Source organism: Ipomoea nil, unplaced genomic scaffold, assembly GCF_001879475.1.
Source record: "Ipomoea nil cultivar Tokyo-kokei standard unplaced genomic scaffold, Asagao_1.1 scaffold1407, whole genome shotgun sequence".
NCBI classification, from domain to species: domain Eukaryota; kingdom Viridiplantae; phylum Streptophyta; class Magnoliopsida; order Solanales; family Convolvulaceae; genus Ipomoea; species Ipomoea nil.
The window spans coordinates 1,015,289-1,087,377 of record NW_017617835.1 but is presented as its reverse complement, the minus strand read 5'-3'; the positions used below and the strand labels follow the sequence as shown (position 1 = coordinate 1,087,377).

At 33.4% G+C, this 72,089-nt stretch overlaps 6 protein-coding genes and 1 long non-coding RNA gene across 13 annotated transcripts; 6 read left to right on the top strand and 1 right to left on the bottom strand.

Annotated features, from left to right (window-relative positions):
- The first annotated feature begins 20,826 nt into the window (after window positions 1–20,826).
- LOC109186353 (gibberellin 3-beta-dioxygenase 1-like) lies at window positions 20,827–22,125 on the top strand. The gene is made up of 2 exons (XM_019336301.1): window positions 20,827–21,313; window positions 21,415–22,125. The coding sequence occupies exons 1-2, from the start codon at window positions 20,871–20,873 to the stop codon at window positions 22,103–22,105; spliced, it is 1,134 nt and encodes a 377-aa protein (XP_019191846.1). The 5' UTR covers window positions 20,827–20,870; the 3' UTR covers window positions 22,106–22,125.
- Window positions 22,126–22,421: 296 nt separating this feature from the next.
- LOC109186163 lies at window positions 22,422–27,255 on the bottom strand. Of its 6 annotated transcripts, none has more exons than XR_002055094.1 (5): window positions 26,862–27,255; window positions 25,967–26,619; window positions 24,270–25,079; window positions 24,080–24,155; window positions 22,422–22,879 (listed from the first exon to the last, which is right to left on the bottom strand). It is a non-coding gene; the product is annotated as an uncharacterized LOC109186163 (long non-coding RNA). The 6 variants fall into 6 exon arrangements; XR_002055096.1 differs by having other exon boundaries at window positions 25,967–26,323; XR_002055093.1 differs by lacking the exon at window positions 26,862–27,255 and having other exon boundaries at window positions 25,967–26,829.
- A 7,030-nt stretch (window positions 27,256–34,285) lies between these two features.
- LOC109186144 (zinc finger CCCH domain-containing protein 39) lies at window positions 34,286–36,965 on the top strand. Its single transcript, XM_019336067.1, has 3 exons — window positions 34,286–34,658; window positions 34,962–35,744; window positions 36,440–36,965. Exons 2-3 carry the CDS (start codon window positions 34,982–34,984, stop codon window positions 36,706–36,708), a joined length of 1,032 nt encoding a protein of 343 aa, XP_019191612.1. The 5' UTR covers window positions 34,286–34,658; window positions 34,962–34,981; the 3' UTR covers window positions 36,709–36,965.
- A 4,299-nt stretch (window positions 36,966–41,264) lies between these two features.
- Window positions 41,265–44,555, top strand: LOC109186883 (nudix hydrolase 19, chloroplastic). Its single transcript, XM_019337064.1, has 6 exons — window positions 41,265–41,936; window positions 42,645–42,785; window positions 42,918–43,022; window positions 43,197–43,296; window positions 43,560–43,652; window positions 43,922–44,555. The coding sequence occupies exons 1-6, from the start codon at window positions 41,343–41,345 to the stop codon at window positions 44,212–44,214; spliced, it is 1,326 nt and encodes a 441-aa protein (XP_019192609.1). The 5' UTR covers window positions 41,265–41,342; the 3' UTR covers window positions 44,215–44,555.
- Window positions 44,556–45,177: 622 nt separating this feature from the next.
- Window positions 45,178–50,598, top strand: LOC109186098 (NADH-cytochrome b5 reductase-like protein). The gene is made up of 13 exons (XM_019336000.1): window positions 45,178–45,400; window positions 46,743–46,785; window positions 47,071–47,146; window positions 47,714–47,773; window positions 47,864–47,917; window positions 48,674–48,728; window positions 48,846–48,916; window positions 49,004–49,055; window positions 49,409–49,486; window positions 49,679–49,768; window positions 49,875–49,988; window positions 50,148–50,213; window positions 50,292–50,598. Exons 1-13 carry the CDS (start codon window positions 45,233–45,235, stop codon window positions 50,346–50,348), a joined length of 984 nt encoding a protein of 327 aa, XP_019191545.1. The 5' UTR covers window positions 45,178–45,232; the 3' UTR covers window positions 50,349–50,598.
- Window positions 50,599–51,164: 566 nt separating this feature from the next.
- On the top strand, window positions 51,165–57,092 carry LOC109186089 (zinc finger CCCH domain-containing protein 17-like). Of its 2 annotated transcripts, none has more exons than XM_019335988.1 (4): window positions 51,165–51,377; window positions 52,945–53,055; window positions 55,453–56,167; window positions 56,201–57,092. In XM_019335988.1, the coding sequence occupies exons 1-4, from the start codon at window positions 51,285–51,287 to the stop codon at window positions 56,851–56,853; spliced, it is 1,572 nt and encodes a 523-aa protein (XP_019191533.1). In that variant the 5' UTR covers window positions 51,165–51,284; the 3' UTR covers window positions 56,854–57,092. The 2 variants fall into 2 exon arrangements, with proteins under 2 accessions (XP_019191533.1, XP_019191532.1); XM_019335987.1 differs by having other exon boundaries at window positions 55,453–56,179; window positions 56,213–57,092.
- Window positions 57,093–70,681: 13,589 nt separating this feature from the next.
- Window positions 70,682–71,358, top strand: LOC109186128 (uncharacterized protein At1g15400). Its single transcript, XM_019336040.1, has one exon. The coding sequence runs from the start codon at window positions 70,788–70,790 to the stop codon at window positions 71,121–71,123; it is 336 nt and encodes a 111-aa protein (XP_019191585.1). The 5' UTR covers window positions 70,682–70,787; the 3' UTR covers window positions 71,124–71,358.
- Window positions 71,359–72,089: the final 731 nt, after the last annotated feature.

Below are 72,089 nucleotides of genomic sequence, written 5' to 3'. Positions count from 1 at the left end.
GACCTAAGGGTATGATGATATAATAATAATAATAATAATAATAATAATAATAATAATAATAATAATAATAATAACAATAATCATAACAATAACAATAATAATAATAATAATAATTATAATAATAATAATAATAATTATTATTATTATAATAATAATTGTTATAAAAAAATAAAAAATATAATTAAGTCAATCATATTAACTGCTTAGGAGATTTATTGACAAAAAGAGTATTCAAATCACACAACAAATTGAAGTGGGAAACTATCTCGCATTGTCCTTGTTTGGCAATCAGTAGTTAGCTCTTCAATATTAGTATATACGGAGTATTTAATAATTTATGCCCTAATTTTTATTTTCTCTCCCTTATGTCCTGTATTTGGTTTCAACCATACCTATACAATTATTTTATTGACAACTATAATCAATCTTGACTATATTATCTTGCATTTGTAAACTTAGAATTGCCTATTTAAATAAACAAATTTAACATTCAATTATCTATGCATGAACAATTCCAATATAATCTTGCATTGATATACTTTAAAATACTTATTTAAAAAAATATTGGGAGATTTATCGACAAAAAGAGTATTCAAATCACACAACAAATTGAAGTGGGAAACTATCTCGCAATGTCCTTGTTTGGCAATCAGTAGTTAGCTCTTTAATATTAGTATATACGGAGTATTTAATAATTTATGCCCTAATTTTTATTTTCTCTCCCTTATGTCCTGTATTTGGTTTCAACCATACCTATACAATTATTTTATTGACAACTATAATCAATCTTGACTATATTATCTTGCATTTGTAAACTTAGAATTGCCTATTTAAATACACAAATTTAACATTCAATTATCTATGCATGAACAATTCCAATATAATCTTGCATTGATATACTTTAAAATACTTATTTAAAAAAATATTGGGAGATTTATTGACAAAAAGAGTATTCAAATCACACAACAAATTGAAGTGGGAAACTATCTCGCAATGTCTTTGTTCGGCAATCAGTAGTTAGCTCTTCAATATTAGTATATACAGAGTATTTAATAATTTATGCCCTAATTTTTATTTTCTCTCCCTTATGTCCTGTATTTGGTTTCAACCATACCTATACAATTATTTTATTGACAACTATAATCAATCTTGACTATATTATCTTGCATTTGTAAACTTGGAATTGCCTATTTAAATACACAAATTTAACATTCAATTATCTATGCATGAACAATTCCAATATAATTTTGCATTGATATACTTTAAAATACTTATTTAAAAAAATATTGGGCATTATCTCAATTGCGCAATGCACGTAAAAAAACTAGTAATAATAATGTACGCTGTGCGTATAAGGAGGAAAAAAAAAAGCTTTGAAGCGCTGTGCGCATAAGGGAAAAAAAAAGCTTTGAAAACTGAAAAGCAAAAGCAATTGTAGTGGCAGGAATTAAACCGCTGACCTCCCAGCATAGACGACACTGTTCACCTGCCTTCTCTCCATTCTTCCATTTGGAAATATCTAAAATTAATTTCTCCAAATTTGTATACAAAGTTGGAGAATGGAGATGGAATAAGCATTTGAAAACATAAATTTAGTAAACAACTTCTCTAATTTTTATTTTTTTCATTATCAATTTCTTCATTTTTCTGGAAAATCCTCTATTTTTCCAAGTTAGTAAACGACCCCTCAGTTTTTATTGAAATCCAAATACATTACAATACGGCTCCTGATTGGTGAGAATGCGTGGTACTAAAACCGGCCTCCCCGAGACCTTTTATACATGTGAGAGAACCGGACTTCCCGAGTTCGGTTTTCCTTACCTGATATCCACTTTCCATGCAAAGACATTTGAGAATCCAGTTCAAAATGTCAACCTATTTGTGTTTATGACTATATGTATTATGTAGATTATTTGTATTCTATTATGGGGGCGTTTGGTTCAGGTTATATAACATAACCAAGGGAATGTGACATTCTAAAGCCTACATTCCTATGTTTGGTTCACATTATCTCAGGGAATCTAATATTCCCCAGGAATATCACATTCCCTCCACATAGGATTTTGAAGGGAATGTGATTCCCTTCAAATTCTAAGGTTATGTAAGATAACCTTGGTTATGTTAGTTTATCTCTCTCTCTCACACACACACATATATATATAATTATTTTTGTAATTATATATTTTTTATTTTTATTATGTTAGGTTAGCATATAAAATAATTTTGTTTCTCAAGTTCAATATTTTAGTTAATATTTTAAAATCATGTAATTATATATGATATCGTTATCTTATTTATTTATTTTAATTTTTAAATTTATTAAAATATATGAAAAAATGTTAAGGATATTATAGCGTGTGAATACAAGATAACCCTAAACCAAACATGATTATATTACATACCCCAATTTTAACCAAACACAGGAATCTAACATTCTCAATAATCTAACATTCCCAGCAATCTAACATTCCTAAGGTAATCTGACATTCCGTGAACCAAACGACCCCTATGAGTTTATGTGCATTCGAAACAAATATTTTTTTTTAACAACTTAACAAAACGAAGTCGTTTTGAGAGGCACTGAGACGCACAGTGCTATGTGCGCCACAACGATTGAGCTTATATATACTCAAAATGTCAAACTTCTGCCAGTATCCAATCAAGCAAAAAGAACGTTAAAACTTTTGTCAGTGTTGGTTAGAGTGTTCTTTCTCTAACAAATTTCTTCTCAGACTTCTCTCTAGATTGTCAATGCTGAGTCAGTTCGTTTCTTTTTTCCAGTGAACTACGAAATTATTTTCGTTTGTCTACTGGAATAGCTTTATGATTTATTCATTTCATGTATCTGTTTTTTGCTTTGAAAGATTTACAATTCTGTTCATGTTTTAAAATTAAAATATCAACAGTATGCCTGTGTTCGAAGTGGTGGTCCCGGCGACTCATCTTGGTCAACGGCGACACACAAAGATTTACAATACAAAGTTCAGCAGCTATTCACCGCCGGCAATTTGCTATTTTGTCTTTTTCAATAACGACAATTTGCTTTTTTGTCTCTATGTGCTTGGAGTTTCCGATAACGACAAACCCGGTTGCGGTCACGTTTTTCCGGAGACAACAAGAAGGTTTCTCCGGTGTTTTTCACGCTGCGTGTTTTCGGGCGAACAAGGCATTTCTCCGGCGTTCACTTTGCTTCTCAAACGTGAGGCAGGCTCTCGACGGCGCTACCCAAATCGTCCGGCGCCGCTACTGTGGACCCACCGCCGGCTGGTTTTGGGGGTGAGTTCTTTGGTCCAGCGGCGTCAACCTTCTTCCCCGACGTGTGGATCCTTCCAGGTGGTTCATATATACTTTGGCTCTCCATGTTTCATGGTGGCCGGAGGGGTGTGTCTTGAACGTCCGGCGACGAGAGGTGTGCTCTGTCTGTGCTACTGGTTTCGTGAGGTGTTTTACGGCAAAACATTCCGGGTGAGTTCCTCTGCTAATCGGTGGTTTTATGTTGTTTGACTGATTTTTCTGGCGTTGGGAGTTATGTCCAGCGAAAGGGATGTCTCCGCCTCTCCGGCGTGTTCGCCTCTGTTATTTGACCCCTATATGTGGGTGGTTTTTCTCTGAAATGGCGCCTGGAGTATGGACTGCATTGGAGATGGTCGTGGGTGATCCCAGCCTTCTGTCCGATGGTCCCCGATTTTTCCGGCCGTGTTGGGTGGTTGCAATGGTGGTGGACATAGATCCGGCGAGGTTCTGTTCGGCGTTCATGGACCATGGTGTTTTGCCGGTGTTGTTTGAAGCAGGTTGCTTGTGTTTTCCGGCGGAGACTGGGTTATTTAATTTCGATGTAGATGTGTTTAAAGCGTCAAGGTGGACTTTAGTGGGCCTGCAATGCACTAGATTTGCTTTAGTGATACACAACAGATTTATTTGAATTGCTGGGCTCAATTAATTTGGGCTGTGCGACTGTTTTTTGTCTTTCATCTGAGCCTATTTTAAATCTCTTAGTTTAAAATTGTTCTATGCTTACTTTTTTAGTTTTAGTTTCTGGTATAATTGGCAAATTATATCATCCACCGCGTCTCAGACATTACAGTGTGTCTAAATTGACACTGTCAAAATGATGTCATTTTATTTAATGAAAAGAAACAGAATCTTCACAAAAAATAATTCAGTTCTTCAGTTTCATTTTGTATACACTGCAGTTTCAGTTCAACACAACTACAATTTCATTTCGATATAACTACAGTTTTATTCAATATTTATAAACTCAAATATGTGAAAATGTTATTTAATTTAATTTTATATACACTATAATTTCATTAAAACACAACTACATGATCATTTCAATATAATTACAGCTTCATTGTACAATATACACTAAAATATGTGAAATATTATTCAGTTTCATTTTATATATACTGTAGTTTCATTTCACCACAAGTACAATATCGTATTGATCTATCTGTAGTTTCATTTGATAATATATAAATAATACGTGAGACAGTGTCGGTTTAGACACACTGTAGTGTCCAGGCCCGGATTTTGGGTTGTGCAAGCTAGGCTACCGCACAGGGCCCCAAATTTTAGAAGCTCAATATTTTATTTTTACCTAGTTAGTTTAGAAATAAAAATTAAAAGTTTTTTAATTAAACTTAAAATGCTTTATAAAGAAACGATAGGAACATGTATTTATTGTATTTAAATTTTGAGGTCTAAGGTTCAAAAGTTGTGCACACTATTATTATTATTCCATAATATGTCTATTTTTACCTGTGCGTTGCACGGAAAATATTTGTTATAATCTTTAAATTATAACAATGAATATTATATACTGCAATTGATGAAATGAGTTGTATTGATTATGTTTTTTTTTATGTTATCCTTGCATGAATTCTAGCAAATAATTGCCCAATTATCCGTGCGATGCACCCACGTCAATGAGTATCTTTGCTTGGAACTGTCGTGGGCTAGGCAATCCCACGTCAGCACCAGAGGGAAAATCCATGGTATTACTATTGCGAGGTCAGCACCTGCCATCACTCACCTCTTTCTTGCAGACGATTGCCTTCTATTTTGCAGAGCTAACTCCTATGAAGCCCAAGTCCTAAAATCTACCCTTGAAGAGTTTTCTTTGGCGTCCGGCCAGTCAATTAATTATGCCAAATCTAGCCTACATTTCAGCAGGAATGTGGACTATCTCTCCAAGGAAGCAGTCAGTGAGACAATGTGTATTATCGAGGGCCAGCAACGGGGTGCCTACCTTGGTCTCCCATCACTAATTGGAAGGAGGAAAACTGAGATTCTGGGATTTATTAAGAAAAAAATTTTGGGCAGAATCCACAACTGGAATAACAGGTTTCTTTCAAGAGCAGGCAGAGATGTTCTAATCAAAAATGTTTTGCAGGCTGTTCCCCCCTACGCCATGAGCATCTTCCTTCTCCCTAAGACTATTTGTAAAAGCATTGAGACTGCCCTAAATACCTTTTGGTGGAAAGGTCAAGACGAAGCACGCAAGGGCATCAATTGGTGGTCTGGGATTCAGAAGATTCCATGAATTCAATGTTGCTCTCCTTGGAAAACAAGCTTGGAGATTCATCCATTACCCAAGCTCACTGGTCTCCAGAGTTTTTAAAGCTAAATATTACAAAAATTGCCACTTCCTTGATGCAGGCTTGGGCAGCAACCCGTCGTTTGTTTGGAGCAGCATCCTAGCATCCCAGCAGGTCATGAAGAACAACTGTAGGTGGAGGGTGGGAAATGGTTATTCCATCAACATCTGGAAAGACCCATGGCTACAAGATACTAACTCCTCTTTCATCTCAACTGACATGCCGACTGAGCTCGCTAATGCAAAGGTCTCTTCCCTCTTGAAAATGGACAAGTCCGGTTGGGAGGATGAGATTCTTAGGATTCATGCAGCTCCCCGTACGAAATGGTCTCTGTACGTACGCGGAGAGCCGCTACAATAGAGTTATATTCATCACCAAGCTGTGTGAATATATGAACCACAAGGTCTTCTTCGGTAACCGGACTTTGAGAAAGAGCCAAATCATCCGCAATGGCTCTCATCTCTCAACCACAGGTGTTTCCTGATGTGTTTCCTGATTGTACGCACTCTGAAAGTGAGCTATGCATCTAGCAAGGGACCTGCCACAATTGGCAATCACATAGACGGCCCCGGTGGGGGCACGCAAGCCCCGTGCACAACCACAAGGTAGGGATCATGTTATGCGCCTTCGTCACATGACCAAAGGCACAATGAGCCCTTTAATGCTTTAAGTGCAGTAGCCGATCCCACGTGCTACTCCCAGGCTGTGGGAGATGCGCACTGGCGCGAAGCTATGGACCAGGAGTTTAATGCGTTGTTGCATAATTAGACCTGGCGGTTAGTTCCTCCAGAGCCGCACATGAACATAATTGGGTGCAAGTGGGTATTCCGCACGAAGCGCACTGCGGATGGCTCAGTGGAGCGCTACAAAGCTCGGTTGGTGGCCAAAGGGTTCAATCAGGTTGCAGGTGAGGATTTCTTTGATACATTCAGCCCGATAGTCAAACCAACAACGGTGAGGCTCTTGTTATCCTTAGCTGTGACCAACAAGTGGACTCTACGACAACTGGACGTACACAATGTTTTTCTAAACGGCCATCTGGCTGAAACGGTGTACATGAAACAACCACTATGAGGATCCATCAACACCAGGGCATGTTTGCCATCTACAGCGTTTTCTGTATGGTCTTAAGCAGGCCCCGCGTGCCTGGTTTAAGCGGCTTCACGACTTCTTATTGTCTACAGGTTTTAAGTCGTCCAAGACCGATGTCTCCTTGTTCTACTACACCTCAGGCACTGCCCGCGTATTCCTGCTTGTATATGTGGACGATATTATTATGATGAGCAACGATGTTGTGCTAATTATGAACAAGTTTTTAATTTTGTGAGTTATTAAAAGAAGTATTTCCACTTGACAGATTATGAACATTTTTTTTATGCATTAATAAAATGTCCTCTGATTTGGTAATGTACTCTGTGGGTTAGAAAAATGTACCTTATGCTCTAAAATAATGTACCCTATGTGTTAACAAAATGTTTCATTGCATAAGGTCACATGTGTTCGTGAACTGACCATCAGTTGATTTTAGTAGTGTACTATGTGAGTTAGAATAATGTACCTTATACTCTAAAATAATGTACCCTATGAGTTAACAAAATGTATCCTTGCTAAGGTCACGTGTGTTCATGAATAATGTACCGGAATCGGCCTCCTCGGCAGCCGGCTAAATCGGGAAATTTTTTATTTTATTTTATTTATTTATTTATTATTATTATTATTATTATTATTATTATTATTATTATTATTATTATTATTATTATTATTTAGGATTTATAGTTAAAAACATTGCGAATGCATAACTTTTGACTCGGTTATCTGTTTTGGACAATGTTTTTTTTTCAAATCGCGTATTTTTTCGAGATCTATACACCGCAAACTGCCAAATACGGTTTGCCGGGCTTTCAATTATAAAATCAAAGGCCCACACTTAGACCTTAATAATCCATTCGGGCTCCATGGGCTCTCAGCCCAGCCTTCAATTTTTCCAATCAAAGACCCTTTTTATGAGCTTCCATTTTATTTTATAGACCACCCATGATTCACCAAGCCTTTAATCCATATATCACTTCCCAAACCTGAGACCACCATATTATAATTCTAACAAAAGATCTGCCCAGGCTTGGCAGAATTAATCCCATGGTGAGCCTTCATCCAGCCCCAATATAACCTCTCTTCAACATGCATCACCATTGTCCTATCAAGCTTGGTATAACCTCCTTATTCCTCCTCTTTAATGGATCCACCTCATGGAGCAGCAGCCCTCCACCTCAGAAGTTTTAGGCTACTGCTACAGTGCTATTTACCACAACAACAATTAGAGAACATCAAACAATGTTTATAAGTTTCATTATCATTTCTTGTGTCGCCCCATGAACCAAATACACCTTAATGTCTAATTTCATGTCCAAATTAAACTAATCACAGACTAAATATTTGATTAATCAAAGACTAATATATATACATTTTTTTAACCAAAAAATATAAACTTTAGTATTTCTTTACTCTAATATTTCGTCAGTAAAACATTTATCAAGTTATTCAGCAAAATTAACTCACTTGTAATTTTGTGAGTCCAAATCGTGATAAACTAATTACCAAGTCTTGTCTTGGATTAATAGATGAAAGTGAAAATATGTCTTTTAACTTCGAAGAATACAGATACATTAAAAGAACATACTTAAAGTCTTGAAAAAATTACCAGCTTCAAAATATATAGTTACAATTGACAAAAATGACATAAACTACCCATAATACCGTGCATCGTCATTTTGTACCTTGTAGACGTGTTTGTTGTTAACCCCTTAAAAAAAATTCGTGTTTCCAATGTACATAATTGTATAATAGAAAACACAAAGTTTTATACCTGAAAACACAGAATTTTTATAACTGAAAATCCCCATAATGTTTCGAATGTACATAATTATATAATAGAAAACGCATAATTTTATACCTGAAAACACATAATTTTATACCTGAAAACATATAATTTTATAACTGAAATTCCCATGTTTCGAATGTACATAATTATATAATAGAAAACACAGAATTTTATACCTGAAAACACGAAATTTTATACCTGAAAATACATAATCTTTTTTAAAAGGATAAAAATCCCCTCTTTCGAATGCACATAATTTTATACCTGAAAACACATAATTTTATAACAGGATACAAAACGACGTTGTTTTGAGAGGCACGGGGCGCACATTGCTATGTGCGCCCTGGTGCACGGTATAATGATTGAAGAATATTGTCAATAGACCACTTTAACTAAAAGTTAAATTTGAAACATTGTAATTACGAAACTAACAGTTTGAACAACTTGACAAAAAAATTACTTTATAAGAGTCAATAAATAAATTTTGTACGAATAATTGAATGTCGCCCATTATGCTAGAATTTAATTAAACCTTCTTAAATTTCTATGGCATTTTTATCCGTGAGCAGCTTAAATGGCATAATGGTTTCCAGTTTATAGTTACAGTATGCAAAATGTGTTTGGAATTAAGAGGTAATAGTAGGTGATTTGAAATAAATGGCGCTATCCGTGATAGCTTAATATGGCATAATGGTTTCCAGTTTATAGTTACAGTATGCAAAATGTGTTTGGAATTAACAGGTAATAGTAGGTGATTTGAAATAAATGGCGCTACCCGTTAATATGGCATAATGGAATTAACAGGTAATAGTAGGTGATTTGAAATAAATGGCGCTACCCGTTAATATGGCATAATGGAATTAACAGGTAATAGTAGGTGATTTGAAATAAATGGCGCTGCCCGTGATAGCTTAATATGGCATAATGGTTTCCAGTTTATATAACAGTATGCAAAATGTGTTTGGAAGGACGGTGATTTGAAGTAAACCTTCTTAAATTACTATTTTAAAAATTAAAAATAGTAAAATAGACTCTTGAATTTTACACGAAAAATTAATTAAGCAACCTCTAAACTTTTGCAATGTTATGGACAGACAAAAAAATTGCAAAAGATACGAAATCAGACAACCCATGTCTACCAGGACTATGTGGTCTAATGGTATCTGGGTTGGACTTCCATTTGGAAGATTATGAGTTCGAGCCTCAGTGGAGGCGTTATTGGTTCTTTGTGTTTCAGTAGGTTGAGAAAGTATATGAACAGATACTATAATGTAATAGAGCCAGTAGCATTCAAAAAAAAAAAAAAGACAACCCATGTCTAAATTTATTAATTAGGGACTACATTAACATTATTCATACAAAATTTTAATTTTAATTTTGTATGATATAAAAATAGATACTTGACAAATATATGGAAGTCCAACTGTATTATTATATTATACATTTTAACATTTTTAATAAATTTTTATTTGAATTCAAATAATATAATTTCTTCGGTGAAAATACTCACTAGAATATAGTATGACCAATCATTATTGCATGGACCATAGTCTACACAATTGTGTGGACCATAAATAAAAAGTATATTTTTAATATACTAAGGGTACATTATTTATGTACGTAAGATAGATTTTTTGAAAATACACTTTTAATAATGTACCTTCAATACCAAAATAATGTACTTTTAATATATTAAAAATGTACATGATATTTATGGTCCAAATAATAATTTGTTTAATTAGACGAAGCCAAGAAACCCATGCCATGTTATCAAAATTTGTGTTAACTTTTTGTTAGGGGTGGGTGGAGTCGTTTTAAAAGAGGCGATTTAGGGAAATTTGGGGTTTTATAAATTTGAATTTATAGTATAAGTTTAGACGATGAAGTATAATAATATATAATTAAATCTAATTTAAAAATGTATATTGGAGTAATCTTTACTTATCTTGTCTAATATGTCATCTAATTGAATTTGAACATTGCTTTTGCATAAAAATATTAAAAATATTATAATTATCGTCTTTCACAAGCCTGAATTATAACACAATTAAATTCAAACTATACGTCAATTTCACTACTAGAAATTATTGAATTTCTGACCATCTGAGAGTGATCTTAAATCAACTTGAAAGCAAAAAAGTCGTCAGAAATAGCAACAACGATTTTTTCAAATATCAAAAACGATCAAAACAAGATTTTAGACTTAATTTAAGATCACTTTCAAGTGGTCGAAAATTTTAGTTTGTAGCTCAAGTCAGAGCATAAACAACAAGATAAACAAGTTGCATGTGTGAAGATGAGCAACTGTAGAAGGATCCTTTCCTCTATAAGGCATATTGCCAAATACACCTATTTATAGGTGTCTAAAGTTTTTTATTTTATTTTATTTTATTATATTTTTTTGAGGGAATCTAAAGTGTTAGTTAAGAAGTCAACCAACATGGATAAGTTACAAATTTGAATTTGAATTTCAATTAAGGATAAGTTTTAGCCTTAATGTATCAATCGACATGGAGTTATCATTTTGTCCAAAATCTGTGAAATTGTACCAGGACCGGTTTTTAGATTTGTGTAGTCCTGTTTCGGATAATTGAACAATTATTTGCTCGAATTCAAACAAAAATAACATTAAAAAAAAAAAAAAAAAACATAATCAATACAATCAATTTCATCAATTGCGTTATATAATATTCGTTATTATAATTTATATTTGTATATTGATCAAAATATTTTTAAAGATTATAACAAATCTATTACGTGCAACGCACGGGTAAAAATAATGTGATAAAATGTTACTGTGCACAAAGTGTTCACAAGTTTTGAACCTTAGACCTCCAAATTAAAATACAATAACCACACGCTCCTACCATTTCTTCATAACACCTTTTTAATTTAATTGAAAACTTTTAGTTTTTATTTCTAAACTAACTAGGTAAAGATGAAATATTGATCCTCTAAAATTTGGGGCCCTGTGCGGTAGCCCAACTTTCACTGCCCAAAATCCGGGCCTGAATTGTACATATATACTACAAGATGTCAAATTTGGAGAAATTATTTGCTTAGAATCTGTCAAATTCTAGATATGATTGTTTGGTTATGTATGACCCTATAATTGAAATAAATGTTTCAAAACACAAAATAAAAAATAAAAAATAAAATAAGGGTTTCATTCCCTTATTCATTTTCAAGCACTACTATTAGTAACCATTCTCATTCCACCCTACTACCAAACATGTTAAATACTTTCACCAAAACCCATTACCATTACCAAGTATTTGATACCCATTCCGATTCCGATTCCTATGTGCGAACCAAACATTTTAGCTAGTTCGAAGCTACCCGTGATCATCTTAATATGGCGTAATAAACAATTAAATAAAATATATAATTATAAAAAAATTAAAATGATACATATAATAAGTGCACATAAAATATATATTTCATAATAATTAAGGAGTGTTTGGTTCAAGTTATACAATATAACCAATGGATTGTGACATTTCTAAGTTTATATTTTCATTTTTGGTTCATGTTATCTTACTTTCCCAAGGGAATGTAACAACCCCAAAGGAATACAACATACCATCCACATAAGATTTTGAAGGGAATGTGATTCCCTTACATTTCTTAGGTTATCCAAGATTACCATGTATATTTAAATATTTTGCCCTTTTAATTCTTTTTTTTTTTTTTTTGAAAGTTACTGGCTCTATTACATTGTAGTATCTGTTCATATACTTTCTCAACCTACTGAAACACAAAGAACCAATATTTTGCCCTTTTAATTCAAATTATTATAAAACATATATTTTATGTGGACTTATTATATGTATCATTTTTAATTGTTTTTGTAATTATATATTTTATTTTATTTTTTATTACGCCATATTAACTTATAAAATAATTTTTTTCACAAGTTATGTTAGTTAATTATTTTTAAATTATGTAATTATATATGACACCATTATCTTATTTATTTATTTTAATTTAAAAATTTATTGAAATACATGAAAATATGTTAAGGGTATTAAAGTAAAAATAATAATTATAACATAAAAGATAACCCATAAACCAAACAGGCAATTGTTATACCCTGCACCACGGCGCACATAGCACTGTGCGCCCAGCACCTCCCAAAACGACATCGTTTTGTTAAGTTGTGTAGGAAGTTGACGCGATTATGTACATTATGGTATACAATTATGTACATTTTTTTATACAATCATGCACATTTTTTTATACAATCATGTACATTTTTTTAATACAATCATGTACATCCGAAACAGGGAATTTATGTGCATTATGTTAAGAGTTTATGTGTATTATGTATTATGTTAGATTATGTGTATTATCTTTTCAAAAAAGTGTATGTGTATTTTGTTATAAAATTATGTACATTCTAGTATACAATTATGTACATTTTTGAAACATGAGATTTTTTTAAAGAAAATTAAAATTCGACACACATAAAAAATCAAAATTCCCAAAAAAAAATAATAATAATAATAATACTAAACGACGTCGTTTTGCACTAGGGCACACAATGAAATGCGTGCCCTGGTGCACGATATAAATTGCCCCAAACATATTTATATTACATACCTCAATTTTAACCAAACACGTGAATCTAACATTTTTAGTAATCTAACATTCCCAGTAATCTAACATTCCGTGAACCAAACGGCTATTAGGGTTCTAGAATTTGGTTAAGGAATTCCTTATTAGATATGATAAGAAATGGTGATGGAGAAGAATGGAGAAGAAAAATGGCAAAAGATCAGACTTGGTTTTACATTCTTGTCCTCAAATTTAACGTCTATCTAACCGACATTTAACATAAGGATCAAAATTGAAACAAAATCAATAGTCAGAGGACAAATTTTGGTTAAATTAAAAGTCGAGGATAAAAATTAGTAAAAGTCAATAGTCGAAAGACTATTCTTAAAATTAACTCAATTTAGATTCTTAGGTGATTTCAAGTACAATGTTACCCATTCCAAACGAAAGGTTACAAGTTTGAGTCATATTCTAATCAAGGATGTTGGCGTAATCATGTTGAACAGATATTATAGATAGCGTTAGATTGCGTGTAGTTAAAAAAAAAAAAAGTACATTAGTTTTTCGTCAAAAAGCAATTGAACTTGAGAGTAATTATGAATATCCATGCTATTTCTACATTCTCCCAAATTAAAATAAGTCAAAGCAAAATTCCATTCATGACATCAGTTAATAATACAAACTTAAGTGGCTGAATACTTCTTCACCTTCATTAATGAAGGTGGCCCAACTCCATTTCCTTTTCAAAAAACTTCTTAGGTCTATAATAACTGCAATTGATGCTATAATTAACTCACATACAAATTTTGAACAGGACCAGTAAGGAATTTACCATTACATTCTTCCGAAAATTTAACTCCAATGTAGTTTCAATCTATCATATATTGTCCAAAACTCAACTATCAAGCTATGAGTTGCAAGCTAAAAAAACAACGCATCCTTCTTTCCCACCTCATGAATAAGAGTTCCATTCAAAGTTGATATAAGAAGGAAAATAAAGTGTGAATTTCTACTTTACCTCTCAAATTTTAAATATTCATAAAAAATTAAATTTGTGTATATTAAAATTGAATATTCAATATACTAAAAATGACATTTAATTTATTCATGGTCCATTGAAAACAATGTAATTTGATTGAATTTTGAGCAAATTTAGTTTAACCAAGGGTAAATTATTTTGAGTCATTTAAGTTATCGTGCAATTTATATACCTTCTTAATTTGCTCAATATATACCTGTTTGGAGAAATTTATATCGTGCACCAGGGGCACGCATTTCATTGTGTGCCCTAGTGCAAAACGACGTCATTTAGGATTATTATTATTAGTATTATTATTATTTTGGGGAATTTTGTTCTTTTGTTTTTTGTTTTTTGTTTTTTGTTTTTTTGTTTTTTGTTTTTTGTTTTTTTTTTTTGTTTTTTTTTTTGGATCGCTTTTTAATTTTCTTTAAAAAAATCTCATGTTTCGAAAATGTACATAATTGTATACTAGAATGTACATAATTTTATAACAAAATACACATACATTTTTTTGAAAAGATAATACACATAATTTTATAACAATATGTTAAATTTTATATTATATATATTTTTAATACATTTTAACATATTCCTAGTATATATGTTTAACAATTATTCCAACTCTAACTATGATGGGGTTCGAACCTAAGACCTTTCTTATAAAAATTAATGAGTAAGTTAAAAATAATCTATATCTATATATATATATATATATATATATATATATATATATATATATATATATATGTCATATATAATTATATATATATATGACATAATATATATAATGAGTAAGTTTAGACGGTGAAGTATAATAATATATAATTAAATCTAATTTAAAAATGTATATTGGAGTAATCTTTACTTATCTTGTCTAATATGTCATCTAATTGAATTTGAACATTGCTTTTGCATAAAAATATTAAAAATATTATAATTATCGTCTTTCACAAGCCTGAATTATAACACAATTAAATTCAAACTATACGTAAATTTCACTACTGGAATTATTGAATTTCTGACCACCTGAGAGTGATCTTAAATCAACTTGAAAGTAAAAAAGTCGTCAGAAATAGCAACAACGATTTTTTCAAATACCAAAAGTGATCGGAACAAGATTTTAGACTTGATTTAAATGTAATTTACATGAATAAGTGATTGTTTGGTCCTAGACTATCGCAAAGAGAAAATGGTTAACACCTTGTGAACAAATTAAAGTGTCGTATCTGTAGATTCTCTTTCTCCGGTCAGTATTAATTCTATGATTTCATGTTACGTTCTTGGTTGGCATAATTTCATGTTCTTGGTGGGCATGATGCCAAGAGGCATGTGATTTGATAATAACACCCTAGTTTTTGTTGCTATTGGAAAAATATATAAGGTCAAAAAGTATATGGCCCCACTCAAATAGCTAGATATTTCCACATCTCGAACGAACTGTATATGTTTAATTACCAGGCAGGGACATTCATCTAGGTTGGCAGCTCGTGATTATACAAAAAAACAAGGATAACATCAAAAAAACATAATCAATACAATAAATTTCATCAATTGCACTATATAATATTCGTTATTATAATTTATATTTGTAACATAGTGTACAATTGTACTTTTATAAAAATACATAAAAAAAAAATATTAATACCATAACGACCTAAATCATACCAATAATGCAAAAATATAATTGAAATATTAGTTTTGTTCTGATCTAAATAATCAAAATAAGATTAATTAAACGAAAAAAAAAAAAAAAACTTCACTTAAAAAGTTAACCTTGCTAGCTCTACCCCAAAACAAACACTACTGGAAATTATTGAATTTCCGACCACCTGAAAGTAATCTTAAATCAAGTTGAAAGTAAAAAGTGGTCGAAAATAGCAACAAGGATTTTTCCGGATACCAAAAGTGGTCGGAACAAGACTTTCGACTTGATTTAAGATAACTTTCAGGTGGTCGGAAATTTCAGAATTTCCAGTAATGAAAATTAATGAAACCCTAACTACCCCAAAACAAAATTAATGAAACCTAACTTCCCTAATTAAATGACTCCACCCACTAAGTTAACCTTGCTAGCTCTACCCAAAACAACAATTATGAAACCCGTGATAGCTTAATATGGCATAATGGTTTCCAAATGCAAAATGTGTTTGGAAGGACGGTGATTGTACGTAGTTGTTTGCTTGCCTTCCTAAGTTAATAATTCCAAAGAGCTATTGCATGCTTCAATCAATAATCAATAATGGGCTAATGGTGATTTGAAGTAAATGGTCTACACTCGAAGAATTGGCAAATTATGTTGAAGCTACCCGTGATCAGCTTAATTAATATGGCGTAATAAACAATAAAATAAAATATATAATTATAAAAATAATTAAAAATAATGCATATAATAAGTCCACATAAATTATATATTTTATAATAATTATGGGGTGTTTGGTTACAATATAATCAATAGAATGTGACATTTCTAAGTTTATATTTTCATTTTTGGTTCATGTTATCTTACTTTCTCAAGGGAATTTAACATCCCAAAAAAATACGTACAACATACCATCCACATAGGATTTTGAAGTGAATGTGATTCCCTTATATTTCTTAGGTTATCTAAAATTACCATGTATATTTAAACATTTTGTCATTTTAAATTAATCAAATTATAGAACAAATTTATTCTTTTTGTTATTTATGTACATTACCATAAACCTAATTATTTAAAATATTGAATGTAGTCAAATATTCCTTATTACTCCGTATTATCTATGATTTCTTTAGTAATTATTTGGTAAATTTGAAAAGTAAATAATAAAAAGATATTAGCATCTTTTTTTTTTTTTGGGAAATATTGGCGCCCTTCTGCCAATGTTTATTTCCATGTATATATAACCTAGACAACTAGGGCTTTATATTCCAACACTTAAGCCAATTTTTAGGTGCTCCATTTATGCTCTCATCCAATTTTTAGGAATCATAGCCGGCATCTCCATTTGCAAGCCGCAGCCACCACTCCGCCAGCCCCATCCGTCTATCCACTCCGGCACTTCGACGTTCGCACTTCTCCGGCCTCCGTTCACATACACAACCAGCGCAGCCTCCGTCCCTTAGCTTCTAGTTTCTACATAATCCCCTCTCCCTCTCCCTCTCACATACACAACCTGTTAGATATACAATAGTCTAACTATATGAACCATAGTATACGAGAAACCTAACCTCGTATGATAGCGGAAGCGTAGCCGTGTTGATCTCCAGCCATAGTTGATGTTCCTGTTGTGTTGCCTCTTAACGGTAGACCGTCAGCCATATTTTGTCTCAGACCTGACTCAGAACCCTAGATGGCGTATTGGTATCTACTGAGCAGTCTGAGTACCGTAACTGAATGTGCTATCTAATCCATAATCATGTATCCCATCAATCCAGGTTATATTAGGCACAGAGTTTGGTTGACTAACAACTACTAGTTATTAAGTCCAACCAGACCACTTAATAAGCCTAGTCAACTTGCACCACTTAATTAAGGCCCTAATATATAATATACAATATATATTATTATGGAAAATCTTACATTCTCCCACTTGGTGCAAGTACTAGCACAACCTTCATCAAAGAACAAAACACAAGAATCATAGTGACATGTCCTCTATTTAATCAGAGTAGTATCCATTATGGTCACATGCATTTTAATTCTCCAACTTAGGTCCTTAATGAACAAACCCTATGTTTATTCTCGGTACCTTAAGGGATGTTTCTCAAAATACATTATGTGCACAACTGAAGGAGAAAACGCATCCAAATTGTACAAAAGAGTACACTATATGATCTCTAAAACTTTATAAGCATGCCTTAAGTAGAGATCTCTTAATGTTAGCATAATGCTAACTATATTCCATGACTTCTTTATAAGTTAACTTTAAGTACTATCTCTAACAGCTAAGAGCTTAGAGTTAACACGTCTGTTACTCCCACTCAAATTAGGCTCATTAATTATTAATAGTAATAAGTAACATTATAATCACTATTAACATTAATAATAAAGACAAATCAAAGTATGGTAATGCACCTTTTAATGTTTTCCTTTTTGTAAAGATAAAATATGTGACTAGTCTAAATTAGCGGTTTAACTATAACTGTAGCACTAATTATCAAAAATAACCGCAAAAGATAATTAATGGCTAACCTTAATGATGCAAACCGCATCTCTCCATTGCGCTAACAACGATGATGATCCACAAGAGAAGAAAAACTCCAGAATTCTCCGAATCTTCACTATCGGTGTCAATAAACTCGATGCAGCGTCCAATGTTACGTTAACAAATTTATTGATAGGACTTAATTACCAACATTAATAGTCATGTAAAATGAAGTGGTAATCATGCCAATGTACCAAATATAGCAGATTACCATGAAATGATAATTATTATGAAAAGTAATAAAATGAGATTAGCCCCTAAACTTAATAACAGTAATTAATAATGCCGAATTTAGCTTAATAAGTGGCAAAACTGTAATTAAGGGATGTCAAATACTAATCTCAATTTTACCACATAATAATTAATCATGACTATTATGATACTTAGGGAAACTGAAGTTAAGGTAATAACCAAATTACCATTATATAGACAATATACCAACTATATTGCTTTTGCCATAAAATTAAAGACTTAATATTATTATTAAGGCCCTGAAAAACTATTGATAGATTAAAAATTTAATCAACTTAAACAATAGTAATAGTTCTTAATGGCCAAAATAACAACTTAATGTCTCTAAACAGGCCAAAACAATAATTATAGCACTTAATCACTCAAATTAGGCACATAAACCTCAATGACCCAAGTGAATTATAACATGAATAAAAAATGGTCTAAGTACTGAAATAGATCCAAAACTTAATATTATTACCAACGATGAATACCAAAATATGGTAGTTAGTAATAATTAAAACTTAATAAACATGTTATAAAAAGAGCTACAATTATTATTTAAATATCAATCAAAATAATGAGATCCATACTTTAATGACCCAAGATAGGTTCCAAATAGCTTGTTCAAAAAAGGTTCTAAAGTCCCAGAGACACATAAAACTAAAATGTGCTCAAAATTAAGGGGAAACCAAAACAAGCTACCTTAATAGGCTATAATGTCCAAAATTAGCCTAAGGATCCAAAATTGAATGGTATTTTAATAATGAATTTATGAGTTAATAATATGCTAAATCCAACTTTAATGCATGCTATTATGAATGTATAATTATAACAATAAAACGATTATAAATATACGCAACATGCTTGAATCTGCACATTAATATATTAATAACCCATAAAGTCTAAATAAATTGCAATACTTCAGGCAATTTAATTTGCACCTTAATATTAAATTAAAATTCAAACAGCAAATTAAAACTTAATATTTGCCCCAAATTGAATGATAATTTAATAATGAATTTAATACCAAAATTAATAGGAGAATTGAATGGCATTAATATTTCAAAATAACCCAACAGGGTAGCTCAAGTGGCAAATGAGCTCTCTTTGTGGGGGAGAATTCCGGGATAACTCGGGTTCGATTCTCACAAGTGACGATTCCCTTTGGGCCAGCTTCTGTGCCTTTCGGAGCGAACCGGGTGGACCTGAACCGTTAAACGGACAGAGAAAGACCCGGACCACAATGTGTGGTTGACACCAAAAAAAAAAAAAAAAATTTCAAAATAAGCAATTACCATATATTTACCATTTGCCAAAATAATATACAATATTAATATGGTAATATTAAGCCAAACAATTACCATTTACCAAAATTAACATATATATAATTATTTATAAGGCAACTAAATATATATGGTAAATAAAAGATAATTGCAATTTCAATAAAAGACAAATTATAAGGAAATGCATGTTAGATCACCGCCCGTCCAACTTCATGCCCTTTCTTGGAAGATTATATTCACTGTATTTGGTAACCTCCTTAATTAGCCGTTCATATACTGGTAACCTCCTTAATTAGCCGTTCATATACTGCAATAGAGATATAGCCATCCCGCCGGCGCTGCCTGAAGGAAGAGAGAGGCCAGCAGCGACATCGCACGGAGGAGAAGCAGTTCCGCCGGAACCCAATCTCGCTTCCGTATTCTCTCCTCACCGCAACACCAAATCAATGACAGCAACAACAAAAAAAAACATGGCATATTCCAAAAAATATATATGTTTTCTCCAACGGCAATTAATCAACAATAATATTCCGACAACAAAAACGGTTAACAAATTCCGAAAAGGCACAGATACGATAAATATTGTTTTAGGCAAAACAATCAACCAGACAGAGATTATTAAGGCTCTGATACCAAATGTTAGATATACAATAGTCTAACTATATGAACCATAGTATACGAGAAACCTAACCTCGTATGATAGCGGAAGCGTAGGCGTGTTGATCTCCAGCCATAGTTGATGTTCCTGTTGTGTTGCCTCTTAACGGTAGACCGTCAGCCATATTTTGTCTCAGACCTGACTCAGAACCCTAGATGGCGTATTGGTATCTACTGAGCAGTCTGAGTACCGTAACTGAATGTGCTATCTAATCCATAATCCTGTATCCCATCAATCCAGGTTATATTAGGCACAGAGTTTGGTTGACTAACAACTACTAGTTATTAAGTCCAACCAGACCACTTAATAAGCCTAGTCAACTTGCACCACTTAATTAAGGCCCTAATATATAATATACAATATATATTATTATGGAAAATCTTACACAACCACCCTCCGATCCATCCCTTCTAGCTTCAATTCATTCTCATCATCACATAGACACATACACAACCATGAACACCCAGCTCAACCATCTAGTCCCCATGGACTTTGAAAATGCTGTGGATGTTCCGGCTTCCCACACTTGGGACTCCCTCTCCTCCAACGCTTCTTCAAGCGAGGAGTCTATTCCCATAATTGATCTTGAGGACCCTGAAGCCGTGAACAAAATAAAAACGGCCTGTGAAAACTGGGGTGCCTTTCAGGTGAAAAACCATGCCGTTCCACTCGCCCTTCTTGCCGAGATTGAGCATCAAGCTCGCAGCTTCTTTGCATTGCCCAAGGAGAAGAAGATACTCACTCTCCGCTCTCCCGGAATCCCCTCCCGCCCCGGCTACGGCATCATCCCCGCATCTAGCGCTTATAGCAGCTTGATGTGGATGGAAGGATTCACGGTTTCGGATACGCCGGAGGAGCAAGCACGCCTGGTTTGGCCGGAAGACTACTCCCCTTTCTGGTATTTCCAATTCCCACACTTGTGTTTTTTTTTTTTTAATCTTTATGAGAATATATACATACTTAACAAGATGCATTTTTTTTGCTGTTTTGTTTGCTTAGCACTGCTGTTGAGGACTACAAGGAGCAACTTAAGGGCTTGGCTATAAAGATCACTTCTTTAATAGTCAAAGCATTGGGCATGTCGGAGGAAGATGTGGACTGGTTGAAGTCCAAAAACACAAGTGCCTTCCTCCACTTCAATTCATACCCAACATGCCCAGACCCAACCCGGGCACTGGGCATGGTGCCACACACCGACTCCTCACTCATCACGTTGCTTTACCAAAGCAACACCAACACTGGTTTGCAAGTGTTTGGCCGCAATAAAAAATGGGTTGATGTGAAACCCATACCCGATGCACTTGTCGTTAATGTTAGCGACATGATGCAAATCTTTTCAAATGGACACTTCAAAAGTGTTAAGCATCGGGCTGTTGTTAGCCAAACCTCCCACCGCATCTCCATCACCTACTTCTTTGGTCCGGAGATTGACTTAAAAATTTCATCTCCGGCCAAATTAGTCAAGGGCCGTGATTCTAGGTATCCCCCCATATCGTGGAAGGAATACCGGGGGATTAAGGAGGTTCATTTTGATAAGGCCTTGGAGGTGGTGCAAACCAGTGATGAGGAGTCGTCACCAGTGGGGGTAGCTAGGGTTAAGCCTTGTGTTGTCTGGTTGTACTGTAATGACATCAGAATTCCTTTTGCTCTTTCAATTTGTGCTATGCAATTATTACTTGGTTCTCATTAAGCTTTACGTATTGCTCGATTGATGATTAGAGTGCCTTAAATCACGGTCCAACTTATAAGATGGAACACTAATATAAGACTAGTTTTTAGTATATTAAATTTTCACTTTTTAGTATGGTATAATATAATCAGAATTCCTCTTGCACTTGGCTAATGTCTTCAAGAGAAATGAATTTTCAGAATCAACTAACTGCGTTTAGAAATAGGACCACAGATTGTTTTTACGTTTAAAGAAGCATAATCATCATTAGGACCACAGATTGTTTTTACGTACCAGAAATCCCATAGAAATCAATTATTAATCTAAGGGTGCTAAATGACAACCTAAAACCCTCTTTTTCCATCTTAGACAAAAGTTTATCAACTAAATGGACACGAGCCAACTTGGCAATCATCCTTCACATTGTGTAAAAATAATGAGTAAATCCTGGTAAATAAGAAACCCAGCAAAAGAAATTGCACCTAGTTGTCCACACAAATTTTCCACCCTCCAATGCTGCAATGCACTAGTTAAAGCAGCAGGGTCCAGCCATGGCTTCAATTGAAGTTGATCTCCAACATCTTCAGAAACAAAGTCAGCATTTTCTTCCTCATTAACATCCATGGAATATGCAATACTCTTAATTCTCCTATCTGGAAGCATTTCTCTGATCAATTCATTCACACTTTCATCATAACCTGCCTCCTGCATTCACTGGAATGACCATTGCATAGCTCGACCAGGCAATATTTCATCATCCCTCATTTCATCAAACAAATCTTTGACAGCATCTAACTGAAAATAAATAAATAAATAAAATAAAGTAATCAGTATTATTATTAATAATGAGGAATAACTAAGGGTCCGTTTGGAAACCCCAAAAATGACTACCAGAAGTCATTTACAGGATTTTTTCGTGTTTGGATATTCATTTTGGTCAACGGAAAAATGTCCAATTTAGCAAAAAAATGTCTTCCTAAATTTTTAGTTACAGACATTTTCCAGATTCTTTATCTTCTCTCTCATATCTTTAAAAACTAGTTTCCGGATTATTATTATCACCGGTGGTATCCCGTATTTATCTTCCTAAATTATTATTAATGTCTGTAACATGTTTTTGTCCTTTTCTTCTTGTTTTTGCAGACAGATGTCCTCAAAAGTTCAGATTTAACTGTCTAGGGTGCAGGAAGAAAGTGAAGAAACTCATCAAGAAGATTGAAGGTCTTGTTCCATCTTGCATGTTTTACTTTAGTACTCTAAAAAAGGCTCATTCTTTGGTTGCCTAAATTATAGTGTTGTATGGGGTTTCTACTTTCTACTCATGTGAGCATGGATGTTACCCTTACCCCAACTCTATGAGAGTGGTATTGATCAGTTGGGCTATGAAGAGTCCTTTAAACAGAGTATGGCATTTGAATCCCAGGAAGGAGAAAGAGACAACAAGTTTTCTACAACTATGGAGATGGATAATCCACATGTACATCAGGATCATACAAGCATTGTGGGAAGAAAGGAGAACTCCATGATGGAGTTCCTAGCTCCCAAATCTAACTTTCCCTATTTTACTACTATGGAAGGGAAGGGAAAGAACATGCAGAGTTAGCTGGGCATCAATATCATTATCCACCATACAACATGATGAATAACATGCAGGTGTACCAGTACAGGAATCCATCTCCCATGACACTAAACCCTTATATGCAGAGAATGCATCCCATCCAACACATGGACAATGTGTACATGCATCAACCAAGGATGATGATGAATCACAAATTTGACATGGTTCCACCTATCAGCTATTGGCAGAACATGAATAGCTACTATATTTGAGTAAATTGATCACCCCGTCCTAGTTTGAGTCTGATAGACTATCAATAGCAGTAAGTCAGTAACATTATATTATAAAAAGAATCCTAGTTCGAGTCTGATAGACAATCAATAGCAGTAACATTAAATTATATAAAACATCAGCCTTTGGGTGTTTACTGTACCTACCAAGTATTCTCAAATTAAAGCTGAAACTCTTTTCTGCATTAAATTCTACAAATGCCATCTCCATTTCTTCAGTCACCTTAAAGAGATATAGAATCAGTGTGAATGTTCAAGGATTTTCTTCTAGACAAAGATAATCAATGCATGCTTGTTAAAAATGGAATGATCAAAGACAATGATAGGACATTCATACCTACAAAAGTTTGGATGCCAAGAAAAGGCTACAACTTAGCTAGCGCTTCCGGGCTTTCCTACGTCTAGATTCTACCTTCTGCCACTTCTTTCTCGGGACCACTTTGCTCTTCGGTTTTAACTTCAGTTCAGGAGAGAACTTATAGTTTGGATCTCTCATACGAGCAAGAATGTCCTTAAAAAACTGCATATTCAACTTCCTAGGTCCCCCCTGCCTGAGTTCAGCATATTCTGGCCCTGAAATGATGTTCTCAAAAGCCCCTATTAGAATGTCCAGATCACACATTGATGTATCTACCATCAGGCCCCTACTTCAATCTCTTAAGGGCATTTTCAACTGCAAGTTTCCTAGCTTGCTTTCCAGGCGATAACTCTTTTGGCTCCTCCTCATCTTTTAAAGCCTCAGCCTCAGAGAGTGTTGTATACTTTGGCTTTTCATCAAACTCAAACAGTTTATCTATATATTCATCACTCTTCTCGTTTGGATAAGCTTCTGTAGGAATGTCATCATCATCATCTCCTTCACTACCGGTCCACAGCGTTTTCTCTTCATCACTACCAGACCACACACTTCTTAACTCATCACTGTCGTCTGCATCAATGCGATCTGAGTGCTCTATAGCTCGTTGTTTGGCCTTTCTGATTTCCTTCTTCAAAGAACTTGGCTCACTCTCGCCCTCACTTCCAGTCCATAAACAGTTATCCTCATCTTCCATTTCTTTAGCCCAAGTTTTCCTGAATTCCTTGGCTCCAGGTACACGACCCTTAAATAGATCATAGTAACGTCTACTGCGAGCATATGATCGCACTGCTGCAAGAAATAAGCAAATGGATAAAGCATTACTTTATATATATATATATATATATATATATATATATATATATATATATATATATATATTGACCTTCAATTAACCTATTTATTGACAAGTAAAGTCTATCAATATTAAATTTGAGGTATAACAAGGAACATAAGTAAATGAAATGATTCAACTATCACAATGGGAAAAAAAATAATTAAAAACATTGTAATGAGTTTATAAAAGAGAGATATGGTCTTAAACCAAACTGATAGAACACATTTTAAATACAGGTAGGCAATGTTTACTGATCATATTGTGCCATCACTTTGAACTTAAAAAATAAGGATATGGTCACCCAACTTTATCAAATGAACATAATGACTGAAATATATAATGGTTGCAAGATAAAACTCATACAAAATAAAGTTTACAGACTGTGAGGACATGTATGATGACATATGCTATCATTACAAGTGATAAAACTGTTGAGTTCCATTGACACAATGATGATTTACAAATAGATTAATCCAGCTACAATTCAAGTTATTACTTTCACACAGTGGAACTCATTCTATTATGCTCAAACTAATACAAACACTCCCTAAAAAATTATTAGAGTATGGCAGTTCAAATTCATTCTCACATTGGAGTATTATGTAAAGTCCACCACTATAGGAAATAAAAGAAAACAAAATGCAGCAAATAAAGGTAAATTGCAAACTAATATCTTAGTATTTATATCAACTGTTTTGTAAGATCAAAAAGGAAGAAGACAATTGACTTACCCTAAGTTCGAATTTTACAATTTAGCCAATAAATTATGGAATTATACATGATTCCCAATCAAAAAAAATAGCTAAAACCCCTAAATAGCTGTTAAAAATCAATTTAGTACCTTAGTACCTGAGGTGAGATCTGGAGGAAATCGGAAATGTGATGCGATTGGGTAGAAGAGCTTGTCCTAAATGGGGCCCATTGTTTCGGTGCCGTCGGTGAAGATGAGCTTGGGAATGGGGAGAAGGCCGTGCTCGAAGGGCTCACATCTTGGGTGGATGTAAATTGGTGAAGAAGAGGCGGACGACGTCGAGGATTGCAGCTCGGCATCGTGGGTCATGACTTACGGAATCGTTTGATATCTAGAAGAATGAGGAGTATAAGAAACCTCATAGCAAACTTCAGATCCTTGATAGTGCTGTAGACAGAGAGAGTGCAGATCGAAAATATCCAGAAGCCAGCCTTCTTCTCGACAAAGCTTATATATATAATGTCAATTATAGATTATCGATGTTAAAATACCAAAGTGATCAAACCAACTATATATATGTACACCAAAATACTCTTAACTTCACCAATAAGTCTTAAAATACCAGATTACAACTTTATGCTACTGTGTAATAATTCAGATGAACCTTTACAACTAAAAGCTAAGACAAGAGACTTTTTACAAAGAGTTGCAGTTCCAAGTGACTCTAACCTAATTAAAATAACATATACACTATATCCAGATCAGAATTAAGAGGCAATTACAAGTGTATCACCAAGTTCATCCTCGCACACACGAAAAAACAAATATAAATATAAAGGGTTAGTAATTATGAAAAAAAAAAAACAAAAAAAAAAAGAGTATAATTACAATATTTTATCAAAAAAAAAAAAATCAATTTAGAGAACATATTTTACCAATAAGAGTATAATTAAAGTATACCTAAATTTGAATTTTTAACCAATTTCCAGCTAAATATTTTTAAGAAAACTATAAAAAAATTCACTAAAAATAAAGTTGAACATACCTTACTTTCCTCCGATTGCAAATGATGTGAGATCCATCACATCCATAGCTCTAATCTGCAGATCGACGTTCATCTAGAGATTTAGGGGGATTAGAACCAACGAAGCATTACACTCGCCGGTGCTTTAGAAAAGTAGGGTTCGATATCTGAAAGAAATTTAGGACTACCCTAAATTCTGAATCTTCTATCTCCCTCTGGCTCTGTTACAAAATATAAAGTATGATCTACACAAGAATGAGTTGAGTATACAAGCATCTTAGCAAATTTAGCCGGCATCACGGCCTAAACCGTATGCAATACAGAGACAGATAGAAATCGTAGAGAGAAGATAGATCGTAGAGACAAGATAGATCATAGAGAGAGAGAAATGATCGGAAATGTCCAGAAGATGGGCTTCTGGATACTTCTCTATTTTGATTTTTATTTTATTATTTTATTTTATTATTTTAAAGTGTTATAATTATAATATATACTATTATATACTATATATATATATATATATATATATATATATATATATATATTTATTTATTTATTTATTTAGTTTAGTATTTAATAAATATTGCATTTGGAATTTTAGTTTGGCTATTATAATAGCTTTCTTTCTTTTAATTTTGATAATAGTTCCCCAAAATAATATTCAATCAAGTTTATCTCAATCTATGATTTTGGAAATTACAGCTATGGAACGTCAATAAATTATATTTTGTCTATTTATTATATCTAAAATCTTATTGGTCCTATATCTTCAATATAACAATCTTTTATATATCGCATCATAATATCATGACAGTGCAACGCATGGGACAACTACTAGTTATATATATGAGCGTAATAAATCAGACCAGAGGTCTTGCCCGGGGACTGGTACTGCAATGCCGGTTGCATGTGCTCAAAACTAAGGAAGAGGGAGGGATAATATCCTAGAATAATCCAAAAACCTTCAAAATCATTTCTTTCTTTTCTATTTTCTCATGTATCTCTTGTCTTTTCTCAATTGATCAAATGATCTCTGACCAATTTGCACTAGGATGGTTTCTAACTATATTGTTGTATGGTGCCAAGAAAGTCACTTGAATGAATTTGATGATTCAAATATACAAACTTTTATAATTGAGTGGCACCTTTTGTTGATTAGTAATGTGTAAGTTGTAACCTAGGGGTGCAAACGAGTCGAGCTCGAGCTCAATTACTAACAAGGGAGCTTAAGCTCGAGCTCGAAAAATATAGTTCAAGTTCAGCTTGTCATTTTTTCGAACAGTTCGAGTGTTAATTTGAACTCAAGCTCGAGTTCGAACTGAAGATCAACTAGAAACACCTATCGGCGAAGTTTAGACCTTCCTTTCTTGCTCTTTCATTGCAAGTTCACTTGTTCAAAAAGGATGTTTATATGCTCCTCATTTTTGCATTTTAGTACGTTAGTTGAGTCTAAGATCATTATGTCGTCAAATCAATCTAGTGCTATCCATCGGAGCAATTTAACATGGGATAATTCGTAGTTAAATTAATCAGATAGTTAATCTAGTAGTACGTTATAATTCTATATGGAGTTAACTATTGACATGCTTTTTTCTTTACTAGCTAAGGTCAAAAGATCATTTTCATCTAAATTGCATCTTAAGATAGTGACTATGAAGTTTAAATCAAAATAACAATTTAACATGCAAAAATGTATCAAATTCTAACAGAGACGTCGGTCTAGTTGATCAGCCTAGAGTATTTACTTCATTCGAAATAATAAAGATCTAACTCCAACCACAATCCCCATAGGTATGAGTTTGCCCGCCCTGCCCCATCTAAACATTTATCTACCAAAAACATAATATCAAGTATAACGTCCATTCATCACATGAATCTAAGTAAAATTAGTTGGAGAATTCTTTTTAATTAATTTGTTATTGGCAAATATAGTATTTAGCTAGATGACAATAATAGTTCTCGAAAAATAATTTTATTATTGATCAATTCATGATAATTTAAAGTACATGATGAAAATATTTATTTATAAAGATACAAAAAGTTTCAGTCATAATATGAATGATAAATGGTAATATTCTTAATAATATAGGGGAGGGAGAATGAATTCTAATAATATGCCTAGAATAGAATACAGAGTCCTAATACGCTCCACAAGCATAAGGTTCTCTAGAGAGAATATTGAACTTGTCCCTTAGATCATTTAGTCTTGTTGTGGTTAGTAACGTGGTGAAGATGCCTACCAATTGGTCTTTTTGTAGAGATGTAGACATGTCCTTCTGTGCTACTTTGTCACGAACAAAATAAAAGAATCCTAACCAACCAAATTTTTGGGCCCAGGAAAGGCTACAATAAAACACTCGGCCGGAGCACAGCTACAACACAATACTGATCCAGAGCGAAGCTACAACGGAACACTCATTCGGAGCGTGGCTACAACAGGACACTCATCAGGAGTTTTAATAAATGAACTCGGACAGAGAAACGTGTCTTCGATAACGTATCTACTGAGATTTTATCCACGTGGAGAAAGGGAACAAGTTGAGTATTCCATAACAGATAGTTTGAGAAAGTATGTTTAATAGAGATAAAGTGATGTGATATTTGTAGGATATTTATTGGATAGGCAATATTGGAGATGGTGTTGGCGGGGCAGTGGTGGCGCCGGAACCCGACTCGCCGGAGTCAGAAGCGGGTAGAAACGCCGGTGGGCATGGGGTGGTGCCGTCCACATAGCCAATGAGGTCCTGACCTCTGAGAAACGGGAGAAGTTGGGTTCTCCAAAACAAAAAATTTCTCGAGGTCAATTTCATCGAGATAAAATGATGGGCTCCGGACAACGAATTTTCGGTTGCCGGAGGTTGGCCGCCGACGGCGGTGGACGGGGTTCTCTCGGAGGACGTCAACATTTGATCGGGTAGGGGGGGGGGGGATTTTGGTGTTTTGCGGTGGAGGATCGAGATTAGGCTGATACCAGATGAGAATTCAAAATCAACTCTATTCAGGAAAGATAGGATTACAGAGAGTATATCTGAAACAACTTCTAACTGATCCTATCTAACAGGTTATTAACAGAGGACTAATTCTAACCACACATAATAACTATATGTTACAAATATAAAGCAACAATATTAATATTACTCACAACGGGAGATTGGTGGCGGTGACGGTTGTTATTTTTTTTCTTCTTCTTCCCACCATTATAGTCATCGATCATTTGGTCTGATACCGAATGAGAACAAATAGTTCAAGGAAGATCAATTCATGATTTTAAAGTACATGATGATGAAGAAATGTATTTATAATAATCTTAATAATATAGGGGAGGGAGAATGAATTCTAGTGTGCTTAGAATGCAGGGTCCTAATAAGTTATACGAACGTTAATTTTTTGAAAACAAGTTATACGTTAATTAATAATGATAATCCTTGTAAAAATAAAAATTAATAATGCATATTTAGATTTTTTTTTTTTTTTTTTGAGTACTACAATCTAACTTCTACTTAGTAGCTCCTCAACATGATAATTGTAACAATAATGCCACCAGACTACAAGCTAAGGTACTTGGCATATTTATAATTTAAAAAAAAAAAAACATTTTTCTTTTGGCACAAATGTCAAATAAGCCCATCTACTATTTCGAAGTGCTCAATTTCCCCCATCAACTAAAACATAATCTAATTGGACACACTTACCTCTAAAATTTTGTCGATTAACTTTTTTTACAGGTTACCTCCGATGGAGTCTGACACTGAATATGTGGCAATGATGACATGGCAATTAAATAACAAAATTAGCCATGTCACTGATTATGTGGCATGTATGCTTTACATGGACAGTATATAGCAACTAACATATACGTACAGGCCAAAAATTACACATACATATACAATGGTAATCAAATGGGTTTCTTTGTTTTGTTTCTGCCGAAAGAAGGAATGAATTGAAGAGGACAAGCAAAAATAGGTTTCAACCTATTTAAGCACATTACGTATAGGAATTGATACCATCATCCATGTAATTCGAAACCCTAATTTTTAATTCATTAATTCAGAGAAACCGACGAGCCCTTTTCGAATTGACCGGCAATCCGATTAATGAGTCCATAGCATATACTAATTTGCATAACTGGCGCTTAATATTTTCCCTGTACAACACCAGACATTCAGATTGGATTTTTTGATATTCAGGCTATCCACCCAGGTGATGGTTTCTTATCGGAAAGTGATGATTTTGCTCAACTATGTGAAAATGAAGTTATTGGACCTGGCCTCCTGCATCTGCAATCCGTGATATGGGCGACAAAAGTGTGTATCCGAAATTATGAAGTTTGTAATGTCGCTGGACGAAGAACGGAAATGAAGAACTGAAGAATCGAAATTATTTCGCATGTTTGACCAAGGTTCTCGTTGGAGATTAAGAAGTAAATACCACATCATCACTATTTTTATTTAAATAAAATTACATGTCAGCAGTGTGGAGTGGCAACCTGGAGGTAACCTGCAAAAAAACCTAATCGACAAATTTTTAGAGGTAAGTGTGTTCAATTAAATTATGTTTTAGTTGATGGGAAAAATTGAGCACTTCAAAATAGTAGATGGGCATATTTGACACTTGTGCCTTTTCTTTTTGATATCTTCCCACCATAAATTTTGTCATAGTTCAGTTGACACTTTGCTAATTTTAATTAATAACCCACTAATCTATATATAACATAAATTAAAAAAAATTATCTAATTTAATTGGTTAATGTGAATACTCTGTATAAAAAGAATTTTTAAATAAAATATTTAAATTGGTTTATTACTTAAAATTAAAATATGTGTCTTGTAATAAATGTAACTATATACATATTAAAAAAAAAAAAACAAAAAACAAAAACAAAAACAAATTCAGTACAAGATTAGTAATAGGAAAATATAATGATCATAAAACATAAATTATATAATTTAGTGAAATGACGTCCTTAGCCTTTTGATTAGTATATGTTGGGTCATCATTAAATAAATTTTTGTAACAAATAAAGTAAAAGAAAAATTGGTGAAGATGCATGCAACAGCATACAAATGCATACAGACAAATATACTCGCGAATTAATGATTGAGCATATAATATTAATAATAAATATATAAGAAAACAAAAGGATAAAAATAGAGGGGGTGGGTGGGTGGGGGTGCATGCATCGTAGGTTTGTACATTGTTTAAATGATTTCAGCTTCCTCTTTGTTGACTATAAAGAAGAGTGTTAGTTTCTTAATTGATGATTTTGGTGAAGTGAATTATCTAGATTACTTGGGAGTGCAGGTTACATGGTTATCTGCTCCTTGGTTCCTTTCAATTTCTGTAAATATGCTTCCATGGAAAAGTGATGAGTGATATGCTTCGCTTGTGTTTATGGACTATCAATTGAAAGGAACGAAGGAGCAGGTTAGTTTATGGACTAATTGATAGTCCATAAACTAATTGATATCACTTTCTATGGACTATCAATCATATTAGAAAACTATTAAAAAAAACTGTTAGAAACCCTTTTTACTTGTGTACTTGTTCCTAAACTAATTGATAGTCCATAAATTCTAGACTCTATTTTAGATTGTGGTGCAGAGTTGGCACTGTTGCATCGTTGCATTATGGTGCAAAGTCGCGTCATTGCAACTTTGTGGTGGTGCGGCATGGTGGCGCAACAATACATTCTAGTCTGAGAAACATTCGCTATGATGCCGGGTCGACATTGGTTCACTGCAGGAAGAGCGTGATAGCCCGCCGATAGCCTAACTTTATCGCTTTTGGCTAGCATGTGTACTTTATTTTGGCCCTTTGACTGTTTATTTGGCAGTTTGTGTGTCCTCTTTGTTCTATTTGGCAATTGTTGGCCTTTTGGGGCTCCACATTAGTCCTAAATACAGTCGTTATGCTGCCGAATTTTACGAAGATTGGTGCACTACAAGATGAGTGTGTTTTAGCCAGCCGAAAGACCTACGTCTGACTGCTACTGGTAGATCTAAAACCTATATGAGGACTCTGCATTGCCATCCCGGCATCTCCTTTATTATTTTTTTTACCTTTATATTCTTTGATCTAGCATATTATTTGGGCTTGGGTCAATTCTTTTATTTTATTTCTTTTATTCTTTAGACCTGACCTGTTATTGGGGTTTTTGGGTCCGTTATGTATTCTTGGAATAAAGTTCAAATTGGCCATTGAACGTAACCTGAAAATGCAATTAGGTCACTGAACTAAAAAAAAAAGTGCAATTAGACCACTAAATACTCCAAAAAGTGCAATTATGCCACCGAACTCTCCAAATGTATGCAATTTCACCGGATAGCAGGTTACTATCAATTTCAATAGGTTACCTGCTTACGTGGCAGCTGAGTTGGCATTTTAAATAATTTTTAAATAATTTTTAATAATTAATTTAAATAATAAATTTTTAAAAAATTGAAAAAATAAAAATAAAAAATAAACGATGGGATGGCCATCTTATTTATTTAAAAAAATTATTATTATTAAAATTTATTAAAAATTATTAAAAATGTCAACTCAACTGCCACGTAAGCAGGTAACCTGCTAAAATTGATGCTATTAGGTGAAATTGCATGTTTTTAAAGTGTTCAGTGACCTAATTGTACTTTTTTTTTTTTTTTTTTTTCGTTCAGTGGCCTAATTGCATTTTCAGGTTACGTTCAGTGGCCAATTTGAACCTTATTCCTTTATTATTTAGATTAATATGGGCCCAATCTTAAGGGCTAAAGTATGGTTTAAGATCACTTTTGGGCCATCTTTTTAAGTCCTCCTAATTCCTTTGATTAATAAAATTTATTTTGTTAAAAAAACACACAAGAAAAAATTAAATATAATATGATTTTACTAAAAAAAAAAAAAAGTCACTCACAAAATTAGGTGCAGTTGATTAGAAAGACTTAAAATCACGGTCAATTTTTCGGCCCATACTGTGCCGTTGCAATTGCAACGGCACAACACACATTTTTTTTTTTTGCAACGGCACAGCTCGCATTTTTTTTTTGTTAATAATTTTTTTTAGGAATTAATAATTGTTCTTTTATTTTAATTATAAGTTTAGAAATAAAAGCTTATAATTTTTACGTACGTATGCAATTTATTTATGTTTATTATAAAATTATAAATTTATAAATCAAATAAATAAAGAAATAATTAAAATATGTAGATAAAATAGTGAGTCCACAAAAAGTTGTGAAAAATTTAAAACTAATGAGAAAAAGAAATTTTATGATTGAGTGAGATATTGAATGATAAGGTAAATGTTAAGGCCTACAAAAATTTGGGATAAAATCTCCAACTATTGAGGATGTCCTTACAGAGTGCCAGAGTGGCAAGAATAGGTCCGACATAATAGAAAAACAGAAACGCAAACAAAAAGTTTGGGAGGGAAATACCATATTTATCCACGTAGTTGCGATGTTTTTGCGACTGTTAGGGGTTTTAGCCGTGTCTGGGGTTTTAGGGTTTCTTTCCTAGTCCACTTTGGACTTTTGATTAATATATTAATATGTACTCGATTTGATTTTTTCCTTCCCGATTAAGCTGCGGCTAGGGCTTCCATTCTCATCATTCTTAATAACGAATAAACCCAATTTTTTTTCTTGTTTTTTTTTTCTTTATAAAAATTTTCTTTGTGAGGGTTCACACAATACATACATATAAAGCCTCAATATTGATCATTCTTTGAAAATAAATCAATTTTCAATCTGGGTTTTTTGATTTTTCTGTAAAAAGATTTGATTTTTAGCAGAGGCTCTGGGTGTTCTTGAAACTGATCATCAGTACACCTTTTCTCAGGTTTGCTTGCTCTGCATTGCTTTTTTGTCTGCCGAAATTCTTTTAGCCCAAAAAAACAGATATGAATTTTAGTTTTATTTTTCGAAATAATCATATCAATATTTGTGATTGACCATATATTATAAGATTTAATTACTTGTTTCCTCATTGCAAGTTTTAGGATTTAGTTGTTTCTTGATTATTGTGTAGAGTTAAATAAAAATCTGCATTCATTCTATACTCCATAAATTTTTTAATTGAATTGCATTGGTTATAAGTGTATTTATTGATCTTGTTAAAAATTCGATCTTTGATTATTATTAGTTTTTACTGGAAAGAAGAGAATGAGCTTTCCTGATCCCCCACCACCATCTCAGTCCTTTGTGTCATTGCCATATTCTGGAGGGGATATGGGAGGAGGCTTCTGGCCTCCACTGCAGATGAACCAAGAACACATTGAGTTGTATTCTCAATTTGAGAATGAGCCTCCTCTTAAAAGATCAAGAAATTCTGAAATCAATCCACTGGTTTCTGCAAATGCACAAAACCCGAAAGTGAATCCACCGAATCTCCCTGGAAAAGGATCAAACCATATATTTTATAAGACGCGTATGTGTGTGAAGTTCATGGAAGGGAATTGTAGGAATGGCGAGCATTGCACTTTTGCCCATGGGGCTGAGGATCTGCGAGAACCCCCTCCGAATTGGCAGGATATTGTTCGTGAGAAGGATAAGGATAGGGGAGCGGGGAACTGGAATAATGATCAGAAAGTAATACATAGGATGAAGATTTGCAAGAAGTTTTATAATGGGGAGGAATGCCCGTATGGAGAGAGGTGTAATTTTCTACACGAACGCTCGCCACAATTCAAGAATGATATGGCAAGAGAACAGAGGGAAAGTTCTGCTATAAGCATTGGAACTACAGGTTCTATGCTGGGGAGGAGAAGTGACTCCGATCAATTCGAAATTAACCAACATGCTAGTGTTGATTCGGATGCTTACCGGATTAAACCTACATTTTGGAAAACAAAGATATGTAGCAAGTGGGAGATCACGGGTCAGTGCCCCTTTGGCGAGAGGTGTCACTTTGCTCATGGCCATTCAGGTATGCCAATCATGCAGAGCGGAATTATTTTACATTGCTAATATATTCGAATTACTATAATATTTCTTGGTTTGCTTGTTGTCTGATTGAATTATGCCATTCTTGTTGTCTGTTCTTATTCATGGTACTACGTAAATTCATATTAGATGGCAGGAAAATGCTTTCATGAGAGGACTTTGTTTTGTTTTGAAACAAGAACATTACCACTGTAATGCTTTCCATTCCCAAAACACAAATGTATGCTGCTGAATACTTATTAATGTTGGTATAGTTATTTGCATTATGATATGTTTATATCTAGAATTCTAGATGCCATTTGAGCACCCCCCCTGTTACTCATGATCAAATACCCCTTCCCATGAGTTCGTGTGGACAGATCTGGTTCATTAAAAGTTAGAGATCAATGGCCAGATCTGGTCCATTATCAATTGTGTAGACAACCTGGTCCAAAAAGATTATGCCCAAAACATTCTAAGTCATGTTTGCACTTGATGCTTTCTTCAAATTGTACCTATAATGCTAGCATATGTTGTCTTTTAATTTCTTTTTGTTATGCTATACCTCAGCGATACAGTTCCAATCTTGTCGTTTAAACATGATCCCGCTTTGCCAATATTCCTTGAAATTATGTTATTGCTTTCTTGGGGATGTTAGACTTAGTTGTCTCATGTTCGAAAGTTTTATCGGTTTGACAGAGTTAAAGGCTCCCGCTGGCAGAACCGAGATGGAAGCAACAACGAATTTTGCGCCCGCCCCAATCAAGCCTCTCGCTCCTGCAGTCGATCCATCCCCTGCAAATGCGGTTCCGTGTGCTCCAGTGAAGGAACAGCAACAACAACCAGAAGAGGGCAAGAAATTCTTGAAATGGAAACCAACCAAGAAAATCTGTTCGGTCTATGCAGATTGGATCGAGGACCTAGTCCCGCCTCACCTCCTGTGTCGAAAAGCAGAAGACGAGTTCTAAGCGAGCACATCATCATCTGCTTCAAGTCTTTTCCTTTACACTCCGAAGGGAGAGTGTGATCTAGATATATCAAGATTGGAAACATTCTTTCCACTTCGTCTAGTTATTGCAATTTGTTCGATTATCATTTGAGATTTACTTTCACCATTTTGATAGTTTTGGAGTCTGGAATTTTGCATTATCATTTTTTTTGTTGGTTGTAAAGAATTTTAATAAGCTATTACTTAAAAGAGTTTTCTTCATAATAATTATTCTTATTTCCATTGCTTAAAATTTGTATCAGTAGTTACATACTTAGATTGTTTCACACATGCACATTGAAGTATAACATGGCCGGAGCCATCAGTGAGATACCACTTAAAAGAGTGGGCTAGAACTATAACATTATGGCCATCAAGTAAGGATGAAAGTTGGCCTTAGTGCGCTGAGTAGAAGGGTTGTTGGTGTTGAGTGAATGGGCTGTTAAGAATATTGTAATTTAGATTTTTTTTTTTAAAAGTAACCAATTTGAAAAATAACTTTATAACAGTTTTCAGTCTTTGAAAGACAACTAAGCAGAGTCAAGCGACTAGAAGACGAAGAGTGGAAGAGTTATCGTGAAAGAGTCAACCTTAGTCAGATAAACATCAACTTAGTCGGATAGTAAAGAGACACGAAAAGTTAACTTAAAACGTCAACCTCCAAAAAGTAATAAGCGGCCTCTATACCTCAAAATGCTATGTTGCAAGAACAATATTACCAAGGCAAAAGGTATTTATGTACATATTTCAAGGAAGATTTTTCAAAATGGCCAAGACATTTTGTACAGTTAGAAAGTTAAAAATCAAACACATAAGTACACTTCAACGGCTAGAAAACGTTTTACTCACTGGTCATTGCACAATGGTTAAGAGACGGTTGAAATTTGTTTCCCTCCAATGGACAAATTTTCAAAGCTGTGTATAAATACCTATATTTAAATCTGGATGAGGGTTGACAATTTTTAAGATCAAGTGTTAAGTGCGAAAAAAGCTTACAAGTATTATTAAGAGGGCAGCGAAGTGAGAGCTAAAGCTGAAAAGAAAGATCAAGCTCAAGAAGACTACGACAACAACAAAAAGTTCATACGCCGAGTCTTGTAGTTGGAGAAAGTTGAGCAACTTGTGTTCAAACCAATCATTCTCTACTAGAATTAATATAAAGAGTAACAAGTGTAGCTTGTGAAAAATCTAGACACTTGAGGTCGACTTTGTGATTAAGACTCAAGTGGTCTTATTGTATTAAGAGTGTTAATGCACTCGTCCTTAGAGTTTAAGAAGAAGAGCGAACGTCGTAGGCTAAGTTTTAGCCGAACTACTTCAAAAATTTCTCTTTTTTACTTACACACTTTATTTATTGCACTAATCTAATCAAACATAAACTTCTAACAAGATCAAACTACGTGCAAACAAACTTTAAAGGGGTTAAAAATATATTATTGTGCATTTTAAACAAGTTTCCAAACGGACCAAACCCATTTAAGTTTATTCGGCCCCTCTAAACTTGAATACTTACTCGGACCAACATGGGCTAATAATTTGGCCACTGAACGTAACAATAGTTATGCTGTGCAACCGTGTGCACCATGCACACGGTTGCAAAACGACGTCGTTTTGACTAAAAACGCGCGTCCCATTTAAAAAAAAAATCAGTTTCGATTCCCCTCAACAGCATTATTGTGGATATATAATTATGAATTTGTGGATATATAATTATGAATTTATGGATATTTAGTTCATTCATTATGGATATTTAGTTCATTCATTCTGGATTTTGTGTTATTCATTCACTATGGATATATAGTTATGAATTTGTGGATATAATTCAAATTATGCACAAAAAAAATGCTATTGCCGGAAATCGAACATGATTTTTTTTTTTTTTTTTAAAAAAAGTGGGACGCGCGTTTTTAGTCAAAACGACGTCGTTTTTGCAGTGGTGCACACGGTTGCACAGCATAATTTGCGTTAAACGTAACCTGAAAGGTTGAAAGTGCAATTAGACCACTGAACGAAAAAGAAAATGCAATTAGGTCACTGAACACCCCAAATGTATGAAATTTCACCTAGTAGCAGGTTATCATCCATTTTATCAAGTTGCCTGCTTATGTAGATGGTGAGTTGACATTTTTAAAATAAAATAAAATAAAATAAAAACACTGGGGTAACCGCCGTCCACCCCCTTCTCCCCCTCCTTCGTCTCTGGTTGGCGGCCAACTCGGTTTTTTTTTTTTTTTATTTTTATTTTTATTTTTTTATTTTAAGTTTATTATTAAAAATTATTTAAAATGCTAACTTTGTCAACTCACATTCCACGTAAGTAAGCAACCTGATGAAATGAATGGTGATCTGCTATCAGGTGAAATTGCATGCATTTGGGATGTTTAGTAGCCTAATTGCATTTTATTTTTGTTCAGTGGCATAATTGCACTTTTTTTTTTTGTTCAGTGGTCTAAATGCAGTTTCAGGTTATGTTCAGTGGCCAATTTGAACATTATTCATTTATTCCTAACTTTAATGGAGCATTTTGATGTAAACCTAATAGATCATTTTACATGACGTTTGGTTGGAGAGAATTAGAATTCCACTCTATGGATGGCAATGTGCCCCGTCCTCGAATAATTTATATACATACATATATATATATATATATATATATATATATATATGTATGTATGTATGTATGTATGTATGTATGTATGTATATGTATGTATGTATGTATGTATGTATGTATACACATACACCCACATTAATTTAGGAATTAAATTATTAGTTTTAGAGTTTTAGTCATTTTACAGTAGCCCATTACACACCGGTTGTCAAAGTATTCTATTTCCTCATCAATCACACTTTTAGTAGCCAACTTATTAGAATTTAGAATATTTAAATTTATTCTCAGTATTCTGTTTACATATTTCAACAATTTACAAGGCAGAAAATTGTAAAATAATTTAACAAATGAAACAATTTTTTATTTTGTTTTTAAAATAAATATTAAATTAATGAATGAAAAATAAGAAATATTTTATTTATCAACTAGCAAATAGTACAATTAGAAATCTCTACAAAAAAAAAAAGAAGAATACAATTAAAAATGGGGATGGAGAATTTTTTCTATTCCCCGACGGGGACGGGGACGGGGACGGAGAGTCCGCCCCGTTACCATCCCTATTCCCATTTTAATTCATAAGGCAAGCAAACTCATTTGTTTGTTTGAAAGGAAATTGTTCACTCATTTTTATAGGATTATAATTCCATTTCTTTCCTGGTGTTTTCAATTCCACGATTCTTGGAAAGAAAAAAGAAGAAGAAGATATCATTATTAAGGCAAAATCACCTTTTTTTTTAATAACCTAAAATTGATTTTCATTTGTCTGCTATAATAAGTATGAACATTTTGATCTTTATACCAAATCCTGGAATTAAAATTTCTTGTAATTCAATTCATGTCGATCAAAAACTGTAATTTAATTGTTACTTTGTTTCCATACTATTATTCTCCTATGAAATTACATTTTTTTTTTTGAGAAAAATGAAATTACAATTATTATTATTTTTCCTAATTCTCTCATTGCAACCAAACGTCTCTTGGTGGAAAAAAATGTGAATAAAGGATCCCACTGAATTGAATTGGGTCCACGAATCTAAGAAATAGTGAAAATTCTTTATCTCTCTCATTATCTCTCTCAATTCGAAAATACAGAACTTGATTTGTCTTTTTTTGCATCTTGATTTGTCTTTTTTTTGCATTAGGTTCACCCCCGAGATTTCATCTCATTTTGATTTTGATTTTGATGTATGAAAACCTTTTAATTATTTTTTAACAGAATTTTGTAATTTATTTGAGTCAATTAATATTATATATGAATTATAAATGAAAAGAGTTAATTAATTACCCAAATGGTCTCTTGACTATAGAAAAATTATCAATTTGGTCATTCACTTTATTTTTTTAAATTTTTTTTGGTCTAATTAAGTCATTCAACTTAATTTTTTTTTAAAACCAATTTGGTCATCCGTTTGTTTAGCCGTCAGACGTTCGTTTACTCGAAACTAAATTGATAATTTTGCTATAGCCAAAAGACCATTTTGATCATCACATGCATAATTTCATCTCTTATTAAATTGAAGAGTTAATTACTGAAATGACCCCTTAATTATAGTGAAATTATCAATTTGGTATAAAATAAATAGACATCTGACTATTAAACAAACGAAAGACTAAATATGTTTAAATTGTTAAAGTTGAAAAACTTAATTAAACAAAAAAAATCAAAAACCAAATTAATAATTTTGCGTGACCATTTCAATAATTAAGTCAAATGAAAATTTGTAAGTCAATAAAAACGGATATTGAAAACAAGATAAAGAATCGTCAGTCTGTTTTCAAAAAAAAAAAAAGAATCGTCAGACAAACATAATTTTGTGGCCACATCATAGGACAACGGTTGATGGAGCCCACGTTTGTCAACAGCTACACGTGTCACATAGACATTTCCGAAATGGTAGTGTCACTCACCAACCCTCACGAGCGCGCGGTGGCGAAGCGGGCTGCTTTCTCTTCACAGTTGAAAGTTGAAAGTTGAAACCTTCTCTAGCTGATGGATTGGTGAGAAATGCTCTTTCTCCTGTCTTCTTCCTCGACTTCGAGCAAAGCCGTTTCTCAACTCCTCTCTCTCTCTCAAACCCTCAAAACCAACAAATCTTGGATCTTCATCCCCGCCATGTCCGTGAGTTTAAATTCTCATGTCTTTGCGGGAAACCCGATTAAGCTTCGGACCCCGAAACCCACGGACCCGTTTTCATCAACTTCAGCTATCCGCACCCTGAAAAACCTAATCTTAGGTCAGACCGATGAACCCCTTTCGCCCAATTTCAAAATATTGCCTTTCAGAAAGGGTCGCCCTTTAGCCGGCTCCTCCGGTAGCCCAGACCCCAATTGGCACCTTGGGTGGTTGGATTTTGGTGACTGTAGGGGTTTGCTGGAGAATTATGCTGTGAAGCTGAGTGAAGATTCTTTGGTTTATTTGGGGTCCAAGAATGATAATCAAAGTGTTGTGTACTGGGCTATTGATGTGTCTGAGGGTGGTAATGACTTGGTGAAAGCATTGGGTGCTAGACAGCTCTGCTTTGTTGAGCTCAGGACTTTAATGGTGGCTTCTGATTGGGCCGATTCTCGTGCCATGGGAGAACTTGCTGTTGCTGGTCATGTGAGTGTTGCTTCTCCAATCTTTTGATCCATGTTTCTCATATTCTATGCGGATGGAGATGGATTGGAAACTTTGATCATTTATTGATATAATATGATTGTTAATCTGGTCTTAATCAACACTGATTGAAATGATATTGTATAGTTTGGGCATATAAATTGTGTACTGACTATCAATTAACACAACTTTTACAGTTGGAAATTAGAATTCCTCAGTATATTTCTCTATCTTCCCCACAAAAGCGAAATTTCCTCGCACCCAAAAGGATGGGATAGGATAGTGGATGGGTAAATCAAGGTGACTCAGCAGCCACCCGTTAGGTGGGAAGGCCAATGAGCCCACCACATTGGGTGAAACTCTCGCACTGCGCCTCGATCTTGTGTCCTTGCCCACAATCTACCACTAGGAACCAACTGAGCTGAGCTGCCCGTGTGGGCGTATATTTCTCTTTCTTTCTTGTAGGGATTAGTGAGCTGATGCTTTCTTTTAAAATCAGCCATAAGAAGCTGCACTTGTTTGGAGTGTTTTTTAACTGAAATGTAGCAATTGAGGGATCATAAATTTGATTAATCCTCGGGCTTCAATTTATTTTGCAGAGGTTGTTGAGCTGTTGTTGAATGATTGATTCTCTTCATAATTACTCAAAACAACCTCGTACATTTACTAAGCTCATAACCCTTCCATGATACTAACTTGGAGCTTTATCAGGCCAGAGCACTTCTTGAATGGCATGGTGTATCACGGTTTTGTGGATTTTGTGGAAGTAAGACTGTGCCTGTAGATGCCGGGAGAAGGAAGCAGTGCTCAAATGAATTGTGCAAGAAAAGAGTTTATCCTCGTGTTGATCCGGTACACTCTGACATTTGTTTCCTTTTCTTTGTTTGTTTTCTTCATTCAATTCTTTGGACGTGGCTTTACTAGTTTGACATGCCTGATGAACTGAATATCATCTCTTTAATTATCTGCGCTTCCTTGCAACAGGTTGTCATCATGTTAGTCATAGATAAAGAAAATGACCGTGCACTATTGAGTAGGCAGTCAAGATTTGTGCCACGTATGTGGAGTTGCCTAGCTGGTTTTATGGAGGTATGTGGAGCACTTTTCATCTTTAGAAAGAAAACTGAACTGTCAGTTTGGTATGAACAAGAAATAATACAAAACTCTATTCTATGCATTCGCTGTGTTTTCTAATTTTCTATTCAGCAGAAGCATTATTTTTCCTACACTTGTTGATCGCCATATTTATTCTGTCGTTATTAGCCAGGAGAAAGCTTAGAAGAGGCAGTGAGAAGAGAAACAAGGGAGGAAACTGGTATTGAAGTCGGTGAAGTAGTTTATCATAGTTCTCAACCTTGGCCAGGTACAGTTTACTTCTTAGACTATATATTACATGAACCTGGGGGGTGTGGTTGAGTGGAAGGGACTCATCCATCCTTAACCAAACGTCGATCCTTGGCTTTGGGTATGGAGCAGCCTTAAATCTCCAGATCAGCTATCTCACCCTTAGAGGTGCCTACAATTCAGCGATAGGATTAGTCACTGTGTTCGACGGTGGAAACCCTGAGTCACACCAAAAAGACTATATTTCCCGAATCCTGCTCTTATTTTGTGGTTTTATTGCAGTTGGACCCAGTAGTATGCCATGCCAGCTAATGGTAGGGTTCTTTGCATATGCTAAATCATTCGAAATTGAAGTGGATAAGGAAGAATTGGAAGGTAATTTCATTACTTCGTACTCCAACTTGTTATTTTCTGGCCAAGGCACTTTTGGCTCTTTTTGCTTCAAGTTGTTCATATTGCACTGCAATATATACACAAGTATCATATCACATATGATGGGCAGAGGATGAAATTCTATTTTTCCTACTCTTCAATCACCACACACCTTTGGGCCTTACCCACAATTTGATTCATTTACCTTTTTTTTTTTTTTTTTTTTTTTTTTTTCTCGTTTTGTTGGTTCTTGAAAATCCTTTTCTCTATAGATGCTCAGTGGCACAGCAGAGAAGATGTGAAGAAGGCTCTCACTTTGGCCGAGTACCATAAGGCACAAAAGACAACCGCCGCTAAAGTAGACCAAATGTGCAAAGGCGTTGAGAAAGAGCAGAACTTAGCCACAGCCTATAATGTCGATAGCGGGGAGCTTGCTCCTATGTTTGTCCCCGGCCCCTATGCAATCGCCCATCATCTCATTTCTTCGTGGGCTAATCAGGTTGGAATAAATAATGGCAACGAAACACAATCAAAACTGCCTGCTGCTTCGCTTCCAAAGTTGTAGCCCATTTTTATTCTTAAACTCCTCACCGCTGCTTCCAAAATCAGTTGCTCCATAAACGTAGGAACCCAGCAGACGAGGAAAACGTGGGTGGCATCATTGCTGTGGGGAAGTAAGCTCAATGCCCTTGGGGTTTCTCTTGCTTTACATCAATGTATTTTCATCTTTCTGGTGATGTGCAATATCCAATTCATATTCTTTGCTGTTTAAAATGTAGTAATAGAATTTTATATCTGGTGTGAAATTTGTGTTGCTCCAATGGAGGAGCAACAGATTTGAGAGACCTTTTCATACAGGGTTGTACTGAAATTTGAGTTTGAGATGACTTTTGTATTAAAAATAAGAAAAAATTGTCAAATAAGACTAATTATTGATGAAAAAGCAATTAGATTCTTTTTTTTTTTTTTTTTGAAGGAAAAAGCAATTAGACTCTTAAACTTTAATTTTAATTTCTGAAAATGTAAGTTCCGAATTTATAAAGTATGAACTTTAATGAGCAAATACTAATTTTGGTCTCACGAGTATTAATAAAATAACAGTTTTAGTTCACATATTTAATTCATATCAATTTTTATCCACGACTATTATTTTAGTATTAATTTTCATCTACGACTATTATTTTAGTTTCAAAATTATCACGCCGGTCACCCTCCCATTTAAGACATGCGGAAATCATTTTATTCATGCTGAAATTGGAATTTTGTGTTGAAAAGGACAAAAATACCCTTAAAGTTTTTAGATTTTGACATGTTTTAATTACACGTTTTTGAAGTGTTTAGTGGTTTAATTGCACATTTAGTGACTAATTTGAGCCTTATTCAAAAAAAAATAAAATACATTTACCCTGAAAAGAAAAAGAAAAAAAAAGAAAAAAGAAGAACGTGTATATCTACTGCTGTAAGCTAGACCGCACTAGATTATTTCCTATGATGCTCAGTATAAAGTATAAAACCTCTACAAGAGTTTGATTCTGTCATTCTACATAAATCTTGGAACTTCATTTCACCTCACAGCATTGAAAATGTCACTCTTGTTTAAGAGACTAGCGAAGGCTGCGCCGATCGCATTTTCTCAAGCTTTTCGTGGCGAATCCAAGTCCACCTTCGCCGGATTTCGCTTCCCTTTTGGCGCTTTTGCGGCGGTAGCCGGCGGAGCCTCCTACTTTTACTACTTTTCTTCGCCCAATTTGGTAATTTCGCATCTCGGCTTCATCTGGATTTCATTTTAACATAAAATAGAAAAAAGTATGGCTTTCATCGTCTTGTGTTTATTGTTCGTTGTAGACTTTTGGAATTTGGCGGTTGCATTAATGACGTTGAACAGTTTCTTGCATTGGTTTGATTCTACAGTTCATTTTGTAGTTTTGAGCTATTGGTTTAGGGGTTCTCGATGTTTGATAGGGACCTAAATCTGTACTCACCCAAGAAGAAAGGAAATCAAGACAAATATGGTAATAATAATAATCAATCAACCAAATCAAGCACATGATTTGCAGGCAAAGCATTATTCAGGGAGTGGAGCATAAAGTTAGGGATTGATAATAACATAATGGTTGCTTCTTACTTTAATTACATATTGTAATAGATTATAAATAGAGACCTTCCTCTGGGAGTGAAGGCATCAAATAAGTTCTGCAAAATAATAGCTCTAGTAGCTGAGCACGAAAACATTATTGCAGGAGGGCGCCTCATGGTATCCATTGTGTGTCCCTTTTCTCTAGATTTGTAATTGCAATTTTGGCTGTTTTCTGATGAGGGTCTAATCTAGTGCAGGAAGCTTAGCTCCCCTCATGGAATTTGAGGAGCCTTTTCTTTTTGCTTGATTACCCCGAGTATTGGGGGTATATTATTTTAAATGGGATTCTCTATTTAAACTTGGTAATGTGTATTTTGGTTGTGGGATCCTTGTGTCCTTTGGTTCCTAAATTGCAAAATGTATTATTATTGTCATGCATTGTGTTGTTGTAAATATGTAATAATTGTTGCTGACGGAGTGCTATAGGTTTCTGTTTAAATTATTTCTGTTTGCAATTGATGGAAAAGAAGATGTAATCCGTCAATATGACAATATGTTATTTGAATTTTGTACTATTGATGATGCTGAAGGCCTCTAGGCATTAATGAGATACATTGCATTCTTTTCTTGACAGTATCAGGGGATGGCTTACAGGTCTGCTGTCTGTAATCTGATATTGTTAATGAGATCATTGATGTTTCACTTACTGCTTAGAAAGCTAACTTTTAGATGTATGTTGATTGTTGAAATTGTTGAGAGGTTTCGCTGGGGCATTGGCTTTGTGGTACAAAATAGTGATAGAAATGTCTTGCAATAATTTGATAGAGGCTATGATCACATTCCATGTCTGTTAGTAGTCACTGATTTGATGTGGATCAGGTCTATGTAAGCTATACTTTTATCATTTCATTTGACCATTTCAACTGAGTTGGTGAGCTGGATGTTTTAATCCTTGTCGGTATAGACTACAAAGCTAAATGCTTTAACTTTTATTTTTATTTTTTCTCTAAATGCAGGTGTATTTGGACCAAATCAATGAAGATACAAGCCGCAAAACTGGTTTGCTCCTCATTCTGGCCCATTTTTCATAGGTTTTTCTTTTAATTTTTTTTTCCAAGTAAGATTTTACTCACAAAAGAATGCACTAAAATGGAGCTTACAACTGGCTTTATGAATGGCTAAATTTGCATTGAGCCCAGGAAGCCCCCTTTTTTGCCTTAGTTAAAGATAGTATGATCTAGTATCTGTTTTACTTGCTGTTGTTGGTGCAAAATCCCTGGTTTTTGATGCAGTTGGAAATAGAATGGATAGTACTTTTCTTCTAAATCTCTTCTTTACTTTCAGCTCTTAATCCTAATCAGTGGATTGAATTTAAGCTGGAGGATAGGGCACCTGTTAGCCATAATACTCATCTGTTCAGGTTAGTGATATTTCAGACCAAGTATTTAATATTTTCAAGTTTCAACAAGGTATTTGTAAAGATCTGATACTATATTTTTTCCATCCCTTTACTTAACAGTTGATAAATGGAGGTGTGAAATGCTGATAATCAGAATGAGTTTTAAGCTCAAAATGTCTAAAAAAATGGATTTCAATGCTATTAAAGTAGTGAGAGCTGCTAACTTGGACCAGTAAGATAGGTGGATTAGTTTACCACAAACTGTCCTAAAGAATTTAATTAGAGCTTAGCAATTGTAATTTAAGTACAACTGTACAAGACATAAGTGGTGCCGTTTTTGAGGGTCAATTTCTATTATTTTTCCATTAGGTCAGAGTTCTTTGGCTTCTGATGCGGTTGCTGAAAAGAAACTCTTGTGTGCATTTATGATAGACCTATAGCAGACAAAATAACTAATTTCATGTTGCTTTTTATATCATTTCCAAATTTGTGTAATTATGTTCTAAATTGTTTTATATTCAATCTTAACAGAAAAAAAACTGTATGATGGAAAATCTGACTATTTGGAATATTCCTCCATATTTCTAGGTTTTCATTTGATCCCTCTGCAAAGCTAGGTCTGGATATTGCGTCATGTATCATTACAAGGTAAGCTAGAGTAATGTGAGTATTTCGTGTATAAATTCATGTCTTCATTGCTATACTCTATTTTAATCTTTCTACATTGACACATTGTAGAGCACCAATTGGACAACAAGATGCTGAAGGAAAACCAAAATATGTCATCCGCCCGTAAGTGTTCATTTATCCTCTCTCTCTCTCCACTTCAATTGTATGTCCCTCTTTTCCCACCTTCCTTTTGCTACCACTTACTATCAATTTTTGTCTTCTCTCACTGACTTCTTTGCTCTTGTATTGACCATTATCTATTGTATTAGTTACTTTTCACTGTTTTCTTTGCCATATTTGTGCTAAGACATGCAAAAGCAAAAACATTTTTTTTACACCCACACCACCAAGGCCCCAAAGCATCCCTCTGGATACATGTGATCTTTATTCTTTACCTCTTGGGTTTAGATGAATGTATACCTGAGAAGCAGTATGGTGGGTTCCTTTATATCTATATTCTGAAATTATGGTAAACTGAAAGCAGTAAAATATTAATGAAAGAAAGGAAAATATATGCCAGAAGAAGATTTGATCAAGAACCATTGCTAAGTGCTTCTGTGCAATATATGTCTTCCACTAGAAAGGCTCACAAGTCTCTTATATAGAAGGTAAAATGTAACAGTCTTTCAATGAATTTGGAGGTGCCTTGTTGGTGTATATTAGAGTATCTTCTGGAAAACAATTGGAGATTTGGTGTATAATAGTATATTGGACAGTACACATTCCTATTACTGCTATCAACAGTAATTACAGTATAATAGTCTTTTTAAAAATCGAGGTTCTAGGTTGTGGATGACCTTTGATGTCTTTTACATGCCTTATTATTAGATACCGAAAATTCAAAGGACAGTAAGTTTCTGAAGTGTGTTCCATTTTCAGTTATACACCTATATCAGATCCTGATGCCAAGGGCCACTTCGACCTTTTAATCAAGGTATATCTTATATCTTGTTGCTTACATGATGTGTTGTGTTACTTCATCTATTAGAATACTCATATTTTTCCAATAGTGATTCCTGTAGTTCTTATTACTGGCTAAAATATACTGCAGGTTTACCCTGAAGGAAAAATGAGTCAGCATTTTGCAAGCCTAAAACCTGGAGACAAAGTAGAAGTAAAAGGGTTGGTTAATTACAGAAGTGAACTTCTAAGCTTACAGTAAATTAATGTTATACATTTCCATGACGGTTTTTTTTTTTTTTTTTGCAGGCCCATTCAGAAGCTCCAGTATAGGCCAAATATGAAGAAACACATTGGCATGGTAATTGATGGCCTTCATGCTGACATGTTACTTGATCATCGATCAACATCATTCAGGAGTTTATAGCTTATAATAATTATAATCTAAAGAAATTTGACTGTTACCAAGTCAAGCATCACCCTAGAATAAGATTGATATTATTTTCATATACACAGATGGATGTTAGTTTCCGAAAAGAAATAGTATTAATCAATGAAAGTGTGAGTAGTGAGTAGATCTTGGATATTGGCTCATAAGTTCCCCTATGGATTAACTTTTGCAAAGCTAACAATATCTGAAGTTATACAGATGAACAGAATTTAGTTGCACTTGAATCTATTTTCACTTGATTGAGTTTGCTTTCCTTTGCACAGATTGCAGGGGGCAGTGGCATCACCCCAATGCTCCAGGTCATTGAGGCTATTCTCAAGAATCCTGATGACAACACTCAGGTAGATAAAATAATTCAATTTTTTGTTGCCTGCATATGAAAACTGAGTGGCATAAATTGCTCTAGTGTGGGCTTATGCCACATTAACTGTGCTATTTGTGAAAGGGTGCTTGCCAGATTTTCTGTTTCAGTCATAAAAGATATTGCAAGTCATGGATTTTATAGATAGCTCATGAAGCTTCGATTCTTACAGATCTCGTTGCTGTATGCTAACGTGTCTCCTGATGACATACTTCTGAAAAAGAAGCTTGATGTGCTTGCAGCAACGCATCCAAATCTTAAGGTACAGGCAGAATCAATTTGAAAACATTTACATGCTTACTTGTTTGTTCATGAATTACAGTAATTTCTTCTTATCTTTTATTTAATTTTTTGGGGTCATTTTTCAGGTATTCTACACTGTAGATAGTCCAACAAAGGAGTGGAGAGGAGGCTCTGGTTTTATATCAAAGGATATGGTCGTCAAAGGGTTGCCTCCTCCTAGTGATGATACACTTATCTTTGTAAGTCCTCTCCAATGACCCATAAACTACACATCTCAAACAACCTGAAATCTCAATAGTGATACCATGCCCATTTGCCTTAGAATTGTTCTTTGGGTTTAGCAGTGCTAGAATACATAATCCAAGTGTATGCCCCAACTATTTCTTTCGGTTTTCCAGGTATGCGGTCCTCCTGGGATGATGACACATGTATCTGGAGAAAAAGATAAGAGAGAACAAGGAGAGGTGATTTTCCTTACCTCCATCCCTTGCTTGCTTCTAATAATCGTCAACATTTATTTATTCGTGTTTCGTTGGGTGCAGCTGAGTGGCGTACTCAAAGAAGTTGGATACACAGAAAACATGGTTTACAAGTTCTGATAGTAGTTCTGTAGTTGCAACTAGTTGATTCTCGCAGTTCTCAAATAAATGAATTTTGAAGAAGGCAAACTAAACTCTTTACAGCAAAATTTGAGAGTTGTATTGAGCAGAGTGTTTCTAGTTTAGCTTAGTTTTACTTTTTTTGAGGCCTTCCCATAAGAAAATATCAACAGATTCTCTGATTTCGTTACTTGATTTGTGTTTATCGCTTGTGGGAAATGCAAATGGATTGTGTTATATAAGTTTTTTTTTTTAAAGAATAAATAGATTAATTTTGTACGTATTTATAGTTTTTATTTATTTCAATATATATATATATATATATATATATATATATATATAATTTTCTTTTTTTCTTTTCCATATTTTTTCAAATACAGAAAAACATTATTTCATGTTTGATCATTATTATTAATTTATTATTATCATTACCTATGAACTTACTTCACTTGTCTATTTACTATAATACCTACCAACCCACCTATCTATATATTTCTTCCCCTACCTAATTACAAACCTTATCATTTATCTTTTCATCACTACCATTATTTATACTATCTACGTACATGTAAGGTAAATAATAATTTGTTTTCAAATTATTGAACATATATACATTTATTTAAAATTATACGAACATAAATGAATACTCATACTCGTTTCAAATGATATTCGAAATTATGTTGAAACTCGTTTCACACGTACTATCGAGTATTGGGTATGTAAAAAAAAAAAGAAAAAATGCAAGTACTCAAGAAAATGAAGCCCTCACGGCAATAAGCCGAGAGAAGGCGAGAATCAAAACCCCAATTACTCACTCTTTTATAGAACTCCCTGCACTGCTTCCTATATACAAACATTCATACATGCTTCGTCTCTAGAAACGGCATCGCCCGGACGAATCGACGGGGATTCGATTCAGGCACAGGCCGCAAAGCTATGCAGTTTACTGGGGAGAAAATGGAGGAAGAACTGCTCAAGTGCAACACTGATTGCGTCTACTTCTTAGCCTCGCCTCTCACTTGCAAGAAGGTAACGCTTCCCAACCTCTCCCCCCTTGCACTGTCGCGTAATTCTTATTTACTTCATTTGCTTTTCTTCCAACTCTATTATCTCAAGTGTTTTTTGGAGTCCGCCTTCAATCTGAGCTTCTTGGAATTATCCAGCATGATCTAAACGCTCGAGTTGTATATATGGCTACATCTATTTATGTATGTATCTGTATGCATACTGTATGATAAAATGTTCTTCAAAGTGCGTATTGAAAATTCAGGAACTTCCTCTATTTGGTGCGGAGTATAACATAATTAGAAGTGGTTGATGTGTCATTTGGCCTTACTGCATTTTGTTCTTGTAAATGAGTTTATCAGTCTATATACGTAAAACACTGTTTGTCTTATGTGCATTTCTTTAGTGTCTGGTATTAGTCATCATACAAGTGCAATCGTGTATTAGCTGTCATCTATGATCATTTAGGCAAAGAGTATTTGTTAGAAGAATCTTACAGAACGTTACTCTTTTCATTATTTTGTTAAATTTCCACACAAACTAGTCAGTGTCTTGACTCTTTAATTCAATTCAAGTTTATGAAACTGAAGTTGTATACCTAAATGTGGCTTCAATATGATCTACTTTTGGTCTTCAACTCTTGGTTCTCAATTAGCAAACAATAATCAATTTAATCCATTTTTTAATACTAACCATTCATTGCTTTGCCCACCCACATTCAACAGTAGAGGAACTATTCCTTACTGGTAACTGGACCCACCAATACTATTGGAGAGTTTTTTTGGCTTCTAGTTAGTTTACAACAGGCTCAAATCTAGTTCTCTTGGATGTGACTCTGGACTTGGACTTGGACAAATGGAAGACATTTCTGATTACATTAAGGCCATGTATGGGAAGACTTGAGACCTAGATTACAAAGCACTCAAATTTAATCTGCAAGTTTTTCTTCTGTTGATGACAGCACAAGAGCAGCAGAAGATAAGGCCTGGTGGAATGGTGGTTCAGAAACAGTATCCTGATTCTGAAACATGTCATTTCATACTATTTAGTTCCAGTCTGAGAATGGGTTGGTCTACCACGAAAGAAGGAAGGTGGAAGATGTAGTTAAATAGAAAAATTGTGGCAATTTTGGTAGAAAAAATGAGGGTAGTTATTCACATGTTATTATGTTAATAGGAACTTAAGCATGGACTCCAGTTAAAAAAATTTCTGCTGGCATTAAAATTATAAACCAAAGTACAATGTAGTAACTTATATTTTATCCTTTAAAATAATTAAGCAAGTATAGTGAAACAGAAATCTGAACTTTCATTGCATTCATGTTACATTACATTTACTATTTTGTTGGAATTTTCTTAAAGAACCATTTTAAAGGATACTGTTTCTGAATGAAACTATATATTCTTAGAAGCTTTCTCTTATTAATTATGATTAATGGATAGTTCATAACTGTGGGCACAAATAAAGTTGTTGGATGTGTTAAAAAAAAACCACATCATATATACTATGTATTGTTAGATTAATTTGATTGAATTCTTCATGAACATTTGGGTTTTGTCAAAAAACTGATGGCATGGGTTCTGCTTTTCAGGGCGTTGAATGTGAATATCGACACAATGATATTGCTAGGCTCAACCCCAGGGACTGCTGGTATTGGTTATCAGGGAGCTGTCTTAATCCAACCTGTGGATTCCGACATCCTGTAAGCTGCCATTTCTATTCAGTGTGATATTATGTGCTTATGCTAGTTTGTAGGCATAGTTGATTTGCTTCCTACCATCAACAGTTTACCTTTATATAAATATAATTAACTATATAGTTTCTGCATTTTTTAAAAACCTGGGATGCTGATTTGGTCATTCTTTTCTGTTATTAAAATACCTCCATTATTATAGTGGAGGTTTAGCATGGCTAAGTCATCCTGAACTAGAGTATTCCAATTCTAGTTGGTTGATAAATTTCAGTGGCTTAAAGAAGGGAGATTAAATGTCAGCTATCTATCATCTATTCATCTGTGATTCTTTTAGTAAATCAGGAAGTGAGATTTTTGGGAGATTTGGGCTATGAGTTGATTAAGTTCATAACATTCTTCTTTTTGCTGTTGCTAATGATGTGCTCAGCATAACCAAGCAATATTCCATGGGTTAAAATTGCTTCCTGAACTTTATGTTGGATCAGTGGGTTTGTGGTTCTTTACTCAGTCTCTTATGTGATATATGCTTTCAGAAAAGAAAATTCCAGTGGTTGAATAGAACTGGCAAATCTTGTAGTTTGAGATCAATGACATGTCCCTCCTATGCAAAGCATAACTTGGTTCATTCGGTGGTTGAACTAACTAACATCAAACTGATGAACTGATTCAACTGAACTCCAGCAGTAAATCAGTCATCTGTGTTTGATATTTTGTGATTAGTAGGAACATTTATTTGTATAGTGGTCTTGATAGACCTCCTGATTCACAAGAGATAAGGTATCCATAATGTGCTGATAGAATGCAACTTCAAGATTTACTTTATCATGCTTGTTACTGCTTTACAGCCTTACAGGATCTAGAAAGATGATAGTGTCATGTTTGTTTTAGATATGCTGGCTTTTAGAGATTTTGCCGTTAAGGAATTTTGAACCCCTCACTGTAGGGGTTAGCATTGTTTGATTTTCGGTTAATTTCCGAAATTTTAACCAAACCTTCATAACTAACCAAAACCAACGATTTTCGGTCGGTTAAATATAACCAAAATTTCCTTGTAAAAGTGCTAAATTTATTTTATTTATTTGACTAATGCTAAAGGGCTAAATTGTTAAAGCAAACAAACAATATCTTAGTGTTTATAGAATTATAGTCCATTAAAATTAATATCCTGAAGTAGATAGTAGCTTAGTGAAATGTAAATGGACTATATTTATACATTATATGGTCAACAAATGCAGTGCAGTCCAACACCCCATTAAATTAATGTGATGGGTTGTGGACTTTCAAAATGTAAATGGGCTAAGGTTAGTTTTTTTTTTTTTTTTTTTTTTTTTTTTGGGATTAACCTTAGGTTTTTCGGTTGGCTTTAGATTTTCTCTTTAAAAACCAAAAACCGACTGAAAAAACAAAATGACTGAATTTTTTTTACCTTGATAACCGAAACCAAAAACCGAAAACCGAAATATTCAGGCAATTCGGTTTTTGGTTGCCGGTTTTTCGGTCGTCCGATTTTTTTGCACATCTGCTCATATACTCTTGAATCACTGCCCATTTTGTGTTTCATGAAATGTGGTAATGAATAATGATTACATAGTTTATAGGCATATTGATGAAAAAATCAATACCTTTGCGTGTTGTTATAATGATAACGGAACCTTTTAAAGTTGGTAATACCAAAACTTGAAACTTTGGAGCAATTCTAGGCAATTGTTTAACCCAACCCCAAAAAATCCAACTATACTTGAATTGGCTAACACGTTTGCCATATATTAAAGACAATCACTAACTTACATAATCAATGCAACAAGCATAAATGATCACTATATATGAAATTACATTATCTTTTTCATGAAAGTAATGTTCAATGCAAAAATAGATGGAGTCTTTTATGAATCTGATAAACTCTTCTATGAAATTATAAGCCAATTCAAGTCTGGTTGGACCTTTTCTGGATCGAATTAAATTAATTTTCTAAAATTGCATCAACAGTTACAATTTGTGTACTAAATTACCAATTTGAAATGGTTTGGCTATAATTGTGTCAAGGTGCATTTGTTTGAATTGTTTTCATCAATAAGTCTAGTTTGTAACAAGGATCTTCCTTTTATGAGGGTTTCCTATAAAGGGTAATTGAAAGCATTCCCCTATTAAGAATTAGGATAATGGCTAAAAAATGCAGTTTTATTTTCTAATTCATTCTAGAATAATCCTTTCCTGTGAATGTTCTCCAAAATTGCATGCATATTAGCATTTATCAAAGAGTGTTTGCTGCGTTTGCTTTCTTCTATATCCCCTTTGCTTGAAGATAAACTGGGTCTTATACTTGCAATTCTACAAGTTATGCTTCTTCTCGCTAGTCCTATATTTCATCTAACACTCTTCTATTTTGCCTTTTTGTGCCGTGTGCAGCCATTGCAGAGTTCTTCTGGGATGTCATATGAATCAACAACTACATACCATCAGTCTGTGGTGCAAGTGAACAAGACAAATGTTCCTTGTTTTTTCTATAACAATGGTTTTTGCAATAAAGGTGATAAATGTGTGTTTCTACATGGACCTGATGATGGTGTACCTACATGGCAATCCTCAAAGATAGCTTCTGGAGTCCCTGATGGACTAGCCCTTGAGAAAAAGAAATGTCTGGGGAGTGAAAAAGGGTCCGCACAAGTGGAAACACATCCTAGTTCATTTGAAACTAACCTGAAGATATCAGCCAATGGAAAGGTCATGACAGAAGTAAATCTACAACCGGCAACTAATAATCTTACTGATGGAAATACTTCTCCAGGTATATCAGGATCTCAATCTGAAGAAGCTGTAGCAGTAAAGTCGATTTCTTCACTTCCTGCTGAAGGCTTTACCGGAGGAGGATCTCATTTGGCCACCGCATGGAGTTCAGATGATGAAATGGAAGACAATATAGAGAGAGAAGAATGCTTAGAATCATCTCCTGGTTTTGATGTTCTTGTCAATGATAGATCCGAGGAATTGGGGTATGAAGTAGATCATGAGTACTCACTCCAAAATGATATGGATGGCAGAACACTTGATGAGCAGTACACGGGAGATGATTCTGAGGACAATAGTGAATATCATCCCGTGCATCTAGATACAGGAATTGTGCTTGAAGAAGAGTTAAATGATTCATATAATGGTTTTGACAATGAATGTACTAGTTATCTTTTAAGAAAAATCAATGGCCATGCAAGACAGAGGGTGACGGATTATATTTTGCCACAGAAAAGGAAAAGCATGCCAACAAAATGGGCTTTTAGTGCTAAGGGTAATATGGACCTCCGCAACCATCTGAAAGGGCGCCAAACAGTTGATCGTTATACTCTGAACCACTACCATGGAAGGCATGACTCGTCTTATTTTAGCGCCCCAAGCACGAATAGGCCTCATTGGCACAGTACTAGGAAGAGGCATCAAAGACTGGCATCAAAGGTGGAAAGTAAAGCAACTGGGTCACAATCAGAGCGGGGAAGTTTTCTGAATGGTATCAACCATGAAAGCACATTGAGACACTCTCGCATGAGCAGTCGTAGGCAGCATTTTAAGAGGATACACAGCAAGAAGCTGCCTTTTCTGTCTGAAGTCGTCTCAAGGATGGGAGTTTCTAAGAAGAGAGAATCAACTGACAATTCAAAACTGTTTAGTGCACCCAAGTCACTTTCCCAGATCAAAGAAGAGAAGAGAAGAACAAAAGGGGATTGGAATTTAGGGCCACAGCTATCTGGAACAAACGTAGAAGATGAATTTCAGGGTCCAAAATCTCTAGCTGAAATCCTCCAGAGCAAAAGGAGGTAGGGTTGCTACTTCTTACGTCTTTATAACAAAATTCCATCACTAAAATTTTTTCCATTATTAGAATGAAGTTCATCTAATTGTTTTTTTGCAAAACCATTGCAAGCGGAACACAAAAGCTGACCATAGCTGTGTATTGGGTTGATTCACAGGGTTATAATTGAACTTATTAGTGTATTTTGTGAAGAATATTGAAAGATTAGAAAATAGTGTTGAAATTTGCCTAGATGCTTTTTGTTTTGTTTTCCATGCACATACAGTATCGCTAATGATTATATTTAATCATCAAACTTGGTATTAATCACCAAACTTGACTGCATAATGATATATTTAAGCATCAGAGTGAATTTCTTGGATGCTGGAAATAGGTCTTTTCTTGGCGTGCGCTTTGACGTGTTGACCATATTGGCGGATTTTCATACCGTTGGGTTTGAAGATTAAGCCGTCACATGCTAAAAAACTTGTATAAAATATTACAATATGTAGTGTTTAAGCAACTAATGAAATGCATATTAAAAACATGATACCATAGTGCGGTACAGCATTTGAAATGGTGTCTTTTTTACATTTTCAGATTACAATAATTAGCACTCTACCGTTTAATTTTTCATAATATTAAATTTAGTATTAGTATACGAAATTTATATATTTAGAAACGACACTAAAAGTACTATAATACACAAACAATTACTATAATACACACAATCAAATAATTTAAAAATAAGTAAAAAATATTAAAGAAAATAAATAAAGAAGAAAGAGTTGATTTGACCAATAAATAGTAAGTAGGACAGATAAAATGGGACAGAGAGAGTAATAAATTTGGGATCGTTATGCCATGGAACTGTGTTCACCATCCATGGCGAACACGGTCCCAACGGTGTTAGTACACCGTTATTTTTTTTTCCCTTAATTAATCGCGTGACTTTTCTTCTTCATTTTCACATTTCGCGGTTTCACTTTAATTTGAGGTGAGCAATGATTTCGGACATTAATAAATTATGAATCCATGCTTGCACATTCACTTTGGAACCATGCCTACACATTCCTGTCCGAAATCATGGCTGCTCCTCTGTAGCGCAAGCTTCTTCAACATTCATAAATTTATGAATGTGTAGGCATGAATTTGTGAATGTGCAGTTATGAGATTATGAATTTTCTGTTATAAGATTATGAATTTACAGAAAATTCATAATTACATAACTGTAAATTCATAATCTCATAACAGAAAATTCATGATTTAATAAATGTTTTACTTTTATGCGATTATGAATTTTCTGTTATGAGATTATGAATTTATATTACATTCATAATCTCATAACAGAAAATTCATAATCTGACCAAACGCGCGCCGTTAACAGCACATTAGCTAATTTTTCTTTTCCGCGTAAAAACGACCCCATTTGGACTTGAACAATGGTGAATACGTTTCCAGGACATAATTTGCCATAAATTTGTTACGTTCTTCCATCTCATTGGACTTTACTCAAGTTTTTTATTGTATATATAGTTTAATTTTTTGTATAGTATTTAGTTGATGATTTGTGCATAAATTTATATATTTAAAAATTACATTAAAAATATTATTAAACAAAAAAATAATTTAAAAATTACAAATAAACATTAAAAAAATAAGAACTAATTTTACTAATTAACAAGACATGTCACTAAAATAGATTAGAAAAAGTATATATTTGATTATATTTTAAGGCAAAAACTTGTGTGAGACGAGTTGAATTTTTGATTAATGAGGTAAAAGATCTGATCCATTAATCAAAGACCCGTTCCATTAATCAAAGATCTAGTTCGTCTCACAGATTGAGACCCGTGAGACAGTCTCACACAAGTGTTACCATATTTTAATTATGAATAAATTATTTACAAACAATAAGATAATATTTTATACAAAATGTATGTGGATAGAGTATTAATAGAGATCAACTCCTTGACTAGTTGACTCCATATTCAGGTGGCCTTAGGCTAAACCCAAGTGCCAAACCGTCGTTAACTCTCCCCCCCCCCCCCCCTCCCCCCTAATATTTACATATTAGTTAAGGGACATTTGAAGAGGATAGGATGTTGATTGGCTTTTAGTGGAAATTGGCTGCTAAGTTTTAATTTCTACTTATGAATTTATTTTAATTTGTATATTCAAAGTGGGCTGCTATATTTTATTAGTATTATTTCCCAAGTGTTTTTGGGGGTAATAATTGTTGTCACAAAACAATATTGAATGCCCCATCATCTCATATTACCAAGTCTAATTGCTAGGAAAGTTGCGACAGTTTGACAATGATATTTATGACTTAACATACCCACATTCAAGATTTCAAGGTTAAAATGTTGACTATTTCCAATCAATCCATTTTTGACATTTAAGAGTGGACAATTCACACTTGTATATATTTGGTTGAATATATATAACATAATATAGGTAAAATTATTAATTTGGTCCCAAATGCTTTGTCGGGTCGGGGTGTGGGGGCCCCTTAGAGTTGGGGTTCAGCCTTTGGAAGAATTTAATTATAAACTCTGTTTGTTATTGACATGTTATATATATGTTTAATTTAATGTACAATGATAATTATAAGATTGATAAAAATTTCATTTTTGATCATATAACTATTATGGTATTGTTAAATGCAGTCCACAAGTTTAAAAGCTATCAATTTGACTTCACAATTATTCAATTTTTCTCAATTTCAGTCTCTTTAGTCATATTGCAGATAAAAGTAACTGAAAAATTTTAATTGGTAAAATAATGAGGGCAATTTAGTCTTTTATTTCTTCTCTTTTCTTTCTTCACCCCATCATCGCCGCATTCTTCTTGCCGGGCAATATATATGTTCAGTAGCTAGCATTAATTGGAAATATATATTTGGTTGAATATATATAACATAATATAGGTAAAATTATTAATTTGGTCCAATTTAATCTTTAGGTTCAATCTGTTATCACCCATCCATCTTCAATAAATAATAAATTTTGACGCTATTGGTATGTGTTTCCTGAGAAATGAGCAACGGAATTGGAAACATGAAACAATGCTTCGCCGATGACGGCGGTGAAATTTCCGGACAACGCCATGTTTTGTTTTGAGGAATGTTTTGCTTATATGAATGGTCATTTTGTTTGTAATTTACAGAAAGTATGAAGAGATTAGTCCTCGTAATGTTGAGGACTTCTGTTACATTACAATAATACATACGCCAAGAATAAAGTGATGAAAATAGGGGCAAATGTGCTTAAATCTCTTAAGTTTGAGATGAGCAGTCCTACAATCAAGACGTTTCTTATGTAGAAGATAATCCTTGTATTTTTGTGTCTGTGTTTTTTATGATTTTTTTTTTTTTTTTGGCTTGTGCATGAACAATCAAGAGCTGTTTGGCTGATATGCTCGTGTTTTTTCTTTGCTTTTATGTTAATCTTTGTATCAAAACTTTTTTTTTCTACTTTTATCCTTATTATTTTAAATAAATGACATCCTTACCCCTCAATTAAAATCCTTTTACTTTTTTTTACTTCTATTTAATTTAAAAAAAAACATTTTATTTTTCGATTATAAGCTTTACTGAACCACTTGGATTGTTAAAAAATGAGTCCCATGAGTTTATTTATTTATTCTACCTCCTCAACGAACGGTGGAGATCTACTTGATGGTATGACTATGATTATATCTTTAAAATCCTCCCTAAAATTTATATAATCATATGAGTTGTATAATTTTTATAAGATTTTATAAATCTCCCTACTTCAAAATGTTAAATTTTAATATGTAAACAAACTTATTTAAATTTAAAATTATTTAAATTTTTTGAATATGTCCTTTGTACTCTTTCTATATTTATCAGCTTATCAAAAAGTTAACTTTACTAAACACTTTTAATTATAATCAGTTAGTTTAACCGCTCTTCAGTTTTCAGCTAGATTTGCCAAGCATAGTCTATGCCAGTTTTGTAAGTCAAATAATCAACTATTACATGGCGTTTGATTGAAGGGAATTTAAATTCTCTTCCCACCTAATTCCAAAGGCCACAAAATTTCCTTATTTGGTTGAAAGGAATTGCAATTCTCTCATTTTCAAGGAATTAAAATCCAATGTCAACCCCCCCCCCCCCCCCCCCCCGGAATTTTAATTCCTGGGATTTTAGTAAGAAAAAAAGATAGTGATGAGTCAAAATTACCCCTGCATTTTTTTAACCTAAAATTAATGCCTAACAACAAAAATGGACATTTTTGACTTTATACTACTTATTCCCAGGGCCGGATTTTAGGCTGTGCAAGCTGGGCTACCGCACAGGGCCCCCAATTTTAGAGGGGCCCCAAATTTTAGAGGCACAATATTTAATATTTACCTAGCTATTTTAGAAATAAAAATTAAAAGTTTTTAATTAAACTTAAAAGGTTGAGATGGTAGTAATGTGTATTTAATGTATTTTCACTTGGAGGTCAAAGGTTCGAAACTCGCATATGTTAATTTTAAAAATTATAATTTTGGAGGGCCTCAGTTATTTATCAGAACAGGGCCACCAAAACCTAAAATTCGACCCTGCTTATTCCCTTTCAATTCCCATGTATACCAAACATTGAAATTGAAATTCCTACTAATTCTATTCCTGTAAACCAAACACTGGAATTTAAATTCTCATTTTATTCACAGTAATTCATCTCCCATGAAATTGCAATTCCTTTCCCACGTAATTCTCCCTCTCCAACCAAACGCCATGTTAATTTATAGTCAATGTCGTGTTAGCCGTTTTTCCTTTCTATAATTTATCAGTTAGTTTACTTTTTTTTTTTTTTTTTTTTTTTTTTTTTTTTTTTTTGGGGTTTTAAACAGTTTAATAGTTTAACATTACACACCCACGCACATTAAGTACAAATCTCAAGCATATTAAGAGCACAATACTCACGCATATTGAGTACAAACCTCACGCACATTAATCAACCGCACAACCGCATGAGAAGCTTACACTATATATATATATATATATATATATATATATATATATATATATATATATATATATATATATATATATATATATAGTGTAAGCTTCTCATGCGGTTGTGCGGTTGATTAATATATATATATATATATGGGGTTGCCGCGCTTCCATAAAAATCATTCCTTATCAGAGAATTAACAGCCAATATAATCAAGATCGTCCATCTAGAAATATCTAACTAATATGAATCAATTAGAGAAAAAAATGCAATAATATATTTATAAATATGTCAAACTTTAAAGATCTGAGCAACTAAGCAAAACTACAAAATGCATTTGTTAAAAAATATGGTGACATTTTTATAAATAATTCAAATTTTAAAGTGCAAATTTCAACATTCTAGAGTGCATATATATGTTTATTGGAATCACTGCACTTATACATATGTGGGATGCACTCTATGGTATTATTAGTTCCACTATATAGTGTTGGTAATTGGATTTTAAAATTCAAATTTATTTACAAAAATGCTACTATACTTTTTCATCTCTCTCATTGTTTTAAAGCCATTAGATCTTCTCAAATCGACAACTTTGAGCTGTTCTTAGTTCTCTCATGCGGCAGTATGTGTTTTTATTTGATCCAAATCATATATATATATATATGTGTGTGTGTGTGTGTGTGTGTGTGTGTGCGCGCGCGCGCGCTCGCTCGCGCGTGTGGATAATTTTTATAGTTTCTATACAACAAAAATCAAAATACAAATATTTTGATAGTTTCTATACTACAAAAATCAAAATACAAATTACAACAAGAGAAATATCATTTACCATTAGCTAGAGCTTAGAGTTTCATCTTCTAAAACTTAATCCTTGATATATGTCAATAAGTTTATGTTTCAAATTAATACAATCTCATTATGGTTCAAATTAATATAATAAAGTTTATGTTTGTAAAAGTTGATATTTATTAATAATTTTATTTGTATGAGAATAGACGATGGATATTGAGAAATAAAATAAAATTTATTGTAAAATATTTTGATCAGAGAATTCAATGTTACTAGATATATGGAGCATAATACATAGGTTTTCCTCATGATACTTACCCGGCCGGCCTCATGATACATTGGCAAACCTAGCTGAAAAGCTATAAGCTAGGAGCTGAAAGCTGAAAAGGAGCTCAAAACTGAAAAGCTATAAGTTCGAAGCTGAAAATTGAAGAGCTGTTAAGCTAGCTGTTATAATTGAAAGTGTTTGGTAAAATTAGCTTTTTGATAAGCTGATAAATGTAAAAAGACTAAAAATGACATCTTCATAAAATTTAAATTAGTTTGTTTACATATTAAAATTTAACATTTTGTCTTTAAAAAAATAACATTTTGAAATAAAACTATTAGCATAATCATGATCTAGCATCTCATAATGAAGTAGCAATATTGTTGCAAATCTCCTTTGCGGTGAAAGTTGCGGATAAAAGAGAAGAGAAATGAGTTTTAATTGGGAAGGGTAAATTATATCATTTCTTTAAAATAATAAGGATCAAGATGGAATAATAATAATAATAATAATAATAATAATAATAATAATAATAATAATAATAATAATAATAATAATAATAATAATAATAATAATAATAATAATAATATTTGCGGTGAAAGTTGCGGATAAAAGAGAAGAGAAAAGGGTTTTAATTTAGAAGGGTAAATTATGTAATTTCTTTAAAATAATAAGGATAAAGATGGAAAAAATGTTAGAAAGCTAGGAGCTTATTTTGAAACGCTACTTAAGGTAGCGTTCCAAAATAAGCTCTTATTTTAAGCTAGGAGCTACCAGGACTATGTGGTCTAATAGTACCCTGGTTGGACTTTCATTTAGAAGGTTGTGAGTTCGAGCCTCAGTGGAGGCGTTATTGGCTCTTTGTGTTTCAGTTACTATTGGCTCTTTGTGTTTCAGTTACTACAATGTAATAGAGCTAGGAGCTTATTTTGGAAACATCACCAAACAGACTAATAAGCTATAAGCTCTGCCAAACAGAGCCGTAGAGAGAAATCAATAATCAGAGATTTTATCCCATCAAGTGCTTATCACTATGCTAAAATTTAAAATTAGTAGTGAAATCATAACTTTATTTCTTAATTTTTGCCAAGCAATATAATAATTATCACCATTTTTAATAGCGAGATGCTGAGCTCGGCCTCTTCAAATTTTCGCCCTAACACATTTAATATGCATTTTATTCACCATCTCTAAAAAGTTCATTTAGTAAAATGTGAGGAAATTTCTTACTTTTTTTTTATTTAAAAAAAAATCAATTTAATATCTGAGATTATTATCATGTTTGGACTGTTTGGTATACATTTGATTTGGGAAGGTTTATGAGTCGAGGAACGTGAGAAAGTTATACTAAACTAAAGATGACCTAATTTCCTTTCTAATTTTTTTTTTTTTTAGATAATCGAAAATGTGTAATATTTATCCAATTACCTTTTTGTTCTTTATTGTCCTTTTTTGTTTCCATATAACAAGGGTATTGATGGAATACGTCGCGATTCGGGCAACGTAATATGAAGCGAATCAGACTCGGGATCTGACTTGACTACGCACGTGGCCGAATGGACCATGGAGGGATCTGTCTCCCCGGGGTCCTCGGCTACTATTACGGGGTCCTCGGTACTACCACGGGGTCCTCGACTACTATTACGGGATCCTCGGTACTACCACGGGATCCTCGACTACTATCACGGGGTCCTTGGTACTACCACGGGGTCTTCAGCTACTACCACCGGGTCCTCGACTACTACCACGGGGTCCTTGGCTACCACCCGGGGTCCTCGACCACTACCACCCCGGGGTCCTCGACCACCTTGGGGTCGGCCAACATGGGCTTGGCACCCCGGGGTCAGCCCACGTAGGCTCGGCCACCACGGGGTCGCCCAGCGCGGGCTCGGTCACCCGGGGTCGGCCTACGTGGGGTCGGCTCGGCCGGGGACGAGGTATCCGCGTTGTTCGAGTCATGCGGTTATTGTTGCGGCCCAAGGCGGTTGGGGGCATCTCCAACGATTTCTCCGGGGTTGTTATGGCGACATAGGCTATAAAATCCTTCCTTGATGTCCTAATCAAGGCATCTTCTACCTTCTTACTGTAATTGTCTTTTTATTACACGTCTGAAACCTATGTAATAGCACTATACACTCGATTAATGCAATATTCGTCCCCGTGATGCTAATTCGTGCATTATTTCTACCCCTATTATTATTTTATTATTTATTTATTATATTCAAATATATATTCGGACTTTATAATCCGGACCCTCGGGTTCATATAATCCATCGGGTATAGTAGAGATTAAAAATATATTCCTTGGAAAGTTTGACCACCCAAAGCAGAAATAACTTCTGTGAGAATTGGTTTCAAAAAAAAAAAAAAATCTTCTGTGAAAATTTAATTAATTATGATGTATTATGTTTTCAAGTAACACTAAATGTTTTCTAATAATATTAAATGTTTTATATATGAAATGAAATTAGTAAATTAGCTTGAAATATAGGGATTATACAATGTCAATGATCTTAGCTTGTGGTTTAGCTCCCAAATTAGAAGTCATGGGTTTGAGTCTTTGTGGGGGCGATATGGACTATTTGTGCTTCACGAAGTCAATAGTACTAATAAAATAAAATAGGGATTCAATACATGATATGACCATGGGATAATGTCCTTAATTATAATCTTGGTAAATGGGTTAGAGGATATAACTAGTTGATAACATTAGATGTTTGGTATAATTTTCTTTCTCAAAAAATTAATTGAAATTTTTGGTTTTTAGCATTTTGGAGTTACAAAACACTAAGGATCTGTTTGGCAAAGCTTATTTAGGAGCTTATAGCTTATTTTAAGCTAAGCTACTAATAAGCTATAAGCTATGTTTGGTAATATTCCCAAAATAAACTCCTAGCTTAAAATAAGAGCTTATTTTGGAACGCTACCTTAGGTACCGTTTCAAAATAAGCTCCCAGCTTCCTAACTTTTTTTTTTTTTTTTTTTAATTTTTATCCTTATTATATTATTTTAAAGAAATTAAATAATTTACCCTTCACAATTAATTTTTTTTTTCTCTTCTCCTTTATTCGCAACTTTCACCACAATTATTATTATTATTATTATTATTATTATTATTATTATTATTATTATTATTATTATTATTATTATGAGATTTGCAACAATATTATTACTCCATTATGAGATGCTAGATCATGATTATGCTAATAGTTTTATTTCAAAATGTTAATTTTTTTTTAAAGACAAAATGTTGTATTTTAATATGTAAACAAACTAATTTAAATTTTATAAAGATGTCCTTTTTAGTCTTTTTACATTTATCAGCTTATCCAAAAAGTTAATTTTACCAAACACTTTCAATCATAACAGCTAGCTTAACAGCTCTTTAGTTTTTAACTCTGAGCTTATAGCTTTTCAGCTTTCAGCTCGTAGCTTATAGCTTTTCAGCTAAGTTTGCCAAACAGAGCCTAAATAATCAAACACTTATATTGATTTTTTTTAACCAAAGCATAAATCTAATAGTGATCAAATAAGTCAGAATTGACCTATAGACTAAGTATTTTACCAAACAGGCCTATATCACTCAAATAAGAATATTGACGCTTATTCCAAATCCCCTTGTACTCAGCCCATTCCCATGCAAAAATTATGTTGTGCATCCGTATGCACCATGCAGGGTGCATACGGATGCAAAAACGACGTCGTTTTATTAAAAACGCGCGTCTCCCTTTTAAAAAAAAAATTCAGGTTCGATTCCCAGCAACAACATATGAACTAAAATTTCAGAATCGATGAACTATAATTCCAGAATCTATGAACTAAAATTCCAGAATCTAATCTATGAACTAAAAATTCCAGAATGAATGAACTAAAATTCCAGAGTCTATGAACTAAAATTTCAGAATCAATGAACTACAATTCCATAATCGATGAACTATAATTTCAAAATCAATGAACTAAAATTCCATAATCTATGAACTAAAATTCCAGAATGAATGAACAACATAATGTTGTTGTTGAGAATCGAACCTGAATTTTTTTTTAAAGGGAGACGCGCGTTTTTAATAAAACGACGGCGTTTTTGCATCCGTATGCACCATGCATGGTGCATACGGATGCACAACATAACTATTGAAATTGGTATTGCCTTATTACTTCTCCAGCGCTATTGGCCTAGCTTGTTTCATATTAAAAATACATCATTTGTGTACTGAGTATATATTATTTGATAGCATAATTCACATAATAATGATTGGTTTCACGTCATGCATGCCTAGTTTCGCTTCTTCAGCCCATTAGATCACTATTTCATCAATCGACAGTCATTATACCATAGACTATGGTCCACGTTGTAAGGTGGACATATGACAAAATTTACAATTTTAATATATTAAAGGTACATTTTTATTTATTTTCATAACTAATAATTGATTTTCAAAATGTAGTAGGACAAAAGCAGTTCACACTCCACAAAGGAAATTATATATTGCCTGGAATTTCATAACTAATAATTGATTTTTATAGATTTAAATTCAACACTATTTTCTTTACATCTCTGCAATACTTTCACACTTTCAAAAGTGATCCACTTTCATTTTTATATTATAAATATAATAATAATAAAGTAATAATAAAATAACAAATAAAATATAAAAAAGGAAATAAAACTATAAAAACAGACTTGCAAGTTTGCTATTAAGCTAAAACAAAAAAAAAAAAAAAAAAAAAACAAAAACAAAAACAAAAAAAAAAAAAAAAAAAAAAACAAAAAACAAAACAAAACAAAACAAATATCCACACTACCTTCCACATCATCTTGGAAAGGGTTCACTTGCTCTGATGAGGATAGCCTTACACAACTACACAAGTCATTTTTATATAATATGTCATTATTTTATTAAAATTTTAAAATATTTAATTATTATGTCGATTCTTTTATTAATTCAGGATATCGTCGACTAACATTTTTTAAAAAATCAATACTACATGAAGGAGTGAATATTCTGAAGTGATTTTAGTAGAGGAGACAACAAATTATACCGTGGACCAGGGTGCACAATGCATTGGTCCAAAACAACATCGTTTTGTTCTTATTCATTAATGGTTTTTTTTTTTTTTTTTTTTTTTTTTTTTGGAAATCCCGTTTTTCATTTTTGCCGTTATCTTCTAAAAAAAATACATGTTTCGTATGTACATAATTGTATAGTAGAATACACATAAATTCCTAACATAATACACATAATCATAAGTCTAAGAAATATCAATTCTGTATACTAAGGTACAAAATTTAAATTAAAAAATGTACAGAATTGTATAGTTGAATACACATAAATACTTAAAATAATACACATAATCACAAGTCTAAGAAATATCATTTCTGTCTAGTGAGATATGTAATTTAAATTCATAATGTACAGAATTATATAGTTGAATATACATAAACTCTTAACGTAATACACATAAACACAAGTTTTAGAAACATCATTTCTGTTTACTGAGGTATGGAATTGAAATTCATAATGTACAAAACTGTATAGTAGAATACACATAAATTCCTAATTAACATAATACACATAATCATAAGTCTTAGTAATATCATTTCTGTATGCTGATGACTGAAGGTATGGAATTGAAATTCATAATGTACAGAGTTTTATAATTGAATACACATAAACTATTAATATAATACACATAAACATAAGTGTTAAAAAAAATTGTAATGGGATTAGATGGACGGACGGTGTCCGTCGCGTCAACTCCCCACCAATTTAATCGAAACGATGTCGTATTGGACCAGAGTTCACAGTGCACTGTGAATCTTGGTCCATGATATAACGACTGAGAGGAGGTTAACCTTTTTTCTTTAAAAGTATATATCACAAAAGATGTAATCCAATTTTTGGGAGCCTCAGCTCCCTAATTATTAACTTGAATTATTATTCAAAATTTGAATGAGAAATCAATCCCGTGTAATCATATCAAAGAAGGTAGTAAAAATAATTATGAAACTCGATCATATGATTATTAACAAATCTCTTTTAAAGATATTACGAAATCAGCTTTCAAAAAAAGATATTACAAAATCATTCTTAAGGTTTAACAAATCATACTAATCGGAGAGAGACCATACAAAAAAAAAAAAAAAAAAAAAAAAAATTTAAAATTAACATCCAATTGATAGCTATATAATTATTATTGCATACAAAAGATGTTGATCAGCATTAATATCCATTGCGCACAATGTACATGGGTGAAAATTAAAGATTGATTAAGTGAGTCGTGATTTATCTCCTTCAACATTTTTGGACAATGGTTTTGGCAGCTTAGGATTAAATTCAATGCATAAGATACAGCTCAAAAAGTTTTTAGAGTTGTACTGATTACTAATATGAGAGTATGTATACTTTTTTTTTTACTATAGTACTTCATATAACCATACATGAATTTTGTGTTGTACTCAATATAAGAGGCACTAGTGTTGATAGACACAAATTAATGCTATTTATATTTAATAAATTTGTGTATTGACAATATACAAGATGGAACAAGAAAGCAATAAAATAATAAAAGAACAAAAAAAGGAAGTGCGTTGAAAAGAAAGAAAAAGAATAATATATTAAAAAAAAAATTAAAATTACATTCATCTGTTAATGGAATATACATTTTTTTTTTGAAAACATTGGCATATACATTTAAAATCAATAAAAATAATCAGGCCTAAATAAATATGTACTATCATTTAGTTGTGTACTTTTTTTAAAAAAAAAATAAATAAATAAGACAAGGAAAATCTACATTTACTATCAATGATGTATTGATGTGTACTTTTAATTTTATTATCAGAGCAAATTCAATTTGAACGAAAATATATTTAATTTATTTGTTTACTGTTTGCTATCACATTATTATATTTAAATAATTAAATCATTTGCTTTAGGTATTCATAAAAGCCATTTCATTTTTCCCAGTACATTTTGAACATTGGCATAAGAAATAAAAAGTTATCCTCCATGCATTTAATGTGAAATATACAAATATATATATATATATATATATATATATATATATATATATATATATATACACACACACACTCATCACACACATGTGTATATATATTCTTATTTATAATTTATTAATTATTGATTGATTTTGATTCCTGTTTGCTATCAAATCTCTTACAAAAATATTTTCCAACAATTATTATATTATACACTTGATTTTATTGGGGTGTTTGGTAAATAGTTGTTAGCTGATTGAGTTAGTGAGTTTGACTAGTTAATAGCATTAGCTGATTGTAGAAAAGTGTTTGGTAAATTAACTGTTAGCGGATAGTTGATTACATGCAAAATACTTTTTTAAAAAGATCATCGAAAAGCTGTTTTGAGCCGTTTTTGAATTTTAGCATTTTGAAACAATAAAATATTAAGCTGTTATAAAAAGTTAATTAATCAAACACTCATATTGATTGTTTAACAAAGTCAAACAACTAATAGTGATTAAATAAATTAAAATTGATTGATAAACTAACTATGTTATCAAATAGCGGAATCTCTTAAACCAAAACGTTTGGTCGACATCTAAATGAAGTTTATTGTTGAGGAGTTTGAAGGATTCATGATGAGTATTAAGACGAAGGACAAAGAGGTAAATTCAGGCGGGTGTACCAACATGGATGCCATTTTTTGACTTCATCCTCCACCACATTCAATAATTCCACCATTCTTTATTTATTTCAATTCCCTCATCTCTATATATAAATATACCAATTTAGATGAAACACTTCACACGGCATTAGATATATATATATATATTACAACATTGGTGGACTCAAATAGTTCATCTTCAACCCTTAATTTGCTTCTAAATCCGCCATATCAAGACTGGCCTTCAAGATTCAAGAACACACAACTCTTAAGCTCACAAATTAATGGCGGCTTTGCCAAGATCAGAAGTTTCGTTTAGAAGGCAAGGCTCATCAGGGTTGGTTTGGGATGACAAGCTTTTATCCGGTGAGCTGAAGAAAATCTCAACCAAAGATGAAGGCGGGGATCAGACGAAGGAGGCGGCGAAACCCTCCTCCGTCCAACGTAGCCGCTCGTCCGGCGGCGGTCGGGGTTTCCGTTCGACCGAGATTAAGCCGTCGTATGACCCTCCTTCTCCCAAGGTGTCTGGTTGTGGCATCTGCGGCATGTTTGGGAAGCCGGTAGATTCTAAACAACAACCGTCCAGAAAAGCCGCCGCCCACCGTCCTCACCGTAGATAGATAATCATAGCTTAGTGGGATTGCTTTCTTCAACCTTCATCGCCGCCATGCACATGTATGCTTTCATTTCTTTTTCCTCTTTTCTTTTTATGGGTATTTTTTGTGGTATGTGTAATAGCATTGAAGTTTGTGATTGTGAGAGTTTTTGTTGTCTTTCTATGTATGGCAAGAACACCATCAATCATCATAGATAAAAACAATATGAATTAAAGCATCTTTGTCGTTTCTTCTCCTTCTTTCTTTCTTAATTTTATCCTTTTAGTTCTGCAAAATTAAAGTTGTTACAAAGCTAGTTAGTTGGTTTGACTAATTGTCTTAAAATCTTGTTTTAGTGTGATTTTTTTTAGAGATCTTAATTAATCAGTTGTGATAAATATCTCTTATGCATAGAATGTATAAATTAATCAAGAGGTGAGAGTTTAAAGATTGACGGGAATTAACAACTTAATTATTATCTCTTTTAACAACTCTTGAACAAGAATTCTAAATTCAGAATTAGTTAGGCCTAAAACATTTTTTTTTTTTAAAGTTAAGTTACGTTGTTGACTTTCAAAATTAAACTATGCCTGAAAGCTTCACGAAAATGGCAATCACTCTCTCATGGTGCCGAGGTTGAAGACAAGAGACAGGTTGTGCATTGAAGAAGGTTCAAGAAAGGCAGGCAGGTGGTGATACACAAATTTGACTTTTCGAAACAATAATTGCCTTATCACCTCCCATCACCAAACATCGTATCGTTAAAACCTACCCATCTTTAATATCTTCAATTACTTGAATTGCTTCCACTAATAATTACATTTTTTATATATAAAATAAAATTGCAACAAAAAGTTTTGTCATATCAGGTCATCTCTAATCCAAAATACAAAATTCTTTATCAAATTTTACTCCAAAAGAAATATTCCATGTATATTGTTACACTAAATTTTTGCCATCCCTAACTCTTTTACACCAAATTTTATTTCA

Bases quoted from the DNA above. Each gene is read 5' to 3' on its own strand.
- LOC109186353 (XM_019336301.1), top strand. From the start codon at position 20,871: ATGAACACCCAGCTCAACCATCTAGTCCCCATGGACTTTGAAAATGCT. The intron at 21,314-21,414 runs GTATTTCCAATT...TTGTTTGCTTAG, and splicing joins GAAGACTACTCCCCTTTCTG to CACTGCTGTTGAGGACTACA.
- LOC109186144 (XM_019336067.1), top strand. From the start codon at position 34,982: ATGAGCTTTCCTGATCCCCCACCACCATCTCAGTCCTTTGTGTCATTG. The intron at 35,745-36,439 runs GTATGCCAATCA...TCGGTTTGACAG, and splicing joins CTTTGCTCATGGCCATTCAG to AGTTAAAGGCTCCCGCTGGC.
- LOC109186883 (XM_019337064.1), top strand. From the start codon at position 41,343: ATGCTCTTTCTCCTGTCTTCTTCCTCGACTTCGAGCAAAGCCGTTTCT. The intron at 41,937-42,644 runs GTGAGTGTTGCT...GAGCTTTATCAG, and splicing joins AACTTGCTGTTGCTGGTCAT to GCCAGAGCACTTCTTGAATG. The intron at 43,653-43,921 runs GTAATTTCATTA...TTTTCTCTATAG, and splicing joins GGATAAGGAAGAATTGGAAG to ATGCTCAGTGGCACAGCAGA.
- LOC109186098 (XM_019336000.1), top strand. From the start codon at position 45,233: ATGTCACTCTTGTTTAAGAGACTAGCGAAGGCTGCGCCGATCGCATTT. The intron at 47,774-47,863 runs GTAAGCTAGAGT...GACACATTGTAG, and splicing joins GCGTCATGTATCATTACAAG to AGCACCAATTGGACAACAAG. The intron at 50,214-50,291 runs GTGATTTTCCTT...CGTTGGGTGCAG, and splicing joins ATAAGAGAGAACAAGGAGAG to CTGAGTGGCGTACTCAAAGA.
- LOC109186089 (XM_019335988.1), top strand. From the start codon at position 51,285: ATGCAGTTTACTGGGGAGAAAATGGAGGAAGAACTGCTCAAGTGCAAC. The intron at 51,378-52,944 runs GTAACGCTTCCC...TCTGCTTTTCAG, and splicing joins CGCCTCTCACTTGCAAGAAG to GGCGTTGAATGTGAATATCG. The intron at 53,056-55,452 runs GTAAGCTGCCAT...TGCCGTGTGCAG, and splicing joins CCTGTGGATTCCGACATCCT to CCATTGCAGAGTTCTTCTGG.
- LOC109186128 (XM_019336040.1), top strand. From the start codon at position 70,788: ATGGCGGCTTTGCCAAGATCAGAAGTTTCGTTTAGAAGGCAAGGCTCA.